General features: G+C 41.5%; 4 protein-coding genes across 13 annotated transcripts; 3 read left to right on the forward strand and 1 right to left on the reverse strand.

Annotated features, from left to right (window-relative positions):
• Positions 1 to 2,266: 2,266 nt before the first annotated feature.
• s100s (S100 calcium binding protein S) lies at positions 2,267 to 5,168 on the forward strand. 4 transcript variants are annotated; one of them, XM_026157382.2, is made up of 4 exons: positions 2,267 to 2,402; positions 3,683 to 3,729; positions 4,066 to 4,219; positions 4,412 to 5,168. In XM_026157382.2, exons 2-4 carry the CDS (start codon positions 3,716 to 3,718, stop codon positions 4,598 to 4,600), a joined length of 357 nt encoding a protein of 118 aa, XP_026013167.1. In that variant the 5' UTR covers positions 2,267 to 2,402; positions 3,683 to 3,715; the 3' UTR covers positions 4,601 to 5,168. The 4 variants fall into 4 exon arrangements, with proteins under 4 accessions (XP_026013167.1, XP_026013168.1, XP_026013170.1 ...); XM_026157385.2 differs by having other exon boundaries at positions 2,326 to 2,402; positions 3,683 to 3,733; XM_026157383.2 differs by lacking the exon at positions 3,683 to 3,729 and having other exon boundaries at positions 2,291 to 2,402.
• A 6,579-nt stretch (positions 5,169 to 11,747) lies between these two features.
• Positions 11,748 to 20,722, reverse strand: LOC113015352 (SH2 domain-containing adapter protein E-like). The gene is made up of 6 exons (XM_080295759.1): positions 19,716 to 20,722; positions 17,284 to 17,410; positions 14,515 to 14,751; positions 13,894 to 14,128; positions 13,441 to 13,560; positions 11,748 to 12,842 (listed from the first exon to the last, which is right to left on the reverse strand). The coding sequence occupies exons 1-6, from the start codon at positions 20,232 to 20,234 to the stop codon at positions 12,659 to 12,661; spliced, it is 1,422 nt and encodes a 473-aa protein (XP_080151885.1). The 5' UTR covers positions 20,235 to 20,722; the 3' UTR covers positions 11,748 to 12,658.
• Positions 20,723 to 21,825: 1,103 nt separating this feature from the next.
• Positions 21,826 to 28,361, forward strand: pygo2 (pygopus homolog 2 (Drosophila)). Of its 2 annotated transcripts, XM_026157332.2 has the most exons (4): positions 21,826 to 22,039; positions 22,748 to 22,811; positions 23,425 to 23,477; positions 25,182 to 28,361. In XM_026157332.2, the coding sequence occupies exons 2-4, from the start codon at positions 22,760 to 22,762 to the stop codon at positions 26,838 to 26,840; spliced, it is 1,764 nt and encodes a 587-aa protein (XP_026013117.2). In that variant the 5' UTR covers positions 21,826 to 22,039; positions 22,748 to 22,759; the 3' UTR covers positions 26,841 to 28,361. The 2 variants fall into 2 exon arrangements, with proteins under 2 accessions (XP_026013117.2, XP_026013119.2); XM_026157334.2 differs by lacking the exon at positions 22,748 to 22,811 and having other exon boundaries at positions 21,838 to 22,039.
• A 1,736-nt stretch (positions 28,362 to 30,097) lies between these two features.
• On the forward strand, positions 30,098 to 53,198 carry cgnb (cingulin b). Of its 6 annotated transcripts, none has more exons than XM_080295756.1 (21): positions 30,112 to 30,410; positions 34,682 to 35,842; positions 35,938 to 36,026; positions 36,210 to 36,279; positions 42,402 to 42,499; positions 42,605 to 42,737; positions 42,823 to 43,035; positions 45,174 to 45,322; positions 45,654 to 45,680; positions 46,160 to 46,280; positions 46,556 to 46,768; positions 46,989 to 47,087; positions 47,714 to 47,971; positions 48,046 to 48,216; positions 49,611 to 49,772; positions 50,062 to 50,151; positions 50,271 to 50,354; positions 50,437 to 50,555; positions 50,720 to 50,828; positions 51,193 to 51,356; positions 51,506 to 53,198. In XM_080295756.1, exons 1-21 carry the CDS (start codon positions 30,138 to 30,140, stop codon positions 51,603 to 51,605), a joined length of 3,903 nt encoding a protein of 1,300 aa, XP_080151882.1. In that variant the 5' UTR covers positions 30,112 to 30,137; the 3' UTR covers positions 51,606 to 53,198. The 6 variants fall into 6 exon arrangements, with proteins under 6 accessions (XP_080151884.1, XP_080151882.1, XP_080151883.1 ...); XM_026157309.2 differs by having other exon boundaries at positions 30,258 to 30,452; XM_026157310.2 differs by lacking the exon at positions 30,112 to 30,410 and adding an exon at positions 30,991 to 31,012.
• Positions 53,199 to 55,516: the final 2,318 nt, after the last annotated feature.

A 55,516-nucleotide genomic window follows, 5' to 3' on the forward strand; every position in this document is an offset into this window, starting at 1 on the left:
CTTCCTATGACTAATAGAACCATGATCTCTTAAATTGCTGTAGTCAGCTTCCTGTTTAACTTGCACTAACAGCAGATGCCGTGTTTTTGAAGTGAGCATACCTGGGTTGCACATCATCTAACAAAGGTAATATTTGAATCTCTGCGATGATGACCTATGAGAGCTGCAGCCTCTTTCAGAGAGCTTAAACTGTTTGCAATGGCAGTGTTATTATTCTGTCCCTTAGTGCAAACCCCACCCAGCTTTAACTCATGTAGATTAAAAACATGCTGGAACTGAGCACAGCAGATTTGCAGTGGGGATTGTTTGCCGTCGTGTTTTCATTGCGACACAATGAATCTCTTTCATTCTGAGATACAGAAGATGAAGATAACAGCATGCGTTAAGAATCTCCAAAGTGATACACGTACGAGTGTACGAACGTGTGAGTCATAATGTTTGTGATTACGGGGCCGTTCCCAGGGAACTGTGCAGGCTTTTATCACTGTGCATTAATGCAGTCCTGCCAAGTACAGCAGTTGGACTTATTCAGGTCCACTGACCTGTACAGTAAACTTTATTATGCTGATTTTTTAACTTCATATGTAACGCTGTATCGTTTTGGATAATTTTATGTAAAGTGTAATGGCTAACATTGAATAAACTGTGACAATAACAAGTTTTTGTAGATTGTTCAATTAAAAATCCTGGTGTTGGTGTTAAGGTTTTTACAAATCAGGATGTAAAATACCTGAAAGTCAGTGACGTAGAAGCTCATCTGACTGATGATGCACCACAACTTACAGGTTAACATAATCTGTGAAGTAAAGAAAGTAAATACATCACTGCATGGGTGTTTTGCACAAGTGTGGCCATGAGATTGAGCACAATTTGGATGAAGATCCATAAAGTACAAGAAGCTGAAATTCTGTTGAATAGTTAAAGGGTAACATGAGCTAAAAATCTATCTATCCATTTTCTATCATTTAATGGTAGTGGTCAGTAAAAGTATTCTGATACAACCTCAGATGAAAAGCAGCACATGACAGATTACACAGTTTCATCATTTATTCAAAAGAAATTAAGCCAAAATGCAGAATCAGTGAGAAAAACTAAATACACCCTTACTGCTTCCAAAGAAATTAAGAAGGAAAGTGTTGGCAGGAAAGACATGAGCAATGATCTTAAAGAAGCATTTGTTGCTGCCCTTCAATCTCAGAAGGCGGTACTTTGCCATTCCCAAACAGGTTTTTGTCCATCATTCTACTGTGAGAAAGATAGGTGGAAAGACAGTTGTCAATTGTTCCAGGAATGGGCAGCCCAGCAAATTCACCCAAAGGACAGACCATGCAACGCTTAGAGACTCTGCAAAACACCCAAGAGCTGCACTGGAGACTCTACAGGTTTCAGTTAGCATGTTAAATGTTAGAAATTAGAAAAGACTAAAAAAAAGCGTGGTGTTTTGGAAGAGGTTCCAAGAAAAAACTTTTAAAATGAACATTGCAGCAGAGCTTAGATTTGCAAAATTGCATCTGAACATATCCCAAGGCTTCCGAAACAGCCTTGGACAGACGAGACCAAAATGGAGATGTTTAGCCATGAAGCACACCTCATATCAACTCTCCTGCACGGTGGTGGAGGGGTGATGATTTAGGCTTGTTTGGCAGGTGCAGGACCTGGGCAACTTGCAGTCATTAATTTCACCATGAACATGAACACTAGAGTGAAATGTGAGGCCATCTGTCTGACGGCAAAAGCTTAACCCAAACTGGGTCATTCAACAAGCACAGCAGCAAATCTACAACAGAATGGCTGAAAAGAAAAGAATGAAGATTCTGCAATGGACAGATCAAAGTCCCAACCTCAAACTGATTGAAATGTTGTGGCAGGACCTTAAAAGAGCCGTGTGTAAATGAGTGCTGGCAAACCTCAATGAACTGAAGCAACGCTGACAAGAAGAAAAATTCCTCTGATAAAGTTATAAAGAAAACGAGTGCTTCAAGTTATTGCTGCTAAAGGCAGGTTATATAAGCTAATGAATCATAGGGTGTACTTAATTTTTTACACACTGCCTCTGCATTTTGATTTAGTCTTAAATATATTACAGTGTAATATATCACACGCTGTTCATCTGAGGCTGTTTTTACATAAATTCCTTTTCATGACTGTATGCATATGTGATGAAGAAAGGAGGGGAGCTGAACACCTGCGCAGAGAGAGATAGATGTAAAGGAAACTGAAGTAGTATACGTAAGTGGGTGAAGGAGTTGGGGGTTGGGTGGGGGGGGGGGGGTTTAAGGAGGAGGAGGGAGAGGTACAGGTGATATTTAAGCCACTGGCAAACTCTCTCCCCATCCATCTCCGCCTTGGCTCTGTCCCCTGCACCTCTTCAAAGACAAAGGAGGCCCTCCATCAGTACTCAGGTAAGACGGATAGCTTGGATTTTGGACTTTCTCCTCTGTATCCGATGAAAGTTTCTTTGTAAAGTGTTTTAGCAGCTGCACAGCCGAAGTAAATACTCAAATGCCGTTAGTGCAGAACGGATAGTGGGCACTCAGCAGCAGACTTGGAAAACAAACTGCGTGAGTCAGTTGGTGATTTTTTTTGTCTGGACAAAGCACTGCTGGCTTTCCACTGATGTGCAAGCTTTGAGAGGAGCATGACAGGAAATTTGCACATCAGTGAAATATGGAAACAAGCGAAGCCAGTAGGGATTTGTGGCAGAGCAGCAGAGCACTGGTAGGAAAGATAATATACTGAACATACTGGACATACCAAATCTTTTAGTCTCAGCATGTCTTGTTCCATTAAGCTGATTATCTTCTTTTTTTTAAACTCAAGATATTTAACGCCATGCATCACTCGATACGGATATTGCTTCATCGTTAAGATAACTTCATACATATGCATTATTACTATACTCACTGTGTCACTGATAGCATTTCCATCTCCATGGCTTCCTTTTGTATTGTGCCAGTCAGTGAGACAGTGACCCCTATAGATTTTCCAGTGAGTCAGCTTTGGTGTCCACTGGCCTCATCTTTTGTCTGTGCTGCCTGCAGCTCTGACCTCTCTGGTACAATGCTCTGCAGCATGACGAGAGGCAATAACCGGTGACTGACATTAACATCCCTGTCTCCTTATGTCAGAGATGATAATTAATAAATCATGCACAGGGGAGCATGGCAGACTGATTGTGCCCTTTGGTGTTACGTGTGGTAAGGATTAGCATCAGCACAGCTCTGCACACTGTTTTCCAGTTAATAGGTCCCTGAACTTTAAACTTTGGGCCAAAAGCTGAATGCATCTTGGCAAGAGTGGAATTGAAGTCCCTCATCTGTATGCACTAGTTAGTGTATATGCTGGCAACTCAGGTTACTTGCCCCCTTAGTTTCTAAATGTCGTTACCAGGCAAGTGTTATGTTTCACTTGTGGTTTCCATTTGAATGATAAGACTTGTTACAGGATCAGCAAATAGAGAGATGTGGTTTACATCGAAACCATTCATTGCTGATGCCGTGGAGTTAATTGGTACATGCATTACCAATTCAGCTTACAACACCGATAACCCAAGGATCAAAGAACAATGAAGCGTGTGCTTTTTTTGTTGTTGTTGTTGTTGTTTTTGGGGTTTGTGTTTTTGGAAAACCCTTCACACTCATGCTTCATTGACAGTGACTTATCTGTGTCTGTGTGTGCACAGTCTCTCCACGAGTCCAGCACAAGAAGCTCCACGATGCCGGACACAATGTGTGTAAGATTGTTCAAAAAAAAAGCTTTCCCAAAGCTGTCCTGCATCTTTTCATCCACATCTCTGAAACGTAAAACCTACTAAGGTTGCACACACACACATACAGTGACCTTAGTAGACTCTGCAATGCATGCAGAGCATTATTAAACCCAATGCTTAGAAATAGGGAAAAGCCTCTCTGCTTTGCTTTGCTTCCTTCTATCTATCCATCCATCAACTATCACTCTTATGGAGGTGGCTTCACCCTTGACTGCTATGTGACCGCACATGCAGCTAGGGCTGGAGCGGGCATTATGTGGCAGAGTCTGACCTCTTTACTTGAATCCCCCTTCCAGCATGTCCAAGGAGCCCAGTTCCAACCTGGAGAGTGCCATGCAGATGCTCATAAAGACCTTCCACAAGTATTCGGGGAAGGAAGGCGACAAGTACACTCTGAGCCGGGGCGAACTGAAGGAGCTGCTACTAGAGGAGCTGGGGAGTTATTTAGGGGTAATTATGTGGTTTGCACACTAACACACTAATACAGTTTACAAATATGCATGATGCAAGTAAAGATATTGGCTCATCTCCTCAGACGCACAAGAACAAACAAGCCTGTGCAGTTATATATGCCCACAGATGCACGTGCATGACACCTAACACATTCTTAAGCCTGTCTCTCTCTCTGTTCCACACTGACAGAGCTCCAAAGATAATGAAGCAGTTGAGAAGGTGATGAACGACTTGGACGCCAACAACGACGGGGAGGTGGACTTCACCGAGTTCATCATTCTGATGGGCGCCCTCACAGTCGCCTGCAACGACTTCTTCCTGGAGTTCAAAACAGACGACAAACCCAAAGACGGCGAGTCAGCGCAGAAGAAAGATTGAAACACTGCAAAAGAAGGAGGGGGGGTGGGGGGGGGGGGCGAGAAAAGTGAGATGGAGAGGGCGTAAAAGAACTGTAAATCAGCAGAGGAGATAGAGGACAGAAGTGCAATGGCTTCTCTTTTTTTTAAATCTTATGCAATATGTAAACACTACAGCTACACACGAGGGAAGAGGTCCAGCGCTTTAGTTTATGGTTTCACAGAACACAGAGCATTCAGGAGGAGTAGTGTTTTTCCTTCTGCAACTGTTTCTCATACCACAGCTTATCCGGAGCTAGTTGCACTGTTCTCAGAGCAGTGGCTAGTTTTATATACACGACAGGGTTAATTTCAGCTTCTTCTAACTCAGATTCAGCAGTCACTTAGGTTTAGTAAGGCACGGGAAAGACAGGAAGTTTGGGGATGTTTGAGAATGTCTTGCACGTGAATAACTTGACAACATATATTTAGTCACAGAATAAGTTACAGATTATACCAGATTGTACTCAGTCTTGAAAATATTTATGATTTGTCCCCTCTCTTTTGCTTTTGTAATCTTTTCAAAATATTAAACGTGGCATTTAACCAAATATTAAGCGTGGTGTTTGCAGTGTCACGTACTTGAAAATATAAGCGGACTCTTACAATGCAGAAGTACAAATCTATAATTTGTCACACACGTGTGGCAGCTGGAAGTCGAGTTGAATATCAGCAAACTGTGAGGCTGTGGTTGAGTGTAAGCACTGACATTTTGTGAGTACTGCTTGTCTGTGTGTGTGTGTTTATGCATGTCTGTGTGTATCTGTATATTGGGGATTCCCACAGAGTAAACTGCTCTGGCTCACACATCCTGCCAACAATATCCTGCAAGTCTTGTTCCACTAGATATAAGCTGACCCAGATGTTTGACTTGGAAGTGCAAAGAAAACGTCTTCAAAAGAGGAAGACAGAGGGAGGAGAGAAAGAAAAAGAGCGAGTGTGAGGCAAAATAATGAGTGCTTTTGTGCATATGCCTGTGTGTGTGTGTGTGTGTGTGTGTGTGTGTGTGTGTGTGTGTGTGTGTGTGTGTGTGTGTGTGTGTGTGTGTGTGTGTGTGTAAATGAAAAGAGGGACAGCAAAGCCAGAGAATGGATCCAATTTATGAAATACATCAGTCAAGTATGTAAGTTGGAAAGTGGTGGTATAATCACAGAGGAATGCTCAAGCTGCTGTGACTGTGAGCACACTAACTGTCCCTCTCTCACGCACGCACACATAGATCAGTAAATCAACACGTCCTCTTCCACCTCATTGGCTTTTGTAGCTGCTCGTCACTTTTAAAATATGGCTGGAGAGGGAACACAAAGCAGATGAATTACATTAGATCCTCTCCTTTCAAACCACTGAGGGATTTCACTTGGAGGTGTAATTGTGCTTGGACACTGATGAGCTTAACTACCTGCTCTTCTTACCTTCAGCAATATTAAGAAACTGATTCCAGGTCAGCAGTGCGTCAGCGGGCGTGGCTTAAGCGATCCGCTTTCATTCCTCTGCCCTCTGTGTTTTCCAGAGGTGTCCTCTGGTTGGTCGGTTTGAATATTTGAGCTCGAGGTGCGCAGCCCGCAGACAGGTAATGATTTCAAAACAACGCCCGAGGCAAAGCAAACGACCTTTTATGGCTGTTAACGGTCTTGTTTACTGCTTTTCTTGTTTCATTCCAGAGCAATGATTAGTTTCAACGACTTGCAGTGAGGAAAGTAAATAAGAGAAAAGTACAACACACACACGGATCTAGCAGTCAAGGGGGAAAAAAAAATATACAGATCATAACAGTGGACCTAATTCTGCAGAATAAAATTTGTAATTCTAGTAATATTTTCCCTCTATGCTGCACATTTCAAGGCTTGGCTTCCCAGCTGTCTAACTGTCTTAGACTAGAAACTGTTTTTAGTGAAGATCTTCACTGAATTCTTCCTTTTTTGCTTTGAGCAATTGGGTTATTCAGTGTCAGGGAAACTGCCTGTAAATGTTTATAGTCACTTCAAATAAAAAAACTCTAAAACTCCTTCAGCTAGGAAGGGTAGAAAGATAAAGATGTTGAGGGTGAGAGCAACAAGATGCAGGAAAGCCACAATTCACATGTGAAAAACAGGCAAAATCCTGAAATGGAATTTAGTTTGATTTGTTTGTCACCTGAATCTAGTGAAGCAAACTGGTTTGTCAGCTCTGCTTGCCTTTCTGTACAAGTCTGAGATACCAAGTCAAGTCAATCTGCAACACACATGGAGGGCACACGCCATATATTTTACTTGGGTAAAAGTGCCAAAGGTTTAGCTGCTTTGGTGTTAATAAAATTAACACCAAGTGTGCTGGAGTGGCAACAACGACACAACCTTCAAAACAGGCCGCTGACATTTTTTTCCATGCTCGTCTTTTCCGACTGTTTTTCACTTTTTTGCATTTGACTAGGGTCAGAGTCATGAAGTGAAAATCCAAGTCCCCCAACATGGAACATCAATAAGTGCTATTTCCAGAAGGTTTGCTGCATCTCCCACCAAAGTCTCAAGAGGAGGAAGGAGATTCCAGGAGATAGGCAGTTACACTAGGAGAGCTGGACAGGGTTGTAGAAGGTCCTTAATCCATCACCAAGACCGGTATCTGGTCCTTTCTGCAAAGAAGAACAGGATGAGCTACAAAATGACTTCCAACAGGCCACTGGTGTGAATGTCTCTGCTCAAACACTCAGAAACAGACTTTGCCTCAGGCCCGATGTCCTCTAGTGGAGCTGATCGGAATTTGCCATTGAATACCAGAATTGGTGCTTCAACCACTGGCACCCTGTACTTTTCACTGGTGAGAGCAGGTTCGCTATGAGCACATGTGACAGACAGGAAAGGGTCTGCCTATAAGATTGTTCAGCATGACCAGTTTGGTGGTAGGTCAGTGATGGTCTGGGGAGGCATATTCATGGAAAGACACACAGACCTGCCATTAGGTATCAGGATGAAACCCTTGAACACACCGTCAGATACTACACTGGTGCAGTGGGTCCTGGGTTCCTCCTGGTGTACAACAATGCCTCAGGTGGGAGAGCATGCAGGCAGTTCTTAAAGGATAAAGGAATTGATACCATTAACTGCCCGCCACATTCACCTAACCTAAATCCACTAGAACAGCTCTGGGACGTTGTGTCTCGGTCCATTCAATTCCACCAGGTTGCACCTCAGACTGTCCAGGAACTTCCCCAGGAAACCATCTGTTCTGTCACTGGTAGCATGCATCATTGTCAGCCATTCATAAAAGCAATAAAATTTCAGCAAAATGTACTAGCCTGCATCATTTTTAATTTGATTTTCCTGGTGTCTTTGAATTCAGGCCTCTGTACGTTGATAATTATCATTTCCATCAAACGACAGGGCATCCTTTCACTCCTAACCCATTATTGAGTCCATGTCACTATAGATATCCAGCATTTTTTTCCTACTGGGATTTGTCTTTTTAAAGTTTTTCTTTAATTTTTTGAGCAGTGTACTACTAAAGTGTAAAAGTCTTAGGAGAAAAGCATGCATCACATAAAAAGCACTTTTCCTAACTCTGCAATTCTGTTTGTCCGGTGAATTGTAGGCTTGTAGCTGAGGTTTATCAGCTTTGAATCAGGGTGAGACAGACATGCTGCATGAGTTATGCTTCAGAGCAGTTACTTAATTCTCAGTCAAATGACCTTTTCAACCACACGGGGATGAACAACAGTGCGGAGACATCCTGCAAACAGTGTCTAAGAGCACGCCTGACCTCGTGAGGTGAGCTGATTTAAACTTAAAGACAACAGTCTCTGCATGGCAGGTGCATCCTGTGTGAGGAGAGGAGACGAGCATTACAAAGCCAGGCCATGTCACTGGCACAGAGCCTGAAGCATCTGATAAGGACCTGCAGGAACACTTCGGTTACCAACAGAGCAGGTCAAGCGACACCCAGATGTCAAGCCACCCTGTCCATCAGGCAGTGAATCCTGAAGCGATCATGTCAGGCTGTCATGCAAGCCTGAGAGGGGCTCAACGATTGCATGACAGCCCTGACGGCACTGATGTGAGAGCAAACTAAAATTAGTCATTCGAGTATACAGTAGCATAGGTGGCTCCAGGTCTATATCATTTGACGATTCATTCTTTTCCAGGTGTATCTCCCTCCCTCTTGGGTAGAATTTGAGAAGGCCTGCTTTCCTCCGCTTCATGAAATCCATCTTGATAGAAGACCGCAGGGAGACCTTATGGGTGCAGCACATTGCCAGAAAGAAGTCAGCAAGCAAGTGGATTACATTGATAAAGAGCAGGCTTTGTTAGTGAAAAGGGCATTACCTCAACTTCTGAAGTGCTTTTTGTTTCTTTTAATTGAACTTCAGGAATTTTTTATGCTTTTGCATGACCATTTAAATTACAATTCTTACTCATAAAAATTCTGAAATAATCTTTAAAAGTGTAATACAAACCACCAACTTGACCACGCACACACAAAGAGCACTTTAGAGTTAAAGCTAAGAAGATCAAGATGGAGACTGATGTGACTAAGTTGAGGTACAAAGTTTAAAAACACTGTACTAAATCTTATCAGAAAGATTAAAAAAATAATATTGCTCACAGGGATCATTTTTCTGCAGATTGACATCTTTTACTTTTGTTTCTTTCAGTATGTTTTGTTGATAAAGCCTCTATTTCTATACTCTTGCATTTATTTCAGAATTTGAAATATCGGTATTTTATTTAATTAAGTAATCTCTGTGTGGTTTTTGCGAACATTAAAAAAAAAAATTTGTAGCCAAGCAGGTTAAAAAAAAAGTGCTACGTAAGTCACCCGACACCTATGAACTGCTTAAACAGGTAACGGCAAACAAATATCCATGACGTGACAGCACGCGTGAGAAGGCTGAAAGTCATCTCCATATTAGGACTAATGAAACCCAACTTGTGGCTCTCCTTAATGAGCTTAAGTACAAACTCTTGGCATCACACACAGGCGAACGGTGACGGTGTCCTCCGTGAGAGTCAAGGAGACAACCTCAAATAACACAGACAGGGTGAAGAAGGTAAAGGAGAGGGGCGAATGATACGTAAGAAAAGTAGGGAATGAGAGAGTGATGGTGTCAATTGCTCCTGTTTTTTCCCCCTTCACATTAAGTGTCCTTGACATGGCTGTAATGATACTACTCTACCTCTTTGTCTGTTTTTAGCACTGCATTTATCTTAGATCTACACACAGCACATGCCGGGTGTTCATTGTAGGCACATCAGCCATTTGTTCTTAACATGATACTCACCTGAACTCCCCACTGGACTTTTGCCCTTAACCTGGAATATTATTCTGTCTCCTCATTAGCAGCACAGAGTACTAAACCTCCAGGTAAATTATCAAACTGCTAAAACCACAATCAATCTCTCACATTTAAAGATTCATTGTGCTCAAAAATGCCCTCATTCAGTCACTCGGCTCCTGTAGGATGTTGGGACACTTTGATCTCTCTCCGTCTTTCATCACTGACACAAATACCCTCACATTCTGCTGTTTATGTTGCTGATTTATTGGGATCAGAGACAGGCTCACAGGGGATATCCAGCATTGAGATTCAGGACCTTTTATTATGATCTGCTCTACAGTGTTCACACAATAGGTTTTCATATATCAAAAGAGACTAATAAAAAAAAAAAAGAATGAAATCTATAGCAGGTGTGTCTCCTCAGATTACTACTGTTTGAAATGTACTCTCATAACATCTTTGAAGAGACATGTTAATGGCAGACCTCCAAAAAATGTATAATAAAGCCAAATGTAACCTTTGGAAGGATTTTCTTGTCAGCTGACAGCTTAGCAGGAGACTGTGCTGTAGATCAAAGTGGTCCAAGAATGAATTCCAGCATTTAAGAGTAAAGACACAATGCCAAATATTTTAGATTTAGAACGCAAGAAGAAACACACATTAAGACTTCAGTGAATATAATATAGTCACCAGTTTGCACTTCTGCCGTTTAGCACCAGAGGGCATTACACCTGAGGGATAGCAGCATTAGAAACAAGGGAACGTTAAACAGAGACGAGACTGGCATTTCTTTCATGCACTTTTACTGTAGGAGCCCTGTAATTAAATGGAATTTCACTTCTTTTATTTAAAATTACTATGTAACTATATTTAACTACAAATACTTAAAAGGTAGGCACACTAAAATAGGGAGTAACAAGTCAGGTTTTTAGAGGAAACTAAGATATATAAAAATACTATAAGTAAATTAAAATACTGTGTAAGTGTAATTTCATGGTAATTTTACAGAAAAACAAAACAATATTTCCCCCATCTTTTTTGGGAGGTCATAATATGGAGTGGAATAACCTTGGCGTTTTACATCTTTATCTTTCTTTTTCTTTTCTTTGTTTGCATCTTTTTTGAATATTCCTTATGTTGACGTGTATTGTGGATGTTCCATTATTTAAATGTCCTGTTATTTTACCAATAAAAATGTGATAAAGACTCTTCTTGTTTACAATCTTACAAGAAAACATGAATGGCACAACTTGCAGATATTTGTGACCTAATTGTGGAGCCAAGCAGTGGCGGATCTACAAAGTTTTACATAGGGGGGCAAAGGAGGGGCGAGAGGTTGAGGCAGGGTGGCACATACCTCTTCTGAAGTAGTGAAAATCCCATATATGTTAATGGAGTCAACAACATTTAAACAAAAACACTTTAAAACAATTTATTGTATCATTATCTCTTCTAAGAAAACAAAGACAATTTTAGGTGGGTAATTTTAGACAATTAGTTTTTACAAGTATTTTAAAGACATAAAAGGAGGGCAAGGCTCTACAGCTTGGGGGCAGTTGCCCCACCCCCTGTATATCCGCCCCTGAAGCCAAGTCTAACCTATTTTTTTGTTTGTTTTTTTCACAATCACTGTTCAACAGTAATTTTCAAAAGAAGTGTACAGAAAATGGGAGGGTCTTCATTGTGTATAACACCTTAAAATCACGTAAGGGTTAGGTTACAGTATTATTGTTTATTTCCTGTTAAAACCTGACTTGTTTCCCACATATTCTAGTGTACCTAACTTTAAGAATTTGTAGATATGTATAATTACATTGTAACTTCTAATAAAATACATTGAAATTCTGTTCATTTATTGGGTAATTACGCCATCAGTCGTGGGTCATATTAAAAAATTTTATCTAAAGTTTTCTTACCACAAATCACAGTAATATGCAGAACTCCTTTACACGTGCTCCCCCAAAAGTCTCATTAAGCTGGGCCCAGACATTAAAATTCAGCCTCAGCTCTAACTATTGTAAAGCTTTCGTGTCTTCAAGCACATTGCACCAGGGTGAATCACCAACTCTTCACAGTGCAGATAATACAGCAGAAACAACACCCTCATTCACAGTAACACAGTGGAAATCTTTGAGGCACCGTGGTTACAGATAACCAACAAGCATACAATCATAAATTAGAAATGCATTAAGATGATACACATAAAATAGATGGGCTTTGTTCATATGTTTGTAAGTGGAATTAAATGCTTATGTGCATGGGTTTTTGTGTGTGGAGAATTCTTTTTGTTGGGAATTTGGTACAATGTCCCAGCAGCTCCACTAGAGGGCGAAAGAGAGCCAACTGAAATGTTAGGTCTCCATCGCAAAAGTACTTTCTGCTTCATAGACAGTGTCACATTGTAGCTTTTGGCATAAACATAGTGAGTGATTAAAACATCTTGTGTGTTTACAAACTTCAAGTGACTTTTTATCAGTAAAAGTGCCCCATCGTCCCTGCTGAGCTTGCTTGCATGCAAAACACCAGCATGGATGTTTTGCATGAGCTGCACAACAAAGTGAAATAAAGGAAGCAGCCAATTGTACATTTTAGATATGGAGACAGTCGCAGTCAATTTGGTGATGAAGTAAAGATAATAAAAAAGACCACATAAGGCAGGGTGAGTTTGCTGTATGGATGATAGTTCCCTGAAATCAGAGCTGATGTTTTGATTGCTTTTTGGAACCATTTCTTCTCCCTTACAAACATCCAGGGTGTGTTTGTTTTGCATAGTCAAGCTAAGTTATGTTTGAGTCAGTGGATGCGAGGCACTGGGTGCAGCAGGGTCATGTGCTCTGCTCCGTTGAAAGGCAGACGCTGAGTGGAGTAGTGGTGCACCACCTCTGGGATGCTGGGGAACACGCAGCTGCTCTGATCCAGGGTGTAGCCATTTTCTTTCGTTTGGGCAACAATTATATGAACGCATCCCTGACTGGTCCTGACTCACACACACACACACACACACACAGGAGAGGAAAAGAAAAACAAGATTTGACTGCGCAGCCGAACATCCAAAACTGATAACAGATGGACAAAACCAGCAGTAGTCTGTCTCTCTTCCCTGTTCAGCTTTGCACTTTAAGTGGGAATCTTAGTTTCAAATTAGTTACTGAAATATAAAATATGAATAAAAATATGTGTATCCTGTATATGAAGTGTAACTTGGATATATTTACTTATAAATCAGCTTCATCTGCTGATCATCTGCCTCCATTGCACCCTATCCCTATGCTCTTTTGTCAACATTCTCTACGTCCTCCTTCACTACATCCATGAATCCTCTGATGTGCTTCTCTTTTCCTCCTCCCTGGTAGCTCTATATTCAACATGAAGCCATTCTGCTCACATATAAAGATATAATTTTAAGCAAAAACGTAGAACAGTCTTAACAAGCTTAATTAAATTATATACTTCAAGCTCTTTAGCTTAGGATCTTACTTATTTTAATCTTGTGATACATCAATGATTCATGTGAATTAGGTAAGCAACATTTCAGCTCTCCACACAGTGTCAATGCACTTTCAGACTGCACTCACTTGAGGGCGATGGAGTACTTGCTGTTGTCCGACTCGCTGTTCCGGACCAGGAAGCTGGCCTCTTTGCAGGAGTGCAGCTGAAACTCCGCCTCCTGCCGAGTCACACAGCCATGGTACCAGCTGAGACAGAGGGTGGGAGCGAGGGAGATGTCATTTCATCTGCAACTGATTATGTGTAGGTCCTCATTTTATGCAACTCCTTGGAAATGAGCATTACTCTTACATAACACAAAAATTTATTAGTGCTCAGGAGTGAGATTTATAGCCAGAATAAGAAACAGATGCACACTGTGACCATGAAATTCCTGGAGAAACTGTTTTATGTGTCTATGAGGAACATTCCCCACTGTGAGGTACAACTCCGATTCTGCCTCACTTCATTTGTCAAGATTCACATTAATAAAATGAAACATTTACTATCCTGGTGCAACGAGTACATAAGAACCTCCTCACCTCTGTTTTTCCAGTGGCAGGGAGGGGTCCACGGAGCAGGCCTCGGTTTCAGAGCTGCTGCTGGAGGTAGAAGATGGCAGCAGGGCTGGCAGAGAGGATCTCAGAATCTTTTGGGTCCAGCTTTTCTGCCTCCGATGCTGATGCTGATGCTGGGCTGGTGGATGTTGGGGCTGTCTAGTAAGTGTAGGGTGAGGCGTCTCATCTTTGGTGGTGCGATCAGAGCTGTCAAACTGTGCTAGGGGAAGACGAGCACCACGAGAAGATAAGAATTTATGTAAAGAAACAGCTGACTGCAGTTTGAACTGGGTGCAGAAGCCTCCCGTCAATATAAAATAATAACACAGACTTTGATGCTGCTACATGATGCTTTTCAGTATGCAGTTGGTCTATGCAGTAATAAAATATAAATGTGAGGCTAGTGCTGGCTGGTTCACATTTATCTAGTTGGGTTGTAGAAACACTGTTTCTATAAAGAAACTGGTTGAAAAGTGGAGCAAAGTCGACTCAGGAGTGCACAGATGCACAAATGTATGTTATTTGGGGGGGGGGGGGGGGGGGTCTTGCTGTTGGCTTTTATTGCATGGCTATAGTATGAGAAGACATGAATAAATTCTACTGTACCTGATAGGGTTTTAACAATATGCTCCTTCTTCCACTCCCAGGGTAGCTCGTACTCAGTGGAGGGACGAGTGTCCAGCTCTGGCCGCGTGATTGCCGTCTTCTCGCTGTCGCCACCTTCCTCGTACGGGATGTCATAGATCTGTACGGGGGCAGGATGAGCTTCATCTGCTGTTGCCTCACTCCCCTCCATCACCGCACACACCTTTAGCAGGTCTTTAGATCCTCGACGTCTGATCTCTAGAAAGCAAGAGATTAAAATATAATCAGACATAAGCACCTGGACCTGGAGAGGAAGGCTGCAGTGATGCATCACCTCCAGTAGCTGAATAAGGAAGATGGCATCAGTGAATGGCAACAGCTGTGGGCTGGAGACTGAAAAAACACTGGGAGCAGTTAGCATCAAATCTCTGGACCAAAAACTACAATAAAAGGAGTTACTGCTGCCATAGCTAGTGACCATGAAGTCCACAAAAACTCATCAAGAAGGGCATAGATATTCATTCTTAATCATTTGTTATTACAACTACTAATCTGTAAATATCCTTAATCCATAAATCAATGCTAATAAGTTGCATTTGAATAGATTTTGGTCCATAACATGACTTATGATATGTTCCAGTGATTTGAATGGATTATTCAGGTTTTTTTCCCAAGTTCCTCTTTTTAATGAGTGCTTCTAATAATGTAACACACGTCAATGTAGTTCTGAATCTTCATTAAAGTAACCATAACTGTCACTATTCGATAATGAACCCTTATAAACATCATTTTAACAGCTATTTTATTTGCTAGTCTAATTCCAGCAGTGCATTTCTCAGCAGCTGTTGGGTGCTTACATGTGCTAACTGGATAAATTAGGAATAAAAGTGCAATTTTGCACTACTGCTGTATATCAGAGCATCATTATTAGAACCCAAGTGTCTGTGAAGGTTCTCAGTCATCCAGGTCATCGTAGTCAAAGGAGCTTGCAAAGAAAAGCGTCTGGACTCTTTAAGTTGCTTGAAGACGTTTCACCTCTCATCCGAGAAGCTTAGACCTTAGAACTGAAGAAGCTTCTCGGATGAGAGGTGAAACGTCTTCAAGCAACTTAAAGAAGTCCAGACGCTTTTCTTTGCAAGCTCCTTTGATTAGAACCCAAGCAATTTATTTGGTGGTTTATTGTTTTAAAAGTCTGATTTACTGGCAGATATTTTTATTCCCCAGATACATAAGATGAGTAGATTTCTGCAAAAGTTATCATGTTTCATTATTTATTATTCGTTATTGAGATAATATGAAAATATAGTTTAATTGTAATCTGGTTTTATTGTCAGGAAAAACTGTATTAGCTGGTTGATGTTTGTGGTGTTCGTTTCTACAGTTTAAGATGCTTCTCAGTGTTCAGTTGTAATCATAGAGAACAGAAAACTATAATAAGGCTTTACTCACAAAACTAACACATCTAATGCCTTAAAACACAGAGACATGCACTGGACAGCTGCACTTTACGTCAAGTTTACAATGCTGCCTTTTAATGTATTGTGTATATCTATTTATTGTGTGTGTGTGTGTGTGTGTGTGTGTGTGTGTGTGTGTGTGTGTGTGTGTGTGTGTGTGTGTGTGTGTGTGTGTGTGTGTGTGTGTGTGTGTGTGTGTGTGTTTTAAGCAGAGAACTACCACACAGAGATTTATTATGTGCAATAAAGAATAATTAAATCTTTGAATCGTGATATCGTCTTATTTTGTTATGTCAGTGTTAACAAGTGAAAATCTGAAGTAATTTCAATTGAGTTTTTTATTCATATGTGCCAATTCACAACAACAAACACGTTAAGGCAGCTTAAGCCATTTTCAAAAGAGTAGAAAAAGGTTATTATTGCAAAGAGTCCTGCTGCGTTTTAGAGCAAGGTTGAAAGTTATTACACTTTCATAAAATAAAACAGCGACCTTCAGGGGAAAAAACAGAAGCCGTTACATTTCACGTTAAAGAGGGCAATGCATTTAATGACTGAGACAAGTGTTTACCACTATTAATTTAGCCGGCTACATAAATCAGGGGCCATGAGAGAAGGGTGTTTACCATTTTTGCAAATCATGCTCAAATTGAGTTTAAAGCAACATCACGACTAGATGTAAAATCTATGTAATATATTTTGTTCTAGTCACTGAGATCAGCTGCCAACTAAAGATTAATTAGGATGCTGTATACTGAGTCACAGTATTGTGCACTGCTTACTTCCTCAGTATGATTTGAGACTCTTAAACTGACTCATTCACATCATCACATCCTCAGTAGACTTCTCTGATGAAGTGTGGAAGTCGCACAGCCACTCACCAGACTAGAAGCTACTACAGCAATAAAACATTTTCTCATTCACAGCGGGCTATTGTGAGTAACTCTTTCAGTTTAAACAATGGACTGATGGAAGGAAAGGTCAGGGGAGCATGTGATTGGACGACTGGTCACCAGTCCTCCTTGACGCTGGGAAGTTTTGATTAATGGTCCGACAGCTCCATATGGGGGTTTAAACAAAACTGTGTCATAAATGCGGGGGGAGCGCACTGAGGGCAAACTTCCTTTTTAATGAATAGTACCAGGAAACAGAGGCAGGAAAGAGGAAGCAGGAACAGGAAACTACACCCATTGTCCAGATGGGGTACAGAGAGAGCGCTACGGGAGTGAGTTCATGTTCTCACTGCGCTGCCTGGAGAGACTCAAAATGGGAATGCTGTCAGTCACAGGAGGACCCTGTGGGAGTAAAGACCAGAGCATCCTGATCAAAGTCTTACCGGTTATCATTTGCTGTGCATCGTACGGCTCCATGTAGCCATCGTTCTCACCAACCCTCTCTGCCTCCCTTTGCTCTCTGGTTTTCTGAGCATCAAAAGGATCCGCATAGTCCTCAAGGATAATGACCTGGTTAAAAACACAGTGGAATCATTCTTTTTTCATGTGTAATTAGATTCTTTAAACACAAAATAAGGTTTTCAGAATAAAGTTTGACAAGGGTCAAGGAAAAACTGTAGGAAAGCCCAAGCAGTAATCTTATATAGACAAAGAAAATGCAGATGTTGTCAGCTGATGATCACAATTAAAACATTTAAGGGATGCAGGTCTATTTATAATAATCAATAATCAAGAAAGTTGGACAGGCTGAATGAACAGGACACACCAACCTGAGCAGAGGTAACAACATAATAAATTGTCTTATAGCAGGTGCTAAATATAATGTCATCCATCATCTCTAGCATGAAATACAGCTCAAACTAACAATGCTTTCATTAAAACTTGGCCTTGAAGCCATTTTCATACTTTTTTTGTCTATAAAATGTCAAAAATAGTGAAAAATAACCTTTACACTGTATCCTGTCAGAGCCTCTTTTTTTCTTTTGGGAGAACAAAAGTTTGATAGTACTCCTTTTTAATAAGAACAGATGTCAACATAAAATATTTAATACAAAGAAAAAAGTTACAACAGATCCTAAAATTTGAAGATAAGCAGAAAAAACTAAGCATTTTCCAGATGTTTTTTCTTGTGATAAAATTTAGTCTCAGCTTCCCTGAAGACACTGGGAACGAGGTATTAAATTAACTTCAGTAAACAGCGAGACAGGCTTCAGTTAGAAGAATATTTAATGTCTTGTTTTACACATTTACTGAAGTCTATTGTCTCTGCATATTTACTTAACCTCAATTATTCTGCTGCATCAATCACACGCGAGTGTCCTGTCACCTTATCAGTGACACAGAATTTCTTGTTTATTTTACAAGCCATGAGAGACAATGGCAGGCTGTAAAAACTGCCTCCCTAAAATCACTTCCAGCTGCCTTTGGAGTTTGAATAAAGGTGAAAAAACTCAGCCTGACAAGTGTAAATGAGCAAACCGACAGCTGTTAATGGGTTTAGATCAGAAGGATTCAGCAGGACAAAGTAGTGCAGATGACAGCACAAGTATACAGACATATGAAGCCTTGATCAAGTTTTATACTCTTCCTCCCTGTGAAAAAAGGCATCATTTTTTTTCATTAAATGGGAGAACAAAAGTTTAGATGTGCAAGACTAGAACTACAAGAACTTGACTGATCAAACCCAGCAGCAACTGCAAATGTCTTTTTTTTTCTTATCATCTTTTCCCTCACTTTTCTGTGATTCTGTGGGGTTTTTTTAAACTGAGCTGGAGGGCACTTGGGTTAACGCCTGAGTGTCAAGTAACCTCTGCTTTTTATAACATGATAGCCATTACTGGAGGGAGGGGATGAATGTAGTAAGAGAGAGGGATGAGGTAGAGGGAGGAGCTGAATAAAAGGACATCACTGAGCCATATCGCATGCACGAGAGGGAGGTGAAGGCCTCACGTCTGACCACAGCTTTGTTTTCAAGGTGGGGAAGATGGGCGTATGGGCGAGGGGTGGAGAGGAAGAGAAAGAGAGAGAGGCGGAAAGAGAGGAGGAGGAGGAGAGGACACAATGGGAAGCAGAGACAAAGGGGGATGGGAGAAAACAAAACAATAATATCAATTTTCAGAGCCGACTCAAATCTGTTGGCCGACTTTGTTGCCAACAGATTTGATGACTTTCAGTGTAGAGTTTGCTTACGAGGTGCAAACAGATGGTTTAGATCCACTGCTGCTACATCTGTGTCAGTTAAAGTTATTCCACAACTGCTTGAAAAGTTTGTATAACTCAGAATATAATAAGATTTTATTATACTAGTATAATTAGGCTGAATAAAGTACAGAAACAAACAAACACCGCAAGCAGATGTTATTTTTTCAGATTATTGTGGATCACTGGTGTAATGTATCAGTTAAGTTGGAACTAATTCTTATAATTTATTGTTTAATATAATAAAAATAAATGCTCTTAAGGCCCATTAGAGGTCTGTGTGCAATCTTAATCTGAAAAGCAACGAAATGAATTAATGACATAATGAAATACTATACTCTGGATACAATTATTAAGTATTTAATAGCTTTTAGTGGCCTATTTAATTTTCCATCTAAATGAACCAACAGCTGCTGCACCCTGAAAATATAATGGGGGGGGGGGGGCTCTTTTAATTAGCTAGTCTTCACTCTTTTCCAATTATTTTCAAACTACACAACAACACGATTTAAATCAGATGGGGTTTTTTAAAGATCCATATCCCAGAAGCAATATTTATCTGATAGGACAGCTTACAGGGAGGGTTAAACCTTCTAAATCTGAAAGGGGAACTTACGGTTTCTGTTTTGCACTGGGCTGCTTTCTCCGCCTCAGGTGCCACTGCGCTGGTGATGGTACCGCTGTTGAAGCTGGGACTCTTGTCCTGCTTGTCCACTCTGATCAGCCGACTGATGTATGCGTTGGCAGACGGAGAGCTCTTAATGGATCTGGGCTGCTCATCAAACACCGGCTCTGCTTTGGAGTTCTTGCGACTTTTCCCAGACAGGAGGTTGTCCCACACTTTCCCATCTTTCGGAGAGCTCACGCCGTTTCTACTCAACTCTATAGCCGAGTTTTTTCGGTTTCTTCCGGACAGGAGAGACCCGACTCCTCCACCTACTCCTCCTCCTCCGCCTGTGCTATCCGCGGAGGAGTTTTTGCGATGGCCCGTTTTGGAGGCCGGCGCTTTGGTACCGATGCTCGCCATCAGACCTGCTTTATTGGCTCTCGGCTGCGTGCCTGATTCGGAGACTGAGCGGATCCTGTCGGTACCATTCTTCAGGTTCATGGGGAACTCTTTGAACCACTTTGCCATTGTAACTCGGATGGAAACCTCCAAACCTCTCTGCCTGTTCCGGCACTTTGTATCTCCATACACCAGGGCCCGAGAGACGCACCTTTAGAAATCACAGCCTTTCTAACAAAAGACTTCCGCTGCTTTATTCTAGGATACAGTCTGTGTCGACTGGATCTCCTCACCTCAGTTTAAAGCATGTCACAAAAGCGTGTAAGCGAATAGATCTCTTCTTAAATCTTCAATTTCGAATAAAAAAAAGTTTCTCCTGCCTGTTTGGCAGGCAGTAACAAATACCTCAATTTTATCCCATCTGTGATCTCTTAAAACTGTTCCCTTTTCTACTCTGAGGAAAAGTTTATTCCCTTTGAATGAAGAGATGTCTCTGGAGAGGGATGATCCGAAAGAATGTCAGGGTTTTCTTGATTCTGATTTGTGGTCCCATTCCCAGGGTGGCTTTTCTGAGTTTAAAAACTGTCCACTGTTTCACTGACCCTCCTGGATGTGCCTGGAGTGTGGAAAGGAGGGGGTATCTGAGGTCTAGAAGGGGGAGCCAGGACATGGTAGGCGGTGATAAGCCTTTAATTGTAGACAGCGTGGAAGAATATCCATTTTAGGAATTTAGAGAGTCATGTGTCCAGGTAGCCGAACAAGGAGACTGACACTTCAATTATTCTTTATAGATCTTATTTTAAAGGCCTCTATTTTAATATGGAAATGAAGCAACAGAAGCATAAATGCTTCATAAAATTGTGTTTTTATTATAGATTCTACATTTCACAGTGCAGAGTGACACTTCCATTTATACATTTTCTTTTCATGACGAATTTTCATAAAACTGACAAATGCAGTTGAATATTATATTTAGGTCATTATTAACATTTAATCTTAATAAAAAAAAATAAGAATTATATACATAAACATTGACAAACAAGAACTGAATTCAACCATGTGATTTTTTAACTGTTTTTCATTATTATTTACACAAAGTAAACACCGCAGGGTTAATTCCTCATCCTAAGTACTCCACAAAACGATCCCTGTGACAGATATATATTTTTTATTTTAAATATTTGAGCTGGCCCTTGCTTTTTTTTAACCTAGTTAAGGTTACAGTTATTGTGCAGATGTGACCTCAGGTAAATCGTAAAATATTATTCGTATAACTTCTGTGGCAAATAAACTGGATTTGTGTTGGTTTTCTATGCGGTTCCCCACTTAGTAGGTCCTGTACAGAACTGTATAATGGCTTTTGTGTTCAAAGTATCCGTATTTTTTATACAATATTGGTGAATGATCATCAATATGCCACTTAATAACGTACTTAATTAACAACTTCTACTTAAGATGTGCATCACTACTTTAACTGTACAGGGTATCGTTGAAAAATGGTCCGTTCTAGGCCGCTTCACCTACGTCAATCAAAGGTGTGTACATATTCTATAGATTCAAATAATAAGGATATCGAGGATAATAGTGATAATTCTTCTGATACAACATCTTAAACTCTCATGTGTTATGCAATACAAGTGGTCTTTTAAGAGAAATTCTTATATGTACGCTTTATAGTTTTTACGGATACCTTTCGACACCCCCATATTGGTTTTGAGATAGAACCTTCCACGGTGCGCGATACTCTCGCTTTATCCCTCTTTGTCCGGTTGCGATAGAAGGCCATGATAATTATGGCAAAATTTGCGTTTTTGAATGAATTATAGTTGAATGGTGAAACCGACAAGCATACACCGTGTGACGACTGGTTTGCTGGCAATGACACACCAGAGATTTTCAATTTAAAGGACAGCAGAGCGAGCAACGGAGAAAGGGTACAGTTTGCTTCCAAGACAGTCTGCAAGATGGCTATTAGTAGCATGCTAACGTTAGCTAGTAAGCTAATGTTAGCAAAGTAAACAACAGCTTTTTTTTTCAAAAACATAACCGATTTCTTTAAGTCATAAATGCTTTGATGAGTGAAATTGAGTGCATATGTTCACACTTGGATGTAGAAAGCTGAACCACGCTCTCGGATTTTTTGTCGCTACTAGCTAGCCACACTGAGTAACGTGGCTAGCTAGTTAGCCAAGGTAGTAACTAGCTTGCGTTAGCTAGCTGGTCATAGCTACACATCTGTAAGTGATCATTGAGAGAGAGGGAGGGGGTTGCTATGTAACTTGCTGCTTGTACTGGCAGGCAGAGCCAGGTATCAAGCAACCAGTTTCACTCAGCTAGTAGAAACTGGCTTGCAAAAAAAACCGTGAACGTGCTCAGTCTTAAGTGACGGTGATTTGGTGACCAAAAACCCGGCGTGACAGACACCGTGGCCAAAGATTTGCAGCTGGAAAGGAGTTTGCAGACCTGGGCCAGCTTATCTAGTTACCACTAAGTGCCAGTTTATGTTGTGATGATATTAATGGTAGCGTTACTGACATGACCTGAAGGCAGAATCCACCTAGTCGCCCTATAGCTTTCAAGACGTCGTCATTTTTAACTTTTTTTTCTTGCATATGAACGGTGATTTGCCACTTCACCGACAGTCATATTAGCCAATGGCTGCCGACTCGGGGAGACTACAGGCGGGACAAGGAAAACGAAGCAGAGGTAGGAATTAATTTCACCCATCTCCAAATCAGATCGGAATCATCCATTACTGCGCTGCAATGGGCTGCACTGGTGCTGTTAGCAAATCCCTTCTCGCCTCCCCCATATGTAAACTTCACGACTGTCTCCGGTGGTGGCTGTTTCTCACAGAGTGGATCTGTGAACGGGGTTCATGTCTATCTTGCTATCAATGTACCTTCAATTCCGTTTCCTCGTTCTCATGTCTTCGTCTTTTCCTGTCTCCCTCATTGACCTTACCTCTTCTGCCTCTGTTTGCGGCCTCTCTCCCTCTTGCCTGGGTCATTTGGTCTGCCTGGGTCATTTGCGATTCAAGGCTTCATAACCTTGGTGATGATAACGCCTGGATGTTTAGCATCTTGTCCTCATGCCAGTCTATGTCCCATCATTGAATCCATCTCAACTGTTGGACTTGACAAAGAGGCCCTAGGTCTAAAGCTGCTCCAATCTGTCACTAAGGGGTATTGGCCAATCCAAATGTGATGCTGCTACAGTATGGTGGTGAACCAAAAGCATGAGACATGGATGCTGTGTTTGTTGTAACTTATGGTGTTTCCATCTTTCCACCCCTCCCTTTCATGTTTTTCTTTTTCAGCTTCACAGATGAAGAGCCCGGAGAAGAAAAAGGCAAGGAAATCCACGGCTCAGGTAAAAACTGTTAAAAGTTGATTCTGTTCATCTGGACGTAACTTTTTGAGTGGGAGAAACGTTTTGTCACTCGTTCAAGTGACAGGTTTCCCCAACCTAGACGGTTATTGGCGATCTGCAGTGTTGTGAAAAATTGTTTCCTGTGTTCCTGATTTTTTTATTTTATTTATTTTGCATATTTGCCATATGCAAATTTTTTTTAGATAATTAAACAAATTTTAATATTTGACAGATATAACCCAACTAAATTTAAAATGCTGTTTTTAAGAGATGATTTCTTTTCTTAGGAGAACAAAGCTAGCCGAAGTCTGCTGGAATTGTATTAAAAACAAACAAAGAAACAAAAACTAATTCTAAATCATTATTTAAATGTCATTAACCGCATATTTTGGAAAGTGGAGTTCAGTTTCTCTAGCAACACCCAAGCCTGATTACTGCCAAACCTGTTGAATCAAGAAATCACTCAAATATTGAGTGCCTGATTCTAAAATCAAGTAGGCCAAAAAAAAAGTCCATGATCTAAAGAAATAGCTGAGAAACAAAGTCTGTGACATCTATCAGCCTGTTCCAGTGAAACACGGTGACAGCCATTATCCACTAATGAAGAAAACTTTGAACGAGGGGACCCTTCCCAGAAGTGAGCAGCCTACCAAAATTACTTCAAGAACACATCGATGACTCATCCGGGACCTCAGTCACAAAAGAACCCAGAACACCATCTAAAGAACTACAGGTCTCACTTGTCTTAGTTAAGGTCAGAGTTCATGATTCAACAATAAGAAAGACACTGGGCAAAACAGTACCCATGGGAAAGGAGAAAACCACTGCAGACCACAAAGGCTTATCTCACATTTACCAAAAAACATCACCAAAGACTTTTGCGAAGGTATTCTGTGGTCTGATGAAAGAAACTGTTTTGGAAGGTTTGAGTCCTGTTACATCTGATGTAAAGCTAACACAGCATTTCATTAAAAAAAAAACATTGTACCAGCAGGAAAACATGGTGGTAGTAGTGTGACGATCTGGGGTTGCTTTGCTGCTTGAGGACCTGGAGAAGCTGGCATAATTTAGGGAACCACAAAATACGAATGCCCTGAAACTCAAGCTCACTTTGGTTACGCAGCAGGAAAATGACCCAAAACACAGCAGCAAGTCCACCTCTTGCTGTTGTGCATGGTCAAAAACAGGTTTTGCAGTGGCCTAGTCAAAGTCTGTACTTGAATCTGAGTTATTTTAGCATGACCTTAAACAGGTTGTTTATGTTCAAAAACCTTGCCTTGTGTGTTACTGAATTAAAACAATTCTGCAAATAAGAGTGGGCCAAAATTCCTTCACATGTGATGTGAAAAACTCAATACCAGTTATCGCAAACACTTAATGGTGATAACTTAAAAAAAACAAAATGCTCTTTTGTTTTTTTTGTTTTTTACAAAGATAACATGTTACAAAGATAACATGAGTTATCTTTGTATAATATTAAAACTTGTATGATTTAAAACATTTAAATGTGAAAAATATGCAAAAAATAAATCTGGAAGGGAACAAATACTTTTTCACAAAACTATATTTACATTGCTACAATAAAGAGAATGTTCTCAGTAAACAGGTTGACCTAAACATTTAATAGACTGAGAATTTAAATAATTGGTCTCATATAAGCAGCAAAAAAAGAAAGAATGCATTGTGTATTTTGTTCTGTTTCAGGCTGCGGGTTTCTCCCACCTCACTGAGTTTGCACCCCCTCCTACCCCCATGGTGGACCATCTGGTCGCCTCCAACCCGTTTGACGATGACTTTGCATCCCCATCCAGACCTGGTGGGGCAGGTGGACCAGGTGGTGCTCCATTTCTTCCCAGCCCAGGTGCCGGCGGAGGAGGTGGGTATGGAGGTGGAAGCAGAATGACTGGAGGTATGAACTTCATGGGAGGACCAGGAGGACCGGGCGGTGGCCAGCCTGGACGGAGGCCCCCATTCGGCCCTCCGTCTAATGCTGGACCCCACAACCAGCTAGGTTTTGGAATGCCTGGCTTTGGAGGTGGTGGGGGTGGAGGCGGTGGAGGTGGAGGCGGAGCGGGTGGCTTCCCTCCTGGTGGCCCCTCTCAGTTCAATATGCCACCCAGCTTTAGTCCACCTATGCATCCAGGGCCAGGATTCAATCCCATGTTGTCCCCAGGAGGTATGGGAGGACCTGGAGGAGGGGGGCCACCACACCCGCGATTTGGGATGCCTCCACAGCAGCACGGACAGGGTGGGCACCCATTTAACAGCCCTCCGTTACCTGGTGGTGGAGGCCCAAGGGGGCCCTTGCCTCCCATGGGAGGAGGTTTGGGTCCAGGGATGAACATGATGGGAGGCATGAGTGGTGGCCCGGGTGGCAATATGGTGGGAGGCTTGCCAGGAATGCCCCCTCAAGGACAGTTCCCGCCTTCACAGGATGGCCCTTACCCTGGCCCCAGCCCACCGGGGCCAGGCAACGAGGATGGAAAGAGCTTCGGTGGAGGTGGTGCACCACCTGGGCCTCAGCAGCAGCAACAACAACAGCAACAACAGCAGCAGCTTAACATGAATCCAAATGGCCCTCCTCCTAATAATACAACACCTGGGCCGCCTCCAAATTCTGGCCCACCTCAGCCTGGGGGTGGCTTCCCTGGCCACTCTGATGTCCAGCAGCCCAATGCCAGTACGCCTGTTCAGCCTCCGTCAGCACCACCACAGCCTAACCCCAACTCTTCTCCCACTGGTCCCTTGAATGGATCAGGTCAGCCCCAGCATCCAACACCAAGTCAGCTACAGCCCCCTAGCAATACAAACACCCCTAACTCTAACAACTCTACCCAGCAGCAGCAACAGTCAACCCCACCTAACTCTGCACCAGGCTCCACCCCTTACAACCAACAGAACAGCACTACTGGTACTGGGGGTCCCATGTCAAATACAGCCACCAATTCAGGTCAGAACAACATGACCAACAACAATGGCGGTAACACTCCCAGCAGCAACCCAAATCCCCCCTCTAATTCTACATCAACTCCAAACACCCAGTCTCCTCTGCCTTCTGGCCCTGCTGCCCCCTCAACCGGGCCCGGCTCTGGCCCTGGAAAACTCGGCAGCTCTGGGATGATTTTCCCTTGCGGTCATTGCATGGCAGAAGTGCACGACGACCAAGACGCCATCCTTTGCGAGGCGTCGTGCCAGCGCTGGTTCCACCGCGACTGCACAGGCCTGACGGAACCAGCATATGGGCTGCTGACTCGAGAGAGCGCTGCTGTTTGGGCTTGTGACTTCTGCATCAAGACCAAGGACATCCAGGCAGTGTTTGTGCGCCAAGGATTAGGCCAGCTGGTGGCAGCCAATGAGAGCTGAGGAGTAGAAAAGAGAGAGCAGCACTGATTTGGGGCGCCTACAGACAAATAGAGAGACTGATCTAACTGAATGACCTGTGTGTGTCTTGTCAGCTACTTGCCCAGCTTTCTCTTGACTATCCCTTTACTTGTTCACTACACAGAGAAACGCGCTCATCGACTTTCATGCTTATATATAGCACTTTGAGTGACTCTCGGCAAATTATTTTTTTCTCCTCTGCCCCACCTCCCCACCCCCTTCCTTCTTACAGGAGTCAAAACATGATGAATGTTAAAACTACACAGTCCTTCAGATCTCTAGCCTGCCAACCAGCAAAGCACTGACACCAACACACTACCTCACACAGTTTGTGACTGACTGGCACGGAAGCTCCCACTCTGACTGTGATTTACTCGATACACTCATGTGTCATATTGGTGATGACTTAAACAGACACACTTTAGGTGGGGAAGGCGAAGTTAAAATATTCCCACAACTGTGTACGGTGAGGCTAAATGAATAGAGGATACGTTATTTGACTCTCATCTTACTAAAACGCTTGAGTCTAGTACTGCCCTATCACATGTTAGCCTTTTTTCTTCTTCTTTTGTTTTACTGCAAGAAAGTGAATGAAAAAGGAGAAAAACATCACTATATTGCAGTGTAAAAACCTCAGCATCATGTGTATTGTGAAATCTTAAGTGTCAGCTGGGGTACGAATTTTTTTTAACAGTTCCTGCGCATCCACACACACATTCTTTGGCTCTTACTTCTTGTATCATTTTATACCCAGTGCTGAATAATCCAAAGGAGACTCGGACGGAGATTTCATCCGCACTTCACAGAGGATCATGCTGTCGAAATAGTTGTAAATATTAGGACAAAACATTTGTCTGGATCTTCCATCAGCTGTGAACATGTCGCAGACTCTGCCAATGATCAAAATAATGAGTTGAAGTCGTGCGTCTCGGTGATATGACGTTTTGTTTTTATACAGTGCGTTTGAGTCGGCTGTTTTATTTTTATCTCTGCAGTACATCATAAATTGTGAAATCAGTGCTTTTGGGTGGTGTTGGCATAGCAAGTAGTGACATCATGTCATATCAGATGTGCATAGTCCTTTTTCCAAAAAAAAAAAAAAAATGAAAAAAAAAATCAAGATGGGCGAGGGGGGTGCATGTGAGCCAATGCAGTAAGTGTCTGATTTGTTGATGTTTATATTCTGGTTTCTGAACTGCAGGAGACCTTAAAGTAGACCAAATAACAAAAGAACGAAGAAAAAAAATACCCATTTTTCACTTTTCTGGAGCAGTATAAGATGTTTCTCTTTCTTCTCGCTTTCCTTAATTTTCTTTAATCAATGTCCAAGTTGCCTTTCTTTTCTTGCTCTCAGCTGTTCCCTTTTATTTTGTACTGGTATTCGTGCTGTGCTCTTGTTCTGCTCTGGTGCCTCCTGGTGGAACCTGGAGGAACCAGAGAGTCCTATACCCGGTGGGGAACAGAAAGGTACTGAACTCTTGAAGTAAAGACAGATTTTTTGTACTTGTCCATGTCTGTTTTTATTCCCATTTTTAACTTTTATCTGCTAATCATTCTATTAAAATGATTAGAAAACGCAACAATGTTGTTTGCTGTAAATGCCGAGTTAACGGTGCTTCTTTAATATTTGTGTGGCTTTATTAATGGTTTGTTCAGCTGGGATTATTACATTATTTTGTTAAGCCTTTATTAATGGATGAATAACTGATTCGTAATACTATTGTGACTCAAAAAACACTTTTAATGTCTAATTTACTAATTTGCAAGTATTCTGAAAAATAGCAATAATGAAATCAGATTCCTTAAAATATTTTTCTCCTTTTAATTAGTTCAAGTTAGAACCAATTACTACATTCATAAAAAGGGAAATGTTTAAAGCAAATTATCTTAATATTTGAAATAATTAGCTTTATACAGTTTTCATAGGACTGTGTAGTCCCCTGAAAAACTGTACTACATTTGGCAGCATTAATTAAATAACATCATTCTTTTCTTTTTCAGCCATTCTGTTGTAGATTTGCTGGTGTGCCCAGTTTAGGTTGAACACATTTGGCTGTAGAATATTTTGGTATACAGAAGGGTACTCTGTGGCTGCAAAGCAAGCCCAAAACATCACACCTCCAGCACTATGCTTGACAGTTGGTAGGAGGTAGTTGTGCTGATATGCTGTGAATTATGGCCAAACATCTACTTTAAACTCATCTGTCCAAAGGACATTGTTCCACAAGTCTTGCAGTCTGTTCCGATCCATCTTTGCAAACCTAAGTTGTGTTGCTTTTTGCCTTTCTTCTGGCATCCTTCCAAAAAAATTCATAGTTCAGTTTTTTTTTATTTTTTTAATTGTACTATTATGTCATTTAACATTCTAACCGAGGCCCTGGGGTTTTTATTGTCCTGGATTTCTTGGTCTGACCATGGGTTAAATTTGCTGGCACATCCGCTCGTGGGAAGACTGGCAGCTGTCCTGAATGTTTTGCACTTGTGAATAATCTTAGTGCAGAACAATGGACTTAAAATTGTATGGCGATGGCCTTATAACCCTGATGGGCAGAAACATTGGCTTCTCTAAGACCATTGTTGATGTCTCTACTCAGCATTATGCTAACACATCTGAACAGTGTTTATGTATTACATTTGCTGTTGATCAGTTAAGCACATTTGATTAGCGGCACCTGGCTGCTACTTAACCACTTCATGAAAGCAGCATACTTTTTACAGACCTGTACCTGCAGGAGTTCAGATACAATAACATTTATTATAATATTAATGCACATTATGAAGGAGCTTTTAAAAATAAAATAGAACCAAAATTATTAACTAAAGCATTTGCTTCATACAGTTACCCTTGTTCTAAAACCAGTTTTTCTAACCAGGAACAATAAAATATATAGAAGCTACATTTCTTAATCATATCTCAGTTTTATATTTTCCCACTTTGACCATTTGTGTAGCTTTTACATGGTCGTCTAAAATGAACAATGTTAATTATCACAACTATTCAGCATTTTACTGTTCCATGTTGGCAGATACACATTTATTTTGAACCTGTTTAACATCCTGCATTCAGACCGTGTCATTCTCTCCAGATAACCCCTGGATACATTTTGCAAGTAGAGTTTAAGGATCTTTAAGAAAACAGACATCAAAGGATGGAGTTGCATCGTGTAAAAACTTTGATAGTGAGCTGTATTGGAGATGCTATATTAACATATAGAAATACCACCAACTCAAACGCCATTTTCAGCATGATTAAGAGATTATTTACCGTAAGACCTATGCATGGATGAAATGGGTCACACTCGATGTAGTGTATTAACCCCTGATGTGACTGAGCCCAAGCAGCAGGCTCCTCCCCCTCGGTCTTCCTCCCAACTAATGAAGGCGGCACTGAGGCGGGACGCTCACTATCGGATGTTCTGGCAACAGGTTGTACTGGTAGCAGGGGATAGTTACCCCCATGTTATCGGTTCACTGAGTAGCACCTTCTCATCCCACCAGCATTGTTCAGCGCTGCTGCTGCTGCTTCTTGAAGGACTGTCAAATGCAAGATCCGTAAGTGAGGAGGGTCATTCAGCATAAGGCTCATTTTTACAGGTGCAGTAAAATAACCATCTATGTGTTTGTCGTTGTTTTTTCTTTTTTTTTTCTTTTTAAAAATTAAACCAAATGTGAATGAGATCTGTTTTGCTGATGAGGCATTTTACAACATTTGGGTTTGCGCAGATGGACACCTGTGGCTTTGTGATTGGATTTGGCAGCCGCCCTCTCGTGTTCGGCTTTTCCTGTTCTTGATAATGAGCTAAACAAAACAAAAAAAAAACCCCAAAACAAAGCCTTTTATTGTATGCTGTCAAGCGTTTTTGTTTGTTGGGTTTCTTTTAGGGGGGTTTTATGCTCTGTGTGCGCTCACAGCGCTGATGCGCGGGCTATAATCGGATCCTTCGGCGCTGCGTAAAGAGGATATGAGAGATTATTATGGCAGGTAAAAGCTACAAATAGGCTGCGACGACGTCTCGCTGGGAGGCAGGTGCGTCGGTTGTTTATCTTGTTGCTCCGCTCGTGGTCCCAGTGGCTCGTGGAAAAGGGAGAGAGAGGGAGGGGAAAAAACACAAGACTGTGGTTTCGACGCGCACCGATACTGACTGACCGGAAAGGTGGGTGTGACGCAATTAATCCACGAGTACACAGGTGCTTGGGTTCTATTTAATGGTTAAACTTCAAAACGATTATTTGTCGTATGAGTCAAGGTTTGTGAATTAAGTGTGCCGTGGAAATACAAAGCAGCCTTTGTAGCGCTTGGAGTAGACGGACGTGGCGGAAAAGTGGGATAAGCCTCATGACAGCTCACTAAAGTTTACAAGCTGTTCTAAAATCGAGTGTTTACTTGATTTTTGTCTTAAAATAAATTGCCCCAGAAATAGTCCTGACCTCAAATTTATGCTCCAAGCTCATTTTGAGGTGTTTGCATAAACATGCGCCTTTAACGAGGGAATATTATTACCATGTTGTTGCTATTTTAGACCACAGAACTGCCCCTTTCTTCTCCCAACACACAGCCCCAAAACTAGTTCTTCTCCTGTAGATAGTTTGATGTTTTTTGGCATCAAATTATTATTTTTCTCTTAGTGTAATCGTTTTAATTTGTGCGATTTTTACATAGGCTAGTTGTATAATGTAAATTATTTATTACAAGTTATGATCCACACAAAGCCATCCATGTGTGAATCGAGAAATACTGAGAAGATATTGCAAAACTATCAGAATAAAATCATTTTTATTTTTTTATTTTTTTTTTTTGGTGTGGTGGGGCTGGAGTGTTTTTAGGATTTGAATATCTCAGGGATGTCAGCTTACATCATAGCCCAGACTGGAGAAACTCTCCGTATCTCTCTGTTTCCTCCATGATAAATGTGTAAAACAGCAGAAAAGGGTCTGGTAGCTCATTGCAGACTCTTCTGTATTTATAATAAAAAAATTTTTTGTCTATAATAGAAAGTTTCTATAGTAGATATTGGAAAACAGGAAGTGTCATTTAATTGTTTGTCTATTGTGCAACTATTTGGTGTTGCAATAATGGCAAAAAGGGAGGCCTTTATCATAGAAAAAGCTGTAAAATTAATGAAACTACAGTTAAAAGTTCAAAATCTATCCCCTTCTTCACATTCTCCAAAGCCCTCCACTGGGCTGGATTGGAGTTTCTGCTGGGCCAATCCTGGATTCCGAGCCTTATGTTTGACACCCCTGCTCTATAATATTATTTGGTGTACTTGGATATGTGTTTGGACTGCAGATGGTGGCTGAATCCGATACAAGCCGTCTTTTGTCTGATGAATTGCAAGAATAAAGAAAGAAGCTGGAATTTTAATGTGCAGAGATTTCAGATTTCAGCCACGTCACCAAACTGTTGTATCAAAACTCGTCTCCTTAACATACTTGTGAACAAAAGAAACTGTGGAATAAAAATGAAGCTGATTGGGGTGCAGGAACAGCACCGGAGGAAAATTAGAAGAGTCGGCCGAGTGAGGAGAAAGGGACCAGAGATGGCTGATTGGCCAGTTTGGTGGCATTCCTGTGTCTGTTGACACAGCCAATCCTTGTGCATGAGAGAAACAGAGAGAGTATGAGAGGAGGTGAACCAGTTGTCGCCAAACAGTTCTCAGCTACTGGCTGGTTAACAACAGCTGTACAACAACTGAGCCTTTGTGTGAAGCCGAAATAGCCAAGAGAACATAAATACACCTGAGAGATTTCAGTGTGAGGGCTGAGCGCCTGGGCAATAATACAATAGGCATCTTCCCTTTAAAAAAAAAAAAAAAAACTAAGCACAGATTTTGCTCAGGCATAGGCCATTGTTTTGACACACAACATGGTCTGAAAAACTGGTTGCTTGATGTTTGATTTATCTCGCCCCATATTCCCCACTTTGTCTAACAGTTTTTCCGCATGTGTAGGCTTTATTGTTGATGCTGTCCTCAATTTCTTTTAATCTGTTCTTATTATACAAATGCAAACCACGCGCAATGCTGAAAGGGAACGTCCGGAATCCTGAGAATGGTTTTAAGGGAAGCCAGAGTCCCTTTGATCTGCTAATCTAACCTCACTGGCGGTCGAGGTCCTGCGTGTTACACTGTAGCCAGCAGTCAAGGACGGTTACATTTTAATCAAAACGAGAGGACAAATGAGATGATGGTGAGATAAAATTAACATTAGGAGCACCTAAATACATGCAGGAGAAGGCAGAGAAGGGTTTTAATATGATCACATGCAATTTCATCTTTTTCGCTTGCAATGAGAGTGAGAGGAGCGATGCTTATTCACTCGACTACAACCAGATGGGGAATGCACAGCAGGTGGATGTGTGTATGCACAACCTTGCATATTAAAGTAAACAGTCTATGCCTGAGTGGCTCTGCTCTGAAGTTTGGTGGCAGGAGAGGGGGAGCCCATTCCTCGCATAGCCCCTTGTGTTTTATGCTCCGCGGAGCCTGGACAAAGGGAGGAGTATTCACCTTCTCATGGCGTTCATCGCCGAGGTCATTTGAGCTCATCAGACTGTAAAAGGTGGACTTGGTTAGGCTGTGCTCTTAATATTATGGCTGACTGAGTCACTTAAATTTAGTCTTTAAACCCAAAGTCGAGCTGCAATTCCAACCATCCTGAGCGCTGCGATGGATCTCTTTGTCAAGTTTGTAATATACACATTATCTTTGGTTTGACATTGAAAATAAGTTTCTGCAGTCATTTAGTGTTGCACTTCTATAAATTAAAGGTTGTAGCCCTGCAGCAGGTGGTGGTGTACCCCCCTTTCGTGCTGTGACAGCTGCCATAGGCTCCAGCCCAACCACAACTCTGAATTAGAGAAGTGGAAGAAGGATGAATAGACTCATATAAAGCTGAAAGACTCTCAAAAACAGCTTCTGTTAAAGCATGCACTTTCTCATATTGAATCAAATATCATCCTTTTGTTTGACCCTCCCTGATATTCCTCTCAAATACGAAGAGGGTGGCAGAATTTTTAACTTCCGAACCAGGATTCATTTCTCCTTCTAGAAAGTTTCTTCAGATGTGCAGAACCATTACAATAACTCGCAGACAGACGTTCATAGAGACTTAATGGTTAAAACTGGTGGATTAGATCTTTAACTTGATATTAAAACTTGTGTTTTAAATAAATTGTAGTGCTAACTGACAGAGTGGGGTTGAGTAGGTCCTTGTTCCACCTTTTTTTCTAAGTTTTAAATTAAAATAAGTCATTAAGATGCTGCATTGCACTCATAATCTGAATTGGAATCAACTGAATGACCCTCTTTTTCTATCTTGTTTGTTTTGTTAACATTTGTACAGAGTGTGACTGTATAAATAAGAGGCTATAAACCTCCAGGTGTCTCATACAGAATGCCTCCTGCAGTTTTTTTCCTTCTCACAATAGACACACCCTCTGGAAAAAAGTAGGCCTCGACCTGTACAAAGAGGTGCTGAGTGCCCCAGTGGCATATTTGGCATGGCACGAATACAATACAGTTCTTGCTGAGAAGGAATTCAACTTGTAGAGCAGCAAGAGAAGATGATAGTTTCATCAAGATATACGCGCAATGTGATATTTTTGCCCAGTCATAATGACTCCACCTGGGAAGAAGCAGGCAGTGTACACATCACCAAGAAAACAGACAATGAGAATTTAATCTTCTGGTGTGTGAGAAAGATTTTAAAAATGGCGTCAGCAGTTAGTCTTCCGTGTTCATGCAAAAATAAATGTCCTTGTTACTTGTTCCACTGAATCACCTGATTTGCATTCCTGCTTTTTTTACCCCTTGTTTGCTCAGGCTGCTTGCACCAAAAACCAGGAAGTGAGCATGAGTAGCCTGTCTGCTGACAGGAAGACGCCGGTGGATCATGGCGTTCAGATACGCTTCATCAAAGACCTCCATGACACAGGCGGCGTTTATCCTGATAAATCCAGGGGAAACAACAGTGCGGTGACTCCTTCCAACAAATATGGTGTGGCAGTGAGGGTTCAGGGTATCTCTGGGCAGCCTTACGTGGTCCTGAAGGATGGAGAGAAAGGCGACTCATACGGAGTTCAGTTAAAAACCCCCACCTCCAGCTCGGGGACACCGTCACCGTACAACAGCCTTCCAAAAATTAATAAAGTTCCGAAAGAATTTTTAAATCCCTACACACCTGCTGATAACTCATCACAGTCCCCTGTTTCCCCAGCAGAGGATGAGGATGGGGAAATTTTTGGGAGCCCTCTCAAAAGACCTCCAGGGGATGGTCAAGCAGGGACACAGGGCGAGGAGGAGAATGGGATGGGCAGAGAAAAACAGGTAGAGAAGCCGAAAGCTGAACACCTACTCAAAGCGACACCTAGTGAAACAGAGAAAAACACAGACTGGACAAGTAAAGGAACATATAACGAAGCAGGACTTAAACCTGTCAAATTTAACCCCGTGGGACCAAGAGGGGTAAACCAAACTGGCTCTGGTTTCACCGGCTCTTTGGGGAGGTACAGTGATAAGAAACCAAATCCAAATTCTTTGTCACAGTCATTCCCCGAACCTCCAGCATCAACTGACGAGGAGCCTGTCCCTGTAATCGACACCAACTCCCTGGCTCCCATCAACAAGCTCATCAGTAAGTTCAACAGTGGAACACCGGGTAGCGCCCAACAGACCAGGGGGCGCTCTGGAGCGAGGCAGCGGCTCGGATTTGAAGAGCGGAAAAGGTCCACGAGTCTTGACGCTCGAAAAGTTGTTGAGCCAGAAGTTTCCCTCCCCTCTCCAACACCGAATCCCTACGCTTCACCCCAGTTTACCTCCTCCAGCATTGAGATCAAGATCCAGGCTACTCCAGCAAGTAGCAGCCTCGGAAAGAGCCCTCGATCTGTTGCCAAGGTGACAGCCTTCGAGGCTCCCAAGTCAAATTTCAAGATACCAGAGAAGTTTAATGCCAAGAGCACACCTCCAACTATAGCAAAAAAGCCTGTAAGTAATAATGATGCAGAGCCTGAGCTCTTAGCAAGAATTGAGCTGTTTGTTTTGGGTTTATTTTCTCATCTTAACTGATTCTCTCTTTGAAGGAGACACTTCCTAGAAGTCAAAGTGCAGAGATCATGGGTGGGGGAGATACTCCAATCAAGCAAACTAGCTTCAACATCCTGAAAAACAGGTAATTAAAACTACATGATACATTTAAAAAATGCTCTACTTCTATTGTTTATGTGGCTTGTTTTAACAGATCGTTCATTTAACTGTGTCATATTGTATTAAAAAATAAGGTGTAGCTCTCTAAATTAGCGAAAGGCCACAGGTAAACTTTTTTCATTCTCTGTGTCTGATGTTTCCTTTGTAGCATCGGTGACATTGAAGGATTCCTTAAACCAAAAGTCAGCCCCATTGCTGAAACAACCGGCAGCTTAAAGGTATGACACAGCCTGGGTTATCTAACCACAGAGAGTATAAACTATATGGACTATGGACATGGCCACAGGTGTATAAAATCATGCATCTATCCATGCAGTTTGCCTTTACAAACATTTGTGAAAGAACGGGTCATTCTAAACACTCAGTGAATAATGGTGTGCTGCTGTTATAGGATATCACCACTGCACCATTGCAACAACTCAGTTTGTGAAATCTCTTCCCTCCTGGATATTCCACGATCAGCTGTGGGTGGCGTTACTAAATGAGGCTCATTGTCATAGGCGATTTGTTTTGACCGCTCTCTTGTGTTCATGCTAGCTAAAGTGATTTAGCTTCATGGCCTTTGTGGGATTTTAAAATTGTAAAAAGAAAAAGAGATTTTGCAAAGTCCATCAGTTAGGTTTGCAGTGGTGAGGGGGAGGTCAGGCGGGAGTCTCTCTGGACTGTGATCTTCACAGTCGACACTGTGATGTGTAGAGAAAGTATAAAGGAGGTGGAGGTATGCGCTGGAGAGAAGAGGAATGAAAGTCAAGTCAGGATAGATGGGTGTGAATCAGATGGAGATAGATGGAAAGGAGAAGATGCAAAAAGCAGAGGCAGTAAAGGTGGATGAGTTTCAACACCTTGATCAACCATGCAAACGTACAGCGCAGAAGAGAGGTGATGAGGAGAGTGCAGGCAGGGTGGAGTGTGGAGATGAGTGTCAGGGGTAATTTGTGATGGAAGGATAGCTTCAAGAGCAGCAGATAAAGATGCTAAGAATTTTACTTTGAGTGATCCATATATATGAGATTATAAATGAGTGTATCAGCGAGACAGATGGTTTGGACATGTGATGCTGAATATTTTGGGGAAAAGATGCTGAAGATGGAGCTGCCAGGCAGGAGGAAAAGGGGACATCAAAGAGAAGATTCATGGATGTAGTGAAGATGAACATGCAGAGGGTTGGTGTGACAGAATAGGATGGTAGGGTTAGCATAAGATGATCCACTCCTAAAGGAGTGACTCCTAAAGGGAGCAGTCAGAAGAAGAAGAAGTAGGCCTTTCCTTTTATTCTAGTAATTTTTAACAGTAATCATGATAACATGAGTCAGAAAAGCAGTTACATTCTGGAGACACCCATGAACGCATTGTTTACACTCAGTAAAATACGACACATCTTTCTACCATCCATAGTGTTTTCATATTCATATTTCATGAACACGATGAAGTGAAACTCAAGAAATCCAACCACGTCAACAACCCTTGAATGCTTGGATAATGTTTTTATGTTTACATCGAGGTGCCAGCAGTATTTTGTGGTTTTGTTTTGGGGATGTCTAACCTACATCTCAGAAAAAGTCAATTATCTTAATCCTGAAAGTATAAAAAGACATTATTCACATATATAATTAAAGGGAATTTATTTAGCTTTTAGTGTAGATGCAGCATGTTGGTTAGACAAATTGTCATCTCTGGGACGGGAGCTGTTTCTCCCTTCATCTTGCAGTGAAGCTAGCAGATGGTTGGCAGCCTGAAGTTTCTGTTTCATTCATCTTGTCTCCTCGATCCTCTTTTGGCAGGCCAAAAAACTTGAAAAGGAGCAGGCTGACTATTCCTCTCCCCGTCTTGGTGCCATGTTTGCTGCTTTGCGCTTCTTGTTACGCCTTATTGAAACAGATTGTTCCACACTTATGAGAACACACACGCTTCCTCCTTTAAATTAGCATCTTTTTGAATAAATCTGCATACAGAAATGATTCCTTTGTGGCCTTACCTTCTCATATTACATGCCCTTGATTATGTATGATCCCTTGTTATGTACTTCTTATTGTGCTTGTGACCATGGCTGCCTGTGAATTATTTTGCCCATCTTGTCTCTTGGCAACGATGCACCTGCAGAGGAAAGCTCAGTGTGGTGAGAGCGCAGTCATTGAGAGGCATCAATAATTGAGTTGGAGTGGAACCCTGCACCAGCTCGGGGTTGGCTCGCTGGATGGGACAGAGCCTCCTCTGAGGGGTCTCGTTGTAAAAACATATCCTTTTATTGTGACGTTAACCACACTGTCCACTTTAGTATATTGCTGTGGCTTTAGTGGCTTATTCTTCTTAGCAGAAGTCATCTCAGGCTCTTCAGCAGCTACTGAAAAATCCACAAACGGCATCAAGCCGTAGGATGAAAGAGTCTCCTTTTTTTTTTTTTCAAGGCTATTTATTCTCCAGCTCTGCCTTTAAAGCAAAGTGCTGCTTTTGTCTGTATCAAACCTCAACATAAGATCAGAGCAGGGATACATGATTGTGTTTCCAGAGGGAGATATTTTTGATGCAACCAGTGTCCAGATTAAAACTGACTAATAATTAGCCTTAATAATTAGAAGTTTGTATTTTGAGCTGTATTGACTTTGTGACACTTCACTGTCAGCACCCTCGTGTCTGTGGCTTTCTCAAAGCGCTTGCGCTGTGTTTTGAGTGTTTTACTGTGGTGTTACCAGTTAATGCTTGTTAAAGGGAAACTTGTTGAGACTATACACTGACACCCTTTCGTCTGTGTTGGCTTACTCGAGTCTAACATTGCTAATGTATGCTTGCTTGTTTGCGTACAGTGTGAAAACTGTTGTCTGTTTGTTGACTCACAAAGGTCACATTCACATGTTGTGACCTGCTAAACCGATGAGTGAAGATTAGATTTTATTTACATTTCTAGAGAATTTTACTTCATACTGACAGACCACGTTCAATGAAAAAGGTGAAACTACTTGTCTTCAAGGTAACTAAGTTAACAAAGCCCCTGCTACAGATTGCAATGGTAACCCGCAGTCAGGTTTAGCTTTTTGGTCTGATCACTCAAGCCGGCTAGCTTTGTCCACATGTCTTTTGTAGTGTAAACATTCATGTGCCCTGATGCTTTGCCATCACGGACGTAACAGGAAGATACACTCAGCAGCCACTTCATTATTAACACCTGTTCAGCCAGTCACATGTCAGCAACTCTGTGCATTTAGGCATGCAGACATGTTCAAGACGACCTGCTGAAATTCAAGCTGAGGATAAGAATGACTAAGAAAGGTGGTTTAAGTGACTTTGAGCTTGGCGAGGTTGCTGTTTGGCGTATTTCAGAAACTGCTGATCTGCTGGGATTTCCCCACACATGTCTCGGGTTTACAGAGAAAGAAAGAAAATATCCAGTGAGCTGCAGTTCTCTGTGTGAAAATATCTTGTTGATGCCACAGGTCATAGGAGAATGGACAGCCTGTTTCAAGCACATATCAGTGCAACAGTAACTCAAATAACCATTTGTTGCAACTAAGGTATGCACAGAAGATCATCTCTGAATACACCAAACATGAAGATGTGCTACTGCAGCAGAATACCACACCAGGTGCCACTCCTGTTAGACAGGAGCAGAAAACTGAGGCAACAATTCACCAAAACTGGACAACAATAGAGAAAAGAATGTTGCCTGGTCTGATTTCTGCTGGTAAGGTCAGAGTTTGGCATAAGCCAGCTCGTGCTGAGTGTGTAATGGTGTGGAAAATTTTGTTGGCAGACTTTGAGGCCCTTAGTGCCTGCTGAGCATAATTTAAACACCACAGTGTAATGAGTATTGTTGTTGACCATGTCCATGCCTTCATGACCACACTGCGCCATCTTTTGATGGTTGCTTCCAGCACGTCACATCTCAAACTGTTTTCTTGAATATCACAGTGAGTGCACTGTACTCAAATGGCCTCCACAGTCACCAGATCTCAATCGAATACAGCACATTTGTGATGGAACGGGAGACTCATATCATGGAAGTGAAGCAAGAAAATCTGCAGCAACTGTGTGATGTTATCACATCAATATGGACCAAAGTGTCTGAGGAATGTTTCCGGCACCTTGTTGAATCAGCGCCATGAAGAATTAAGGCAGCAAAAATAAAAACATACAGTGAGTGCACTGTACTCAATGCAGGATGTGTTTATCCATTTCGTCATCTGCCCTTTTTTTGAATCACAAATTCATTTTTCCTCCAAATGTCGACAGCTCGAATAGCCCGAACCTCCCAAACTTGCTCTTAAACACTTTCTTTCCTTTGCTGATGTTGAAATTACGAATGAATCGTTTCAACCCACAACATTAAAATAAATACAGGTCATTACATAAGAAAAAGCTGTGTAAGTACCAGCTGTAATTCTTAAAGGTTTAAAATCTGAAAAGAGAAAAATCTTTTTCTTCTACGTTGATACTTCCTGTGTTTTAGAGTCCAGAAGAATGATCTGGTCATTTAGGCAAGAAATGTATCAAGTGTGAGAAGAAAGTCTTTCTTTCTTTTACTATTATTTAACCAAATATGAACCGTTCGCTCTTTCGACCTTTCTACAATCACAGGACTACAACCTCTCAGAGGCTGAATGCCAGCTGTGAATACTGATGTGCAGTTGCATTTGAACGTTTTCAGGGACGTGAGCATTAGGACAACATCTGGCTTTCAATAATTTCTTTAAAAAAATAAAGTATTTTTTGCAAATTTGTCACACTTACATGTTTCAGATCATTAGACACATAATATTATACAAAGATAAACCAAGTAAAAACAAAATATGTTTATATAAATGTTGATTTCACTTACTTAAGGAGAAGAGTTATCCAAGCCTACCTGGCCCTGTGTGATGTAATTGTAACTGTAATAATTTTGGCCCACTACTCTTGTTTTAATTCGGCCACACTGGAGGTTTTCGAGCATGAACATCCAGCAGTTCTTTAGATGTTGTTGTGGGTTCTTGTGTGGCCTCCTGTATAAGTCATCAATACACTTTTGTAATAATTGTAATAGGCCAGCTGCTCCTGTGAAGGTTCAGCGCTGTGCTTTTTCTCTCTTTCCTCCATTTGTAGATAACGGCTCTCACCGTGGTTCACTGGAGTCACAAAGCTTTAAAAATGGCTTTGTGAGCCTTTCCAAACTGATAGATGTCACTGACTTTGTTTCTCAGCTGTTTCTTTAGATCGTGGATTTGTTGCTTTTTCGGATCTTGTAAACTACTTGATTTTGTCAGGCAGGGTCTCTTTAAGTGATTCCTTGATTCAACGGGTCTGGTAGTAATCAGACCTGGGTGTGAAATGTGAAACTGAACTCAGTTTTCCCCAAAAATTTATTAATTCATGATTTAACAAGTGGGGCAATTACTTTTTTTTTAAACGGGGCATCATTCAAAATCTCCATTTTGCTTTTACTCAGGTTAGCTTAACATAAATATTAAGATTTATCTACCACATCTTTAGGAACAAAAACAAGAAATTGGTAGATAAGTTTTATTCTATTTAGTGTTCTGAACTAAATGCAGGGTTAACATTATACATACCTCCAACACTGCTAAACTTTTGAACTGTGGACCCAGCAAGAAAGGCTCTTTTTTTTTTTTAAAGTTGTTAATACACATCATTATACAGCTGATGCAATTCATACAGAGTGCTCAGAAGAGGTTACACTTATTCCCTTATTATTTTATCCTCTTTTAATTATCTTTTTGTGAGGATAGAGAGCAATGTCCCAGAACGGGATTATCTACAGTCTGTCCTGCGGGGGACGAGAAGAAAGTGAAAACAAAATATATCTTCATAATCAATGATAAGTAACAGAAATGTGAAAGAGTCCCCCGAGGAGCAGAACCGTCCGTGATCCTCGCTTTGTCTCTTTCTTCTCCGTGTGTGCGTCCTTGTAATGAGTGTGTAGGAGGATAAGAGGAGTTTCATGGGCAGGCAGGCTGCGCTTATTCCCCCTTTTTCACTGAGGAGGAGGCCTTTCCGAACGGCAGAGCGGTGTGGGCGAAGAGCGAGCTTTTTGCTGCTTCTCCGGCTCTTTTTCCCCCTGCAGCCTGTCAGAACGAGCTGCTTCTGTGGGGAGAGCGTCTGTGTTGACGATATCTGAGCGCACTGGCAGGGCTTGTTCTCCCAAAGATTTTCTGACTGTCAGAAACTAGGGCAAAGAATCCAAGCCAGAGGTTTTCTTTCAAATTTTAAGATAATACAGAGTGCATAATGCATTGCGAGGCCGAAAGTGGCACTAGCTCCAGCCTTCCTCTTTGTGTTTGTCCCTTTGCTGTTTTCTCCTCGTCTTACCTTTAGTCTCTTCTTCTCCTTGTGTGTGTTTCATTTTCTGCAGAAGGAAGGATCTGATGGAAGCCTCAAAACAGGGAATCTTGAGGAACTTCAGGAGCAAATCAAACGCCTCAAAAAAGAACTGCAGCAAGCCCAGGAAGAGTAAGTGTGTGTGGTTTTAAAACAAAGCTCCAACTTTTTGCTTCTGTGCTGTTTTGGAGCATATTTTCACTGTTGCAGTACTGACTGCGTGTGCGTGTGTTTCAGACTGGCCGAGGAGCGTATCGCCAGAGAAATCGCAGAATCACGTCTGCACATGCTGGAAGATCAACTAGCTGAGCTTCAGGAAGAACTGAGGAGGGTTTCCGAAAACTCATCTCATTCAGACTCGATGCAGACGGTCAGGACGCTGCACAGTTACGCATGCACAAACAAACTCACCATTGCACCCACCTGAATGTGCCTTTTTTTTTTCCTCTCTGCAGGATGTGGCCGCTCTGCAGGCCCAGCTGGCTGAGGCCACCATGCTGCGCCAGCGTCTAGAAGATACGCTACGCCAGCGAGAGCGGGAGTTGACGGCCCTGAAGGGGGCACTAAAGGAGGAGGTGGAGTGCCACGACAAAGAGATGGAGAGTCTGAGGGAGCAGTACAGCCAGGATATGGAGGACCTGAGAAAAACCATGGAGCAGTTCACACAGGTGGATGCCTCTGTTGTTTATACGCAGATACGACGTCACAAAATATAGAAGCTGGAGCTCTGATTTTTCCAAACTGATCTCCTGAAGTGCACTCCTCACAAAAAAATACACATTACACCATTTTCTTTTCCAACAAATCTTAAAATGAAATTCCTTTAGAAGATTACTCTACAGATGTCAGACTTGTTTTAGTTGCGAAAACAATTAACACTGAAACTAGAGATGAAAGCAATTAAAACTCTGCAGCTGAGAGTCATCAGGGGGCTGTCTTTAAAAAATAAATCATAAATTTGTCAGGAAATACTGGAGCTGTTTGATGTGAGGTCTGTGATCTCTGCATGATTATCAGCGTCCTTAGAAATACGTCTAAATTAAGACTTTTCCATCACCAGCTGTATGATTTTTGGCTGAATTTCTTGAGTGTAGTCTGACCTGACGAGCTCTGGAAGAGAGATTTTATTTTGGTCAGTTAAAAACTAGAAACATCACTAGAAACAAAGAGTTAATGACACACTTGTAAGTGCCAATTTAAGAACAATAGGTTAACTATTAACTGTTTAAGCATTCCCCTTTTATCACAAAGTCAACCTTCTTCACAAAGATAGATGCTTCAGGCAATAAACTCTGACTGTGATGGAAACAAAAAAAACATGTGCACTCGCTTTATCAATGAGCAAAATCAGCACATTTCCATCTGTACTTTCATAGTGAAAAATGTGAAACAGTGTCCTTTTTTATTTCTATTTCATTTCTACTTTGATCTTCCTTGTGATGCTGCTTCAGTGTCACACCAAGAGACTACAGATTACAAGATAATTTGCCTCTTCCTCCCTTGAGCCCTCTGTGCCAGGTCCAGGCAATATCTGTTATGAAAATGGAGCAAGTACCTTTATGGGGGGGGGGGACGTGCCCCACTACTGGAGCTGCCTACAGTGGATCTAACATTTGTCTTTGATTATCTGAAGGTTCAAGCTTGGCAGGCTGTCATTGAGAGTTTTTAGAGGACGATTAATAAAATCACTTTTCTTTAGTTAATGTATGACTAAAAATAGGCAGTTTGCTAATAACAACTAAGAGATTTACTGTTTTACATAATTCTCCCGCTCGTTTCGGATCCATACGACGAGGGTTAGCATTTGGGCCATGTTGACAAAGAAGGAAATAAACTCTCTGGTTACAGGAAAACCTGCAATGCAGCAATCACAGTGAAAGTTTCTCTGTTTCCGATCACTGAGTGGATTTTTTTTTTCTTGTGACATCACAGTCATACGCAATTTCTTGGTACAATTGTCTTGGGAGAACAATCAGGTTATGCCTGTCAGGTAGTTTGTGTCCTGCATGAATTATTAAGGTGATGTTAACTTGTGCTTTGATGTTTTATCTGCCCCTCATTCACCCAGGCTTTATCTTGCCATTCGGTTTAATGCAGTCAGTGTTCAAACCAGGAGTCAGGGTATTACAAGGTCAGACTGAGCTTGGTGTGCAGAGTTAGAGAAAGAGAATTTTACTGCTTGTGATTGCAGAGTGAAACTTTTCTAGCTGAATTTTTGGTAAAGTTTCTGTTTCCACCAGCCGACTGTTTCTGGGGTGCTGCGGGGTGTGGTGAAGAGGAAATCTGAAGAATATATGTATATACAGAAATAGATCATTATGCAGATTTAGGGGAAAGTAGCAGCAGTGTCAGAATAAAAAAGTGTAACAGACAGCCGGAGAGCAGGAAGTAAGCAGACAAAGCTGGCAGTTGCTTTTGATGAGGAGGATTAAAGCGGTTGAATCGCTGTTTACACTGACTGCACAGTACCGACCGTACAGCACCCTGTCATGTTTACCTGATATATTATGGTGATATTTCTTATGTAGTATTCTTCAGACGTGGGATGCTTGTTGTTGAAGGTGCGAGCTGAAAGATCTGTTGTTTTCTTTTTGAGTTTTTTTCTAATCCTGCGGGCTGAACATTTGTCAGAAAAATTTTTTTAAAAGAAAATGTGATAGATTTGAGTGCGTTAGTTCTTTTTGAATCACTTGCTTTAACGTGTCACGATAATGAGGAGGAAATGAATGTGAGGACCAAAAGCATTTTAAACGCTCACTTTCACATCTCTAAAATGAAACTCTGTGTGCGTTTCCGTGCGCCTCAGTCTCAGGAGCAGATCGAAGAGGAGAGGGAGAGGGTGAACACCTCCGTGTTGACACTAGAGCAAGAGCTGGAGAGCTGGAGAGATCAGGGAGAGCAGTGGAAGACGGAGCTGGAGGCCACCACGCAGGAGCTGCAAACGACCAAAGAGGAGTTAGTATCACAAGTCCTTCTTTGACATAAATGCATATATGATCGATCATCTCAGTGAACAGCAACAAAGACATATTTGTAAACCTATTAAAAAGCATGAATATGCATGCTGGTAGAACATGTTTCAGCTTTGGTCATGCATTAGAAACACTCTGTCACTGTCACATTTCATATTTCAAATGGGGAACTGGTTCAAATCATCTGCACTGCTCACTGAAAACTTTACAACATCCTGTGAAAAGAGCTCTCTATGCCTCAGTCTAATAATATTATATTTCTCCAGAGTTATTTTTAATGCCTGCCATGTTTCACTTGGCTTTTCATTTGGCAGGAACGAGGTGAACCCCAGCAGCCAAACGTGAGAGAGAAAATTAGTCTTGCTATGTTTGGTTTGAGTAGTGTAGATTTAGCCTGGTTTCAATGAAAACTTGAGATCCACTCCCTGAAATTCACCTGTAAGGCTCCCATCAGAGTGGATTCTGTATCTGATGATGTCTGATTCGATCATTAGATCAGTGAACCCAACTTTACTAAACAACTTTCCCCTGCTCATCCTCACTATCCTCATAATTTTTCTGTTTGCTGATGAAATTCTTCTTCCTTTAAATAAATAAATAAGCAAATGATGAATTGCAGTTTTGTGTGCAATCTTAGAATCTGAGAGTTTTGTGGTTGTGGTGATTTCATAGTAACTTTTACTCCCTTGTGCTTTGTTTGTTGCTTGCGGTTGCTGTTTTTGTGCAGCGTTTTACCCGAGCTGTGTGCATATGTGTATTTCATTTATTTATTTTTTTAATGGCCTTGCTGTTTATAAAGTGACTCTCTTTCTTTTCATAGCTTGCAAAAATCTCATTTGGAAAAGGAAGACTTGGAGGGTGAGCTAAAGGATCTTCAGGATTCATTGCTTGCCAAGAAGAAACAAACGTCTGCGTCTGATGATAACCGTTCTTTAGCAGAGGTAATTCAGCAAAGATTATGCTCAGTGTGTGGGTGAAATGCAGGAGCTCATCTCCTTTGTTTTACAGTATGTTTTACTCCCTCTTTTTTTTTTTCCCTTTAATGTGTCGCAGCAGCAGTGTGGATGTGGGCTTTTGCTCTTTTTCTTTAAATTTTCCTGCAGACAGACATGCTCACACTCATATGCCTCTTATTAATACATTATTATGCACCCTGGCACATTCCTCTCACTCACTCACTCACACACATTATCCATCTCTGATTGCCCGTCCCTAGGAGCTTCGGTGTTGCCATAACGACCTGAAGAGGGCTCGCACCGATCTGGACAAACAAAGAGGTCAGCTGGACGAGAAAATCGAGGCACTTCAAGCTCTGAAGAAGGCGAGCGGAGAGAAAGAGGCCGCGCTTCAGTCCGAGATCAGCAAGTTGAAGGAGCAATTTCAGAAAGACAAGACTGAGCTGGAAAAGGCACTCGAGAAGGCAAAGGAGGTGAAGCATCATCTGAATTGTAGAAACGAACCAAGAGTCTTACAGCATAAAATTAAGGAATCCTGCACCATTTGATGTTTAAAAATAATGCAGATATGGAAGTTTCTCTTTAGATTTTAAAAAATAACAGGAAAAGTGTAGGCATAATGAGCATGTTCGACACAGAAAATAAAGCTTCAGTTTCTGTCTTCTCTCTGCTTTGATGCACTCCTGTCTACAGTCGTCAGCTGGTGCAGGAAGTACTGTGGTGGACCACGGCAATAACAACCTGGAGCTCCAAGAGACAAACAGTCGCCTGAGGGAAAGGCTGGCCCGCATGGTACTGCTCAAAAAGCGGCTACACTCCACAGCTGTACACACAAGCAAAATTATGTAAACACATATACTGCACAAGAACAAAAGAAGTGTCCTCCCACACAGACACTATATTCAACCAAGTGATGTGAAAAGAATTACACTAAAAAAAAAATCCCCTTTAAGCACATAAGGCTTAGAAATCCCTCTGGGATGAATTTGCTTAAGATGAGCATTGTGGATTGTGCTGTATGTTGACTGGAACAGCTGTGTATTCCAGCTGTTTAAAGAGCTGTAATCTGTGTGTGGAGCAGTCTTTCACAAATCTGTAGACAGAATCAATGCACAGCAGTTTATCAAATATGCAGACAAACTGGACTTTTTGTGCAGTCGTCACGTTAATGCTTCAAGTGCAGAACTTCGATTTTAATTCTGCTTTAAATATGAAAGCTTTTTATTATTTGTCATTCTCCTTGTTTTGTATGCCAACCAAATTTAATAACTTATTACAAGCCCAAATTATAAATTAAACACAAGGATTTATTCCTTTTTTTGGCCCAGTGCAAGTCTTGACTTGTAATACAGTTTGTTTGAGTAATAAAAAGACAATTTAGTCTATCTGCTGTGTTCATAGCTTGATATGCTCCCCAGACAAAGCTTCACTCCAGCATGCCTCGGAGCCCGGGGGACGAGGATGCCGTGGAAGCCCTGGAGGATGAGAACCGCTCCCTGAAGTCTCAGCTGGAGGAGGCCAAGAGAGGAGCCGCCCGCCTGAGCAAGGAGAGGGACGAGCTGGTCCGACGGTTGGAGGACCGAGACATGGAGAGGGAGGCGCTGAGGAGGGGCAAAAGCGAACTGGAGGAGCAGAAGAGGCAGCTGGATCGAGCGGTTGAAAAGCTTAACAAAGAGGTGTGAAAGAGTTATGGATGGTCAGATGGAGATGTCATTTTCTCGAGTCTTTCTTAATTCTGTCTCACTCTCAGGTGGAGCTGATGATGGGAGATTCTCGTCACTCGGTAACCAATCTGCAGATACAGTTTGATGAATACAGGGAACGCTCGAGGAAGGACCTGCTGGAGGCGCAGCGCAGCAGTAAGGACAGGCTGGCCGAGCTGCAGAGGGCTCAGACCAACCTGAAGACCCAGCAAGAAGAGGTGAGGAAAGATGGCTCTAGAAATGTACAGGGTGGTAGCTTCCACTGCTGCTTAGCTGACACAGTAGAGGTGGGCAGATCACTGCTATTGCTATCAGATAGATACTTTCTATCCTCTAAGTTCAGTATGTAGCAAATTATCTAGGAAATTATTGTTTGGAAATGAAAAAATACACCTCAGACATTCACTATAAAAAATGTCTCAACCTTTTCCTGTTGACTGTTACTATTTGATTTGAAGCCTACAGCACATTTAAACAACAGAAGTTGACCTAAAGTTCTTTACAGACACATTTACATTTCAAGTCTCCAAAGATTTCAGTTTCAAACGATGATTAAAAGCTGAAAGGTCTCTTTTGTTGCGTTAACTAATTATTGTGGAAAGTAAAAATCATAGTGATTTAAACCAATGATTCATCTGATAAATCACAACACACTGCTCTCTCCTACATGAGCTGCCTTAATTGGTTAAAAGTATTGGCATCTGTGTCGCTATCGGTTTTGGCAATAACCTGTATAACCCTGTATTTATTTGGTATTGGATTAATACCAAAATTTACAGTATGACACGGAGCTGTGACACATGTGTAAGCAAGTAACAATGAAAGAGCTGGATTCCATCGTCTCATTGGTGGATGTGAATCTTCCCTCCCTCCAAATGGTTGATATTTTTCACGTGTTTTCATCAAACAAGTCTTGTATACACATTTTAATCTATTTAAACCTATTTGCCTCTCAGCATCCCTGCCTGACTGTCTGTCTGTTTCTGAGTGTGGACATTCAGTAATAGTAACACAGACACATTTTTGAGTCAGTTATCTGCTTCTGTGTGAGGTTATACTGCAGTTCAAATTAAAACCATCACAGTTTCAAGTCTTTCAGCTACCACTCACACTTTAAAGCTGCCTTAAAACCCTGCCTTAGTGGATTTTTTCATCAAATATTGACTGCTATTTGTCTTCAGTTTTCTTAGCCAGCCTATTTATCTCCAACTTTATAGCAGCAAGTGAGTCCAGCAGTAGCAACAATCCCACTGCGGTTTCTCCAAGAACTGCATAGTCCAGTCTTAGTGTCTAATATGTTTTTGCTGAAGAGTCGCAATTACTTATATGGGGCATAATATAGATCAAAGAATATGGAGGAAAAAATGTGGTGAGATACTGAAGCTGTTGAAACTTTAAATAGAAATTTATGGAAACATCACATTCGCAGAAGGTACATTTAAGTTTCTCACAGTGAAGAAGTGCGGATTCTAAAATGAGCAGCCATGCCCATTAAACTTTGAGGTAAGCCTGGAGGGAGTTATGAAGGCAAAAAAAAACAGAGAGAAAGGGGAAAGAAAAAATCCATGAAAATAGAAAATTTCATAAGTAATAATTTGTATCTTTTATCCAGGTTTCTCGTCTGAAGAAGGAGCTGCTGACGTGCAGTGAGGAGAGAGACAGCGCTCAGCTGGAGAGAGACCTGCTCAACAACCGCCTCAAACACTTGGAGAGCGAGTTCGAAGCAGAAAAGAGCACGCACACTGACCGTGCCCGGGAGGTCAGAGGTCTGGAGGTAAGGCTTCAAGGTCAAAGGTTATAACCCCGGAGTTATGGAGGGGATTAAGGGGTGGGTCAAAAAATGGAGATCAAGTGTTACAAGTGGTTTGGGAGTCATGCACGGGATGTCGAGGTGTCAAGTGGCTTTGAGAGAAATGTGAATATGCGTCACTACACATTTACTTACGTGTGTGTGTGTGTGTGTGTGTGTGTGTGTGTGTGTGTGTGTGTGTGTGTGTGTGTGTGTGTGTGTGTGTGTGTGTGTGTGTGTGTGTGTGTGTGTGTGTGTGTGTTCGTGTTCACAGGATAAAATTAAAACCCTGGAGATCGAGCTGGATGAGGAGAAGAGTAATGTGGAGCTTTTGAACGATCGCATTAGCAGAAGCCGAGATCAGGTGCGACATACATTTGAATACACATGCAAATAAGCAGGAGACATTTCACTGTAATATATATTTCATAACTTAACCTGCTCACTTTATCTACATATGATTATGGGGTTTTTTTTTCTCAGGTTGACCAGCTTCGTTCAGAGCTCATGCAGGAGCGTTCAGCCAGACATGACCTGGAAATGGACAAGAGTGCACTGGAGAGACAGGTGCGCACGTACACAGATCTTTAAAATGGCTTCTTACAAAATATGTGGCTTGCTAGTTGTCACACTGTCACTCTGCTTGCAGATGAAGGAACTAAAGTCTCGTGTGGCAGACATGGAGGGACAGCCTCGACCCTTGGCTGGAATCACACTTCTAGAAACCAAAATTCAAGAGTTAGAGGAGAAACTACACAGTGAAGAAAGGTATGACTAAACAGGTCATTTTTGAGCACTATTAATGACGTTCACTATGCAATCACTAAAACACTTGAGGGGGAGAATAAATGTTTTTAACTGCCAATGCATACAGAATAAAAAAAATTTTGTGTCAAAGAATGACGTGGTTCATTCTGAATTTCTACGTGCAGAGAGAAGGCCACTATCCAGGCTTCTCAGAGGCGGACGGAGAGAAAGCTGAAGGAGCTAAACGCCACATTAGACCAGGAGAGGAGCCAGTACGTTGAGCAGAGAGATCAGGTAAATATGAGGATTTGCATGCTCATTCGCTTTAGTGTTTGCTTTCTTTTTTGCTTTTTGCTCTGATACTCAAACGGGATATAACCATTTAAAGAAACAGATTCACATTTAATTGCTTCCTTACATCATCACTAATCTCATCTGCACACCTCCCGACCCAAACCCAACCTCACTCGGGTGCTAAAATGCTCCCTGACCTCTCTCATCCCGCCTATATGTTACCTCAGCCTTCATAGCTGTTGTCACTCCCTTACGAACCCACACATCCAGTGATGCTGATGCCTTTAACCCCCAGCCCTACTCCTTCCTTGCATCACCTCCTCTGTCCCCCTTTAACCCCCGTCCTCTCCCTCTCCATCCCCAGTTGACGCTGCGCGTGAAAGCCTTGAAGCGTCAAGTCGACGAGAGCGAGTTAGAGGTGGAGCGCTTGGAGGGAGTCCGCCGTAAAGTTCTCAGGGACTTGGAAGAGCAGCGGGAGCTGCAGGAAGCACTGCAGGCCAAAGTGACAACGCTGGAGAGTGAATTAAAGTAGGCCTTCTCCTTCGTCACTATGAAATAATGTGGATTTCTACATGACTCGTGTGTATAAATGCTCTTTGCACTAGGTGGCACTGTGTAGTAACCAGCTGAACAGTTAGTCAGTCTAAATGGATTTTCTGTTGCTTTCTTTCTCTCAGGCGGAAGTCGCAGCAGGCACATCGCTCGACTCTGTCCTCCTCTGCTTTAAGCTCTGAGGACGAGGACGGTTTCTATGACAGCAAAATCTCCTCTGAATGAGAGTCCTGAACAAGAGCGACCCACACACCTCCAACTGCTAAATGACAGTGACCACTAGCATGACAAGACCACAAAACTTTTTTACTCTTGAGCATAAACACATTTTCTTGTATGAGGTTCGACTTGTCCCAAAGTTATGTTTCCCTTGTGTCTTTTCAACTTTAAGCTTTAAACCTGCTGTGTTGCTGAGCTTTCCAACACTGTGCAGAAAGATTATCTGAAAATTTCATGTAGCCAGCACATTCTCAAAATGTCAACAAACCACTGAAGCTGTGTCTGAAACCAAATCCAGAACACAGCTTGTGTAACTGGAGTTTTGCCATCAGCGGGTCATTTGTCGGCTGTCGAACGACAGCGAGATGACAGCAACGCAAAAGGACGACATAACAAAACAAAAGGGAGCACGACAAGTCAGAACAGCATCAAACAACAGCATCAAACAGCAAGATGTTTGAATTGAAACGGCGTGACGTGGCCATAATTTTGGCACATAACGAGCCTCGTATGTGCACAGAAATGTATTCAAGTCCTCAGTTTTGTGAAGTCATTTGCGCCTCTCAGTTGGTTTTATTTTCAGTTCGGCGGTCCAGTCCAGAGGCGGGCGGCCGTGATCATTACACTGCATTTTTGAGCCTTCCGATGTGATTACGATCATGCCAGTGCTGCCACGTTTTATCATTCGCGATCTTTCGTTTCTCTTTTACATCGAGAAGAATTTACAGCTGCTGCAGATTTCTACTTACTGTGCATTAGGTTGTGTTCTCAAGAAACGTCTTTACTGTGTTTCTACAATAATTACTGTTTATTACAGCGCTAGTATCTGACATTGTGGTACCATTTATGTTCCCATCGTACGGTAGATGTGTAGTTTCATATCACAAACCAAGAAACAAAAAGGCTTTGTTTGCTTCTGCATGTTAAGTTACTTCTTGTCAGTGTTTGAAGCTCTTAGTGTTTCTTTGTGTATCCAAAGTGATGTAATGTGTAATGTTTAGTTTTTTGTTTTACTTTGAATGTGACTATTACAGGCAACTTAATCTGAGCCTTCATTTTTACACTGGCTAGCCGAGCATACCTGAAGACAATCAAGTACACATACAGCACTTTGTAGCTTCAAAGATTAAACTTTTCCCCGTGATGCTTTTCTACTCCACCCATCGTATTTCTCATGCGGTTTCATGTGCATGTCTTCACTCAGATGCCTTAAAAACGAGACCCATATTTTTATTTTAATTGCTGCATGTGTTCTGTTTATAAGCTGCTGCTGTAATGATTTAAATAGTGTTTTATATGCTTGCCTTTGCTTGTGTCTTCCTCTATTCGTCCCCTGTTGGAAGAGAAGCAGATTTCCTACTCTTCTTTTTTTTTGCACCAGGTTGTTCTAAATGTTGCTTTTAGTCTCCTAAAAATATTTTATTGGTGTTGTTTATAACACGTTAAACATGTTACGTTTGTGACAAATTTGTTTATACTGGGGTAATTCAGTAACAATGGTGTTAAAGTTGAGATGAGTTTATTAAGCTGACATATGGTACAAAACTTTGTAAGGTTCCCAACATTTTGTGTACAATAAAATAAAGAATATGAACCTTGCTGCTTTTATTTCATAATGTAAATCTTCTACACTCTACCTATGTTTCCATATTTTTACTGCAATGATTTCAAAAGCCTGTAAACTCTGCAGGTAAAATGTTAAAAGAAAAGATACCGGAGGCATTTTAAACATTTATTACAGACATTAGAAAGATGCAGAAAATACGTCGGAGAAACATGCTAGAAAGATTTGTATTCAAATTGTAATTTGGAACCATGTGTTTGAGAGTTAAAAGATATGGCATAGCCTTTTTAAGTGGTAAAACAATAATTAGGTGCTCATAGACTTCCTGCTATCATTCCCCTTAGTCCTTTGGTTCTGCATAAGCTCTGATGAAGAGAAAATACAGACTTTATCTTGTTTTTTCTAAAATAGTATCAGGTGGACATCATCCAGAAATACTCTGTGTAGTATAAACTATTCTTTGTGATACCATCACCAAGGAACAGGGAAATATGAAAATATGGCACTAAAACAAAACTGCCGGAAGATATTTTGAGTGAACAGAATCAGGCTGCTGAGGCCTGATAATATTCTAGGATTTACAAAAACAACAAAAAACGAGTGAAACATCATAAATGGAGATACAGCATATAAGGCAAATACAAGAAAGCTGCCTAATAGAGTTCCAGCTGTGTTGAAGAATAACGGTGGCCATACCAATGATTGACTTTCAAGCTCTTTGGAATTGTACAGACCCTGTAATTGCTTTAAGTAGTCTTTGGGAATATTTCTCCAGACTTCTTGAAGGACATTCAAAGCTCTTCTTTGGATGTTGGCTGCTTAGACCAGTTATTGGCAATTATGCTTGTAATTTGACATAGCTCAGAATTTTCTTCAGCAGCCACACTTCCACTGAGACCATTTCTGATTAGGCTTCAACAGACAGTAGATGGATCAACTGAAGGCCCAGATGTATCTCTTAGATTCTGTGTCAGGTCTTTGCTTTTCCTATTTCAAGATATGACTGATATTGTTCATCAGCTGTAGATATTTTTTAGGCGTGCGGCGCCGTCTTTTGTCCCCTGCTTTTCAATGTATTCATGCTTTTAAGGACACACTGCAGACAATGCAGAGATATACCAAGGTTTTACCTAACAGCTGTTTGGGAATGACCTTGATAAATCCAATGAGATATGAGATGAGAAACAGAGATGATTCAAGACTTTTGCACAGTACTCCATATGAATATATTAGTACATCTTCAGGCCTTTAGCATTAGAAACCTCATAATACACATTTATGTTTACATTTTTTATATGCTATAATTTCTGCTGTGCTGTGTGAGGCATACTAAAGTAAGGCTTTATTATGATTTATCTCTGTCATTTCCTCCTGTAAGGAAGTCGAGAGTTAAGGAGACACCAGCACACTACTCACACTACTAAACCATATTTATGAAAGCTGGCTGGTTGGTACCAGACTGCACTAAATGCTATTAATGTTTCATTGTTTAAACCAAACTAAGAAGCAGTGTGGACAGTTCTTCATACCCGTGTGTGCTGCATATGGGAGGAGTTAACTTCCCTACCAATAAAATGTTCCTCATTCCAAGAGAGCCACAAAATTAACCAGTTATGTAAATTTATATACAGTATCAAACATGGTAATGATGCTTATAAATTAGGATGAATTGTTTGTAAGAGACACTTGATTGTTTTCAGTGTATCAGGTATCAGTGAAACCTTGGGAAAAGTTCAAAACTTTGTCCAGCACAGCGGTAAAGGAAACACGAATTTAAATGTAAATATTTCAGGTTCAAAGGCACAGGCAGAGACTCACAGGTAAAGTAATGTTATTCTGGAACTTTGCACTTACAACGGAAACAGGAATACAAGATCAAGGCTTGCCGCTGGCCCGCTGTTCTCTCTGCAAAGCAGGTTTTAGACCACTTCCTCTTCCTCCCCAGTGAAGCAGGTCTGATGTTTAATCAATGGGGCATCAAAACATTCCCTCACTAACAATTACAGAATAAAAGCGGATGAACTGGCTTGTACAGGACACCTCAGCCTGTTCTCACTCCCGAGGCATAATACACTGACGATTTGTCAAATCCGGAGGAGTTCCTGAGGAACGCGAAAGGTGACCTTCCGCGTTCTTATGCTACGCATGGGTTACGGATGAAATCCAGCAGAATGAGCTCCCGCGGTAATACTCAAGTGTTTTCTGATTTAAGTAAAACGAACATACATATGTAGATTCATTCCAAACAGTTCTCCTGTTTCCTCATTATTACACAATGACTACCATCGTCTTGCAGCCGAAATCAAGACCAGCAAATGCTTTGGTGGGCCTGTGTTAAGTGTAGTCTCAGTTT

Source organism: Astatotilapia calliptera, chromosome 22 (genome assembly GCF_964374335.1).
Source record: "Astatotilapia calliptera chromosome 22, fAstCal68.1, whole genome shotgun sequence".
In the NCBI taxonomy this organism is placed as follows: domain Eukaryota; kingdom Metazoa; phylum Chordata; class Actinopteri; order Cichliformes; family Cichlidae; genus Astatotilapia; species Astatotilapia calliptera.

Bases quoted from the DNA above. Each gene is read 5' to 3' on its own strand.
- s100s (XM_026157381.2), top strand. From the start codon at position 3,566: ATGAAGCGTGTGCTTTTTTTGTTGTTGTTGTTGTTGTTTTTGGGGTTT. The intron at 3,730-4,065 runs GTGTGTAAGATT...TCCCCCTTCCAG, and splicing joins TCCACGATGCCGGACACAAT to CATGTCCAAGGAGCCCAGTT. The intron at 4,220-4,411 runs GTAATTATGTGG...CCACACTGACAG, and splicing joins AGCTGGGGAGTTATTTAGGG to AGCTCCAAAGATAATGAAGC.
- LOC113015352 (XM_080295759.1), bottom strand. From the start codon at position 20,234: ATGGCAAAGTGGTTCAAAGAGTTCCCCATGAACCTGAAGAATGGTACC. The intron at 17,411-19,715 runs GTAAGTTCCCCT...GTTTTTAACCAG, and splicing joins CCCAGTGCAAAACAGAAACC to GTCATTATCCTTGAGGACTA. The intron at 14,752-17,283 runs GTAAGACTTTGA...CTTGCTTTCTAG, and splicing joins TGCACAGCAAATGATAACCG to AGATCAGACGTCGAGGATCT.
- pygo2 (XM_026157332.2), top strand. From the start codon at position 22,760: ATGGCTGCCGACTCGGGGAGACTACAGGCGGGACAAGGAAAACGAAGC. The intron at 22,812-23,424 runs GTAGGAATTAAT...TTTCTTTTTCAG, and splicing joins ACAAGGAAAACGAAGCAGAG to CTTCACAGATGAAGAGCCCG. The intron at 23,478-25,181 runs GTAAAAACTGTT...GTTCTGTTTCAG, and splicing joins CAAGGAAATCCACGGCTCAG to GCTGCGGGTTTCTCCCACCT.
- cgnb (XM_080295756.1), top strand. From the start codon at position 30,138: ATGGATGAAATGGGTCACACTCGATGTAGTGTATTAACCCCTGATGTG. The intron at 30,411-34,681 runs GTAAGTGAGGAG...TTGTTTGCTCAG, and splicing joins GACTGTCAAATGCAAGATCC to GCTGCTTGCACCAAAAACCA. The intron at 46,281-46,555 runs GTAATTCAGCAA...GCCCGTCCCTAG, and splicing joins ATAACCGTTCTTTAGCAGAG to GAGCTTCGGTGTTGCCATAA.